This window comes from Lycorma delicatula, chromosome 1 (genome assembly GCF_047948215.1).
Source record: "Lycorma delicatula isolate Av1 chromosome 1, ASM4794821v1, whole genome shotgun sequence".
Classification (NCBI taxonomy): domain Eukaryota; kingdom Metazoa; phylum Arthropoda; class Insecta; order Hemiptera; family Fulgoridae; genus Lycorma; species Lycorma delicatula.
This window is the reverse complement of record NC_134455.1, coordinates 276,578,689-276,650,777: the sequence shown is the minus strand read 5'-3', so window position 1 is coordinate 276,650,777 and position 72,089 is coordinate 276,578,689.

Here is a 72,089-nt window from a genome sequence, read left to right as displayed (position 1 = left end):
AGTTAATAAAGTAAAGTGAAAAGTTAATGTGGTTTCCATTGTTTATTACACAACAATTGCGGCAATAAAGGTAAATAATTCTTACATTTTAAATATCTAATTTGCGATATAATATCATGTATTTATTTTTATTATTAAAAAAAAGTAGCATCGGTCGGCGAGTGCAGTAATAATAGGTTATTTTACAATTGCACTTCTTCCGTATGTGCTCAACAGCCAATATGTGCCACCGTTTCTGCAAGTTGATGTCGATGTACCAAATCTTCTTTGCGGCGACTTCAACAAACGTGAAAACTGATGACACATTCCTCAAATTCATGAATGATACGTACAATCTCGAATGCGTATCATAGAACGGGTCGAATGCGTTGGGTAAAATGCGTAATCTCGAATGTGTATTGTAGGTCTTTGCAAGACGTTGTCACGCTCAAATCTCGTGCGAAGCGTAGTTCCCCACAAACCAATTTTTTTTAAGTAGTATCATGCATGATACTCCATAAGCATATCATTTTGTGAACGTATTTCATTATATATTATTTATCAACTACAGCTTCTGTTTAGATATTACAGCCACTTAATGGCTATCGCATTGATTTGATGTGTATTAGTCATAATGTTTATTTTTTACACACTAATCAAAATTAATAAGAATGTGACTCATTCTTCCTATCTTTATATCGCTATAAACATATTCATTCATTAGTTATTTCTTTCGTTATTATATTTACTTATAAAGTAAATATAAATTTTAGAGAAATATTTTTATTTCCCATTCAAGTGCGAATTCTCGGGTGTGTAACATTCAGTTCTGTAGATGGCTTTCGTATTTGCGGGTATATGTTGTTAAGTAAAGTGATTGTATGATTATTAAATTAGTGTTTTTAATAAGTGTTTCTTTTTAAATAATATTGGTTATTGTAATGAATTAACAATTCCTCGCAGTTGTATTAATTATCCAAACAATTTCTGACTGTGATGGGTAACGTTGAAGTGTCAGAAAATAAATATAACTCCATTGATGAAAAAGTCATCTGAACTGTATTTTGGATGTAAATTAGGTAATCAGAACAAATCTCGGGCTCCTCATATTTGCTGTGCTTCTTGTGTAACATTGTTGACTGGTTGGTTAAATGAATCTCGTAAAATGCCATTTGCAATCCCAGAAGTAGGAGGTAACCGAAGGATCACACCACGGACTGATAGTTTTGCATAATAAATAACTTGGATAACTGCTAAATCTAGACGAACTGTTACATATTTTGATATTCCCTATGTCATGCGACTAGTGCCACAAATTCAAGCGCATCCAATTCCACCACAACCAAAAAACATGGAATTTAGACGAAGATGAAAAGGTCGAACTTTTGACCGGAACGTCACTAGGCGGGTGTCTTCACCAACAGGGTTGGGATGACTTTTCAGACGATAAAGAAAGAGATACAAACTTTTTAGAAAGTAGATATACTGAACCCCATTTAATTAATCATTCAGAATTAAATTACCTGGTTTGTGATCTAAATTTATCAAAGAATTAAGCAGAAATACTGGAATCAAGACTGAAAGGATGGCATCTTTTACAACCAAATACTAAAATAAGTGATTTCCGTGACAGACAGTCAGAATTTGAACACTTCTTCGCTCAATTCGAAAAGTTAATATACTGTAATGATGTTGACTCTTTACAGGAAGCTTTGGGACATATGCACCATCCTGACGAATGGCAACCTTTTATTGACTCTTCAAAGAGTAGTTTGTAAGCTGTTCTTCTACACACTGGAAATAAATATCCATCAATACGATTCGCATACGTTGTTCACATGGAGAAGTCTTAAGAAAATATGGAACTTGTATTTAGCAAGATTGAGTATGAAAAACATTTATGGCATATTTATGGAGATCTAAAAGTAATAGCGCTTTTACTTGGACTGCAATTTGGATACACTAAGTTCTGTTGCTTTTTATGCAAGTGAGACAACAGTGATTGGAAAAACATTACATAAAACAGCAGTAGCCAAATAGAGAGGTACTGACTGTAGGAGAAAAGAATGTTGTTAGGCAGGGATTAGTAAAACTAGAAAAGTTAATCTTCCGCCATTACACATTAAGATTGTTTTATTCAAATATTTTGTTAAAACAATGGCTCGTAATGTTGCAGGGTTTCAGTTTCTAAAAAACATATTCCCTAATATAAGCGATGCTAAAATAAAGGAAGGTGATTTGTTGGACCACAAATAAGAATACTAATGAGTGAACCAGCGTTTGAAAAATGTTTCAATGACTTGGAGGTCACTGCATTGAAATTGTTTCAAGATGTGGTAAACAACTTCCTTGGAAACCATACGGCCAGAACTTGTGAGTGACTCCTTCAAAATTACAAAAAACTTGGGTGTAACATGCCACTCAAAACCTATTTATTGCTTTCACATTTGGATTGTTTCTCTAATAACTTCGGCAATATCAGTGATGAAGCTGAAGTACACTTTCACCAGGAGATATATACAGTGGAAACATGATACCAGGGAAAATGGAACCTATAAATTTTAGCTGACTGCTGTTGGAATTTATAGAGGGATTTACCTACAGCAAATTCCAGAAGAAAATCTAAAAGAAATAGATTTTACGTAAGTACAAAATGCATGTATTTTTTTGACGTATTATATTCACTAGAAATTTTTTGTTTCAAAATAAATTTCAATTTAAAAAAAAAAAATGAGCCCGATAGAAAAAAATATATTAATAAATATGAAATTGGCATAAAAAATACTGCAGGAATCAGCCATTTACTCTCATTTAACAAAAAAAAAAAAATTAAATTATATTTGTATGTAAATATAAGTTTCATTTACACTTTTAAAAATCCATTGAAAAATGATTAAAAACTAACAGATTTTCTGAAATTCAAGGAACCAATTTATTTAAACATAGTCTACTTACAGTGTACTATTATTTGTTTTGAGAAGGGTGTATTTATCATATGTAATTTTTTGGAAATGTAGATGATAGATTTAAAATGCTTTAAAGAACACTTCACTAGAAATAATTAACAATTTTAAAACCAGTATTTATGTTTTATCATAACTCCAAAATATTTTGGAGTTATTATGGGATATAATTGAGACAAACTTTGTACATTTTTTAGTCTTGTTGAAAAAATAGAAAATACTCTATTTCATTTTTCAGTATTTTAAATATATATATATATATATATATATATATATATTTGCGAACGTACACAGTATAATAGCTGATACAAAAATAATAAAATGTAGGAACAGTATATAGTAGTGTGTAGCGAGGGCTGGCGCCAGTTCTACCATTAGGTGCAAGACGGCGGCGGAACGAGACGTCGATATCAGTTCATCTGCTGCTATCAATGTTCCGTGTCTCCTATGTGCTAGCTGTACTGTTCTCTATAATTTTGTCTCCCGAATCAGTCGCTATCAACCCTGCCGTTTATCGAATTAAGTATGATCTCCATTAGAAACCTAATTTGTGCTTTTAACGACGTAGCAGTAATTCAAATTAAATCAAGAAATACCGTTACATAAATATGTATGCATATCTAACCGTTCTACGAGATGAAGGAATAAACAGATTCCAGATACTGTATATAAAATGTTGTCGATTGAATAAACGATTTTGTCATGAGTATAGTGATTTTCATGTGTACTAGGTATAACTGGGTTATTGACAAAGAATAAAAGACTTCATATTTTAAATAAATGCCACAGTAGTACGAAGCATAATTATATTAAGTAGCCTACACAAATTAAGATTATAAAAAGTGAAGCTTAAAACACGATTGATGGTATCCTTCAAATTAAAGGTATCTTTATATTTTCAGCCATAACCAATAAAGAGGAAAACATTCATAACGGATATCCTCGTATCACATATCCCAATTTTTTTTCAAATATTACTTTCATAGATGAAAAATACAACTAAAAAATATATATTAACACATTTTTGAATTTCTTTTTGCGGAGTTTACCACACTAAATTTTTCTTACACTCAGTGTAAATCTTTCATATATATGTACCAGAGAGAGCAGGAAAATACACACACACAAACACATAAATATATGTATGGTTAAAAAATAAGTATTATTTATGCTACAAAATCATAGTAAGCAAAGAGTGATAAATTATAGTAGAAAATAAGTTGTAAAGCAATAGAAATAATTTTTATATAACTCAAGTGATTTTAAAAATAATTTGTATAGTACTTTATAAGAAATTTTACTGAAAATATAAATGGACATATTTTAACAAAATAATGTAGTAATCTTATGTAAAAGAATGTATATTCTAAGATTTTTTTTTTTAATTTTATTTGTGCTACTATATCCTAAAATGTTTAATTTTAATTTAGGGATCCAGTAATTGTGATATGAACAAAATTTTTATTTAATTGTTCAGTGAGAAAAAAATTAAAAAAAACAATTTCTCTTAGGTACTGCAAATAGATAAAAAAATAATCATTTAGTAATTTTAACATGATCATACAAGAGACAACGACATAGGATACAATTCCTGCCTTGATGAGGAAAGTTTCCAGTTGGAAGTCATGTTGGATAGTGGATTTCATTCAGATTAAAATGAACATGAAGACGTTTTTAAAATATTGAAATTCTCCAGTTAAACATTTTAATTAGTATTTAATTACAATAAAAATGATTAATTTATAGTAAATCAAAAAGCCTATTTACAGTGTGAATATCCGTTTATAGAGTTGTTTGTTGCATAATGCTACAAGTTTATAGAGAAAAAGGATCTATGAATTCACAAAAAAAAAAAAAAGTTAAAATTCGAAATTACATGAAAACTTATGAATTCACTCACTGATTTTTTTTTCTTCCAATAAACTTTCAAGAAAAAATTAATAATTTAACAATATATTACTGGAAAACGTAGCAATTTTATACAAATATTTGAAGTAATAATAGTTTTAAGTAAAATTGGGTTTTAAATTGGCCAGAAAATCAGTTGTAAAAAGAGTTGGAATAATAAAAAACTGGTAATTAAGATTATAACGTACCGGGTAATACAATGAAGTTAGCATTAATATCTTGTATATAAATCCGATATTCAGTCTGTCTGTGTGCCTGCCTTCCTGTTTGTTCTCAAATCATTCGAGAACCAATCAACCGATTATTTCAAATTTGCAGGATAAATTCATGTTATCAGTGGGAAGGGTTTAAGCCATTGACCTAGGTTCTAGCCTCATTGAGAATGTTGTAATTTAAAGATGTTCATTAAAGAAAAAAATGAGTACTTTTACTTCATTATTATATTTCTGTCAACATTACTACAGAAATAAGTTACGAATTTTTCGCCGTCAATTCTGTAAGCATATTATTTCCCATAGTTAGGTGTACTACAATTTTGTCTTTTGAAATTTATTTTCTTTTAGAGATTTCTACAAATAATGAATATTTTTCTACGAATTAGCATTATTCTCTCAATTACAGTTGTAATTTGTTGTCTGTATAAGGGTAACGAACACTGCGGGGTTCTAGGGAGCAGACTCCTCTAGCTACACGGGAATTACAAGCTTAATAAGCTATGCAGGATTCCAAGAGGCAGGACCCCTTGATAAGACGGAAATGTTGAATGAAGCGAGATCTGTAGCCCTGGATTAGGCCCCTTGATACCGGATCGGTCCCTGAGAATACCTGTGTCCGTTTCTGGGTTTACCTGGGCCCCCGAGGTCTACAGTGCCCAAGTTATTATAAACCGACTGGTTAGTATAAATATATAAAATTTTTTCTGCAAAATTTATAAGGTTTCACAATTCAAATTTTATCTCAAAACTTGTAATATTTCATTTTATGAAATTTGATAATTTAAAATAATCAATTTTTCATAAATAAATTAATTTAAATATTTTAATTGGGCCAAAATAAATTTATATGATTTAAATTGAGTGCTGGGAAAATAATTACTATTTACATTTTTTAAATGTGAATATGGAGTACCATAGATGTAGAAGATTTAACGGAAGAATGTCTTTAAGAAGGGAGCATATCAAAACATAGGGGAGAGAAAGTACGTGCAAAAGAGCTCCGACCAAGTTAAATAGTCAATCGACGCAGCGCGACGTATTAAAAACCTTGTGATGTACGTATTTAATCAATAATTTCTTTTTACTTTATGCCTCTAAGATAGGAACCAGTTAACAGGTAGACCAACACCTGTTAACAATGTGTATTGGACTTTAGCATATTTAAAGTACTGACCAGTTTTTACGCAATTAACATACATGCACTCATTTGGTCAAACTAGCTAAAAATAACTAAAATCTATTATTAAAGAAAGAATTCTAAAGAAATTCTTTATCAAATTACATCTAAAAGAATTAACGCAGTGATATAAAAATTCCTTACTATTTATTTTCCTTTATTTTTGTTGACTTGTCAATTTTATTTTTACGTAACTTATTTAATAATGGAATGACGCTTTTTTCGTTTAAAAACAAAATTCTGTAATTAACCATACCTTTGGTATTAACGAGAACGTTAAAGCTTTCTTAGCTTAATTAGCTTGGTTACCTTTAGCTGAAATTCTCGTTTAAAAAATAACTGAAAACCTTACTAAGAAATTTTCCATATAAACAACATTATTTCAATAAAATTATATTTTTTAATTATTTCAGTTAGGAGGATAACCGTAAGTCGAAATTCTTTAATCATCCGGAAATAAAAAAAATAAAAAATAATAATAATTACATATAAATTATACCACGATTGGAAAAATGGATATTCCACTCAAAACAAGCAGACCATTACTAACATTGGTTCCATTTACAATATTTTAAAGGAATGTGTTGCACATTCTGAGAGCAGGATATCGAAATGTGTAATTACCAAAAAAAAATCCTTTAATAAATTTTACTATCATCCTTAATTCCTCTCCCATTTATAGTAATCATAATTTTGATTTTGAAGTACCAACGTACATAAAAAAAGAATCAGCCAGACAATCGGGATAAATAAGAATGGACTTATCGAAAATCGGCAGAAATAATACTACACTTACGTCATTTCATATATTTAAACCAAGAGGATTGTAGCTCTACAACAATCACTATCAGTAACAGTTAGTAGTAGTCCATGACACAGATGAACTTAATAAACAAAATCGTCATGGATAAAAGCAGGCATCTTCATCAGGCTCTTCATCTAGAAGTTGAGTAATTGATATTTATATATTTAGTTATAAAACCCAATACTAATTCAAAGAAAGATAACATAACAAAACCTAATACGTAAACAAATTTCATCATTACAAAACGACTGGGTGATAGGTATGCTCGTAGTGATTTATCTATTAACATATTTTTTGCCCCGGATATAGTATTAGTTAATGGAATTTTATTACAGAAATTCACCATTATTAATGTATTTGAAAATTACCAAAAATCCAATATCGCTCGATAGACACAATCATTTTTTACTTGAATTTGTAACCATGAACTAGAATCAAACTAACAAACGGAAACAATGATAAATATATATACAGGAAATGACGGAAAGGATATTTGACAGAATTGGAATGGAAAACATTACGCCAGGAATGAACACAAGCAGAATGTGTTTGATGATATTAGAAAATACATAGAAGTGATATTTGTTAGAAAGTTAAGTATTATTTATATACTTTGAAGTATTTTAAATGCTTAATATCGACTTATTGTTTATATTTAAATTTTTAAAAAGAGTGGAATATTATTTCACATTTATCTTTTGTTCAAAGAGTAACAATAAAGAATGTCACATCATTTTACAGATTTAATAAAAATTAAATTATAAATATCTTATAGAATATATTAATGATATAATTTATAGAATACTTTCTTCAAGAAAGAATTTTGATTTTGGACTTTTTCTTAACTGGAGTATAAGCCCTTATTGAGAAAATTTCAACGATATACATAAGTGGAACGTTTTTCATTGGTTCCAGAATTAAAGCCAAACAAAATTTTAATTCATGAGATATTTGGATCTTACAAGGGTAAGGCACATCGGTTCGAATTATACTTCATCTCCTTTTTTTATATATTTTTTTGTAATTTAAAAATATTAATTTATTAATAATTATTAACATCTGATTGTAAAAAAAAAAAGTGTATGTGTAATTTATTTGTTGTACAACGAAGTCAGGTGGTGTCCACATTAGACTTTTGATATCAGTATCATTTTGTTCAAAACAATTTTATTTATACATATAAACCATTAAAAATATTGTAGAATTTTTTTATTTTTGTTTTCGTGTGGAACAAATGATATCTGCGAGATTCTTTTTGTACGGTTTACAATACTATTAGATTATAAATACTATTATATTTTTTTTATTAATTTTGGTTTTATATTTTAATAAATGGACATGGTGTCTAATACACCTCCATGTACTCAACATTTTTTTAAAGGAATCTAACATCATGTCCAGCCATTTGTGAAAGAAAAGCAGGAAATGTGAAGAAAATTACGTTTTAATTTAAAAAAGTACGTTTTTAAAAATTACTGTTCATAAAAGATAATATTAGTGCAAGACACCCTCCTGATTGTTTCGTCCAAGTGATAAATAAATTGTGCGATAAAATGTTTGTACAATATTTTAACACTGTTGCAATGAAACGAAAATGGTAATTAAAGTAATAAAAATAATAATTAAAAGACTTATTATAAAGAATTATTATAAAATTATTTTGTTCATACCAAAAAATGTGATACAACATATTATTGTTACGGACACTCAAAAAAAAGGTACTAGAACTAAAATATATAATCATTTCATTAATAGTAATTATTATCTACTCCACGATAAAAATTTACAATATTCAAACACAATTTATTAATAAAACTAATATTCTAAATTAATCTATCATTAAAAATAATTAATTTCTTTAGTCTTCATCAATTTCTTCAGAAAAATCATTTACTTCACTAGGGACGTACGGCGCATCATAGGAGATGAATATACAAGAATATACTAGACCGGGTATTGTTACTTCTAAAAAGAATTAATTTACATAATAAGATCTAACCTGTCAACATTTTTATATTATTTTGTTATTCACCTTTCATGAATTTTCGTAATTGTTCCGTTACTTTTTACTATTCCAATTTTATTCCTATTATTATCTTAGTTCTCATTATACGTTTAATCTTGTTTTACTAATACTTATTATCCGAGAAGAAACATCTTGTTATTATTTTGACTCGGGTGATGATAACGTGAAAGCGTTTTCCGCTAAAAAAAAGAAAAGCAATTCACTACATTTACGCATGTTTTGAAAAAAACAGATGACACTGTGATGATAAATGTTTAACTGGAATTAACAGGTCTTCGTATTTTAATAGTGATATTGGTTTTGGATTATGATGATATCACGTACATCTGGAAAATTGACTACAGTCTTGCTCAAATTAATTGAAAGAAATTCTTTGTCAACATCCGTATCATATTTATAAAATAATTCACCAATATTTTCTTGCCGAACTTTAATGTGAACTAATTGTCATGAGTATTGGTTGTTTGTTAAAAACTTTCCTGTAAATAAACGGAGATGTCATACCGTACAGTGATTTAAGATTCTTGCAATCAAGTAATTCCATATTGCAGAGATATTCCTTTTTTTAACAATGACGAACCAGTTGCTGCCAATCCCTAGGTGTCAATATTTGTAAGTAATTCAACTTTTTTTTTCTTGTTTTTTTCTATCAGCGCATGGACGTCCGCCTCCGTATGCGTATGGCCTTTTAACAAGAATTTATGACTAATATACTTTATCTGTAGATATCGGTGTAAAATGTAGAAAAACATAACAATAGCCCAATTTTTGTTCTGGTCATAGCAATTATCTGAGCCTAATTCTGTTTCCTCAGTTTCTGAATTGGGAATGTTTTGTTCAGCCCATTTTAGAATGCAAGAAGCTATTTAATTCCTACCGCCTTCTACCTTAGTTTCAGTCCAGATCATACAGAATGAAATCGAACACTGGATTATAAGTTGTGAAATTATACGTTTCAACATTCTTGCAGTAGAAATTTTCGTTGTGTGTTAATAGGGGTGTTGTAAAATATTTTTGTAAATCAGCTGTCAACTGCTTTACTGTTTGGTTATTCTTTGCATCTTGAGTATCTTTACTTTTTTGTTCATACCGTTTCTGTGATTCCTTAACGTGCAATAAGAATATATCTATATGAAGCTACATTTTGATTCTTATCTTTACCTACTTTTTTCAGCACAGACTTCTTGATAACAGTCTCACTAAATTTAAATCGGGACTTACGGCAACTCTTTCTTAATTTTCAAGCTCTCATATTTTGGAATAACTTTTATGTGTTAAATAACATTTTGAATTATTTCTTCGGGTGTTTTCGGGACAGGTGTATGCCGTCCTCTTTTGTCTATTTCGTTTTTTTACGATCCCTCCAGGTTCATATTTTTTAATTACATTAACTACGACTGTACTAGATATAGCTAGTGTGTTTAAAAACATCAATACTATACACACCCTTATTTTTATACCATTTATATTTTAACTATAATAAAAATGTTTTCTTTTGTTTATATACCATCCGTACCTCTACATCTTTCTTTTGGTTTTATTTCAAATGCAGGAACAATGAACTGTCTTTTTAAATCGTCACGCTTTCTTAAATGCCATTATGCCTTAAAAATCTCATTTCTTTGTAATTCAGTAATTTTTTTTTTCTAACACTAAATTTTTCACATAAACGAAGGCTTTAATAAGGCATTTTACTAGAAAGGTTATGATGGAAGAATGGCAATGAGCAAAAGAAATTGAAAGCGAATTTCAAGTTTCAAACTGCTCTATCTTTGTAATTGTTAAAAAGGAGATGGTGGCCTTTACCACCTGGCTACAGAATTTTTAAAATAGATCTATAAAGTTATCTGCACTCAGTGTTGTTTATCACAATAAAATTTGTAGTTGTAGTCATTTTAAATGTAGCTATCCCGTTTTTTATTCATAACTGGAAATAACGCTGTATACGACTGGAAAGAGCGCAATAGATACTATATGATGCGGCTCATAAACCCATTTTCGACTAAACTGGAGATGGTGTCCTTTACCTCCGGGCTACAGAATATTTAATGTTAATATATTTATTCTGTAGCTTATATGCAGTTATTTAAATAAACTTGCATTAAACTGTTATTTCGTGGATAGACAAGAATAATTAATGATCTTTACAGCTGTACTCTTCAAATCTATATTTATTTTCAATATCGGATTATTTTCTCTACACAACTTTAATGTCATTATTTTGAAATTATTTTTTAATGTGTTGTAAAAATATTTTAGTCATTATTGTTTTACTTATTATTTTAATTTTAACCAACTCTTTTGGAAGGGTATTCTATCAAAAATAAAATATTGTTAAATAAATCCTTCGACCTTTATAGAAAAGGGGTAGCGTCTCTGAATTCCATCCTTAAAATTTTTGGTTCGGATTCCTGTTGCTTTTGGAAATTTTCATACGGTAAAAAATTCATCCATAACAAAGTCACTGTATTTGGGCATAAGTCTGCTTTTTCTTAGAAAATAATCAAATATTACTTATTTTTATCATTACTTATTGTAACTGTTAGCCATTTCGCTGCAATAAAAAAAAAGAAGATAGTAAATTAACATTTCGTTACGATGATTGAACCCAGTGATTAGAGTACGAGTAAACTGTCGGGAGCTACCGACAATTTACTTTGTAGTGTGTAATTTATATGTACTCTTTCTGTCAAAGGATTAATATTGTCTGTAAGTTAGTATCAAATAAAAGTGAGATATTACTGTCCAATTGATTTTGACAATATTTTAACTTCCTGAAATAAAAGTTATTATTGACTTTCTACTCGTTCATATTCTGTAAAATGAAAGTCAAAAGAAAATTTAAATTACTGTGTATGGTTTGTTTGATACCATCTGCCATTAAATGTAAATAAACAGAAATATTTTTTGTCGGTCTGTTAATATTTATAAAAGGTACCTCATAAGGAACCGTAAGTAAATTTGATTAATGCTAATCACGGGAAGAGAGGTCTCCCATGAATCCCCTCATTAAAGCATACAACGGTTCACCAGCTCATATATTTAAAAAATACTTGTACAGATAAACCAAGAAAAGTTCAATACTTAACATAGCATTAGAAATAAAAAGTAGAAAATTATAAAAAAAGAAAAACAATGTCATCAGTACCAATATATGAAAAAAAGACTACAAGTGAAACAGGTATTCGTCGGTCACAGAAATAGCTGTAATTTGAAGACTATCAAATTGACGTTCACTACTCAGTGATGAACTCGTCCTGTTTTCCCACTCAAAGCCTTCTTCTTCCGATCACTCCACTGGCTACATTTTTTAGGTCCTGCACATGGAAGTTCTTTAGTCGCCGATGTCATTACTGTTGTCCAATAAATTTAACGACAGATAAATCTAACCTCTGTTTGTACCGTGAGCTAATTTTTATATCTCTTCTTAAACCGAAGGTTTAATCCTAGATAGTCATAAATTTTTCTATCGCTAACAAACCACGGCGCCCCTGTTTTGATCCTCACCAATTTATTGGCAATCTTTGAATTATTTCAATATTACTATTACCGCAGAGCTGGATCTCATATGTCAAAATACGTTTAAGGATAATTCTGTGGAGTTTCTGCCCAGCAAACAGTTTAGTTCCCTATGATTGATATAGAGCTGTTTCCTCTCTTTTGTGCTCCTTCTTCGTTAGACAATGATCCAAGTGTAGGCCAATGTACCGTACCTGATCCTTCTGAAAGATTTAAACGTCATTCAGATAGGCCTGTGGACAATCACTCCTTCTCATCGTAAATGTCACATGGCTCGATTTTTTGTTATTCACCCTCATTTTCCATTTTTGTCTGTCACCTTCCGATCTCGTCTAATTGATTGTAGTTTAGTAGTAGCTTGATTCGAATCTTTAAACAAAACATCTAACAAAATTTGGATAAATATTCTTTAGATATTTTTCTAATATATTTAGCGAAATTTCTACGTTAAATAAAATTATCTCTTAAATCTGAGCTTCATATTGCTTCTTAACCAATGCAGGTTGAAAATCGTTAAATTATTTGTTTTTTTAAATATCTATAATGATAAGCCTAACATTTATAATTTTGATATGTTAGTGAACGAATATTTCTATTTTATTTTTAATATAGCATTATCAATTATTTAATAATTTACAATACACTAACAAAATTTAAATATGTATTGACAATTTTTCGGTCTTTTGATTAACGGCAACCTTTATAATCGTTATGTAATAACAACTTTTGCTAAAATGCATAATATTTACTGAATCAATTGTTAAAGTTATCAATTCAATAACAAAGTAATTATATATTGAACATTAAAAATTGTCCAGTACATTTTTATCACAACCTGTTTTGAGGAAAACATATGCAAATATTTCTGGTGTCATCATGTGTGGTGTCTCATTTTTAATAAAGAGTAAAGAAAGAGAGTCCAGTATTTAAATAGAAATATTGATAGTCATGTAAAAATTAAGAATATAGGATAACATTTTATTCTATAAATGAAAAACAGTTAATCATTATTAGAGGTTGTAAATAATATGTTCAGTAATTTTGGCTTGGTATTTGAATGAGATTTTTGCTTACTGCCAGAATGATTTTTTATGAACGTAATACAACTACTGTATTTAAATATTTACAGAATGACGGTTTTTCATTCAGTTGGGTATTTTTTTTTTAAACATATATCTTGCTGAATAATTTAACGTTAATTATTATCGAAGAACGATAATTAGTTTCAAAAATCTTTGAAATAATATTAAGACTATTGACAAGAAAGAATCATCCTTTTAATTAACGGTCAGATATAACGAATATACTATTTTATTTCCACGTAAATCCTAAGACAACCAGTTGAATTTATAAAAAAAATTAAATTTTATGCTATGTTCATTAATATTTACGATCAAAATGGGTAAATTATCCAATGGGTAGATGTCCGCTAATATATAATTGATATTCTTTAAATAAAATGAAAAGAGAATCCGTTATGGTCACTACATGACTTCCTTGTACGCTTATTAAATTGCATATACACATGTTTATAAGAACATAAAATTTGATTTCACTAATGACTTAAGATTTTAGGTCAGCTTTCTTATGAAACCTACCTATTGTAATGGGTACCAAGATTTGACTTCCCGAAAATTTCGACATATCTTCGCGTTTCACATCCCCCAGACCACAAAAGTACCGTCAGTTCAAAATTGTATATATATATATATAAATTTCTGTTTGTTGTGGACTCGATAACTGGCGTAATTTTGCGCCAATAATTTTCAAATTGATACGTAAAATATAACTACCCAAAATCTCGGTCTAGTTTGTTAATGGCCAAAATCGGCCGATGGGGGTGGAATAGTTTTTTTCGAAAAAAACAAAATATCACTACAACTTTCTTATCAAGTAAAATATCGAATTCCTTCCTACTATTCTTTGGATAATGGCCTAAAACTTATATACGTGAAGTTTTTGATATCACCAACCATTGGATCAGGGGGTGCAAAAAATAAAAAATAGGGTTTCAAAGACAAAAAAAAATCATACCTTCTTTAATAGGCACAGTAATCGAATCGGTTTAAAGTGATTAGTCCTCTAAACTTTACCTAAAACTTTGTCTGAAACAAAACAATTTTTTTTAATATTTTTCTTTTTATTGGTATTATTTTTAGTAAAACTTTTTTACAATCTGAGGTTAATAAATCAATATATTTAAATTAAAAGAAAAAGTTAAAAAAAAAGTAAGTGAAGTCGGATTCGAACTGATGTGCCTTTCCATTGCAAATCCAAATATTTCATTAATCAGAATTTTATTTTTCTATAACTCTGAAAACAATGAAATTAAGTATCACTTTTGGTATATCGTTGAAAAGCTCAATGAAAGCTTATTACTGCAGTTAAAAAAAAAAGTCCATAATCCAATATTTTTGATTTTGGGCTCTTTTGGAAACTTTTCGTCTACTCTATTATAATCAAAAGGTGAAGTGCCCAACTAGATGTTACAACAGTTCTATATCCAAAATTTCAACATTCTACGGCTAATAGTTTTTGAGTTATTACTTCGTTGTACGAAATACAAGAAATATTTAATTTAGTTAAATATTATTTGCAATTTATTAATTAGTACTGGGATAAATATAAGAAATTTATTCTCAAAATAACCGGAAATTCGATTATATCATAAATAAAAATTTTAAAAACACATTATCATACGTTATTTCTAGTAACAATTAACAATTAATTTCTACAAACAATTATTTAACAAGTTAAATAACAAAAAAAGCATTCGGCAAGTGGTGTTACTATTGAATGCAATAGATCTAATATAATAGCAGTAATGATATCTACCTGACATATCAGGGTGGAATAGTAGATACAGCACCGATTTAAACTCTACATAAAGGTAATCGAATTTAATGAAACAGTTGCAGTAGTTAATTTTAAATATCTATCATGTTTAGCCTACATTTAATATTGAAAAGATTTCGGTATTTTATTTCGTAATATATTTTATTTACATGTCGTATGAAAATCGTGTAGATGGAAATTCAAACTTCTATTTGCAATAAAGATGAATCCTTGTATAGAAGCATATTTCAGAACGTGTGTTTGGACAAGGCCTCTTGGGTCCAATAGCCGACATGAAAAGTGCATCAAAAAGGCTGTGTTTTATTATTGGAACGTCAAGAGTTATGTATTGTACTTTTTTACTTTGGCATTTTCACACAGTTTTTCAGATATGTTACAATATATTTACAACTACATATTCAAATTATTTATGTATACACCCGTTACGCTGTGTTAAAATTTCATTTGTTATTTATTGCTAACGTTATCAGTTTCAAAAAGCTATTACAGTATTTTTGGCCTAGGGCTTATATATTAAATAATGAAGCAAACACCGTGAACAGTAATTGTGAATTATTTTTAATTAAATGTATTGATATTTCACTGTAAATAATTTTTTATGCGAATAATCCATACAATAAATTGCAGGACTACATAAAATTAATTATCAAATAATACAAATACATGTGTATGTATAAACACGATGTTTTCATTATTGAAATATTGCTCTATTTATGTATAGGCTATAATGTAAACACAATCAAACCAATAAAATTATTTACTTTAACCACTGAAATTCAAAGTAATGATGAAGAATAATTATAAACACAAGTATTATCGATATATGAAGTTTGGTCAATTCACTAAGAATAAAAATTCCTAAATATTATAAACTGTATAATATAACTAAAAAAATTTCGAAATATTATAAAACGTGGATTTTAAAATTATTAGCGAATTTATTAAATTCTTTAATTCAAAACTTTAATTAGTTTTGTAGCAGTACTCAAAGAAGAAAACACTAAAATAACTGCATCTCACTTCAAAATAATGTTTAGGGTAAATGTTTTTTCTAAGATAGCGTTGATACGTTACAATTTTCATATCATCATCCTAATATTAAATGCACATGTTTTATATGCGTATTCATTATTACATCATTCAGAACAAAAGGATTTTTTAAATTTATATTATTTGCGGTATTTCTCTACTAAAGGATATAAAACATCATTTTCCAGGGGATGCGTACTTAAAATTTACCTTTATAACACAGTACTTTGTATGCGTTTAAAGCATTCAGTATCCATGGAAATAAACGGATAAGGTAATCGGAATTTACCTTAGGTAAGAGACTTAGTTAATGTTGCTTTCACTGAGAGAAACGATGTTCATTTTGTCTAGTAGTGTGAATTTATCAACTGGTATTGATACGGTCACTTGCATTTCAGTGTATACACTCAGCTGGCTTGCTGATTTTGAACAACAAAGACTTGTCAGTTCGTATTGCATCCGATAATATTTAATTGTATATTCACGGCCACAGCTTTCCGGGCTTCAAGTACCCTGGTCGGTAGGCCGACCAACGTGCCCACTATGACAATATATATATATATATATATATATGCCGATGTATAAAATTTGTGGCTTCAAAATCTCTAAAATTACTTGATTAATTTGATTAAAATTTTGTTTTGTAGTGGTCTATCTGAAGTTGTGCGAGTGAAAATCTGATGAGGATTGGTTGAGTTGTTGTTCTGTTACCCTCAATTTAATTTTGATAGCATACAACATTATCTCAATTTGAGGTTACGTGGATTTTCATTTGGTGTATTTTTCATACGCGCTTATGAAGTGAGTCACAGTGGTGAGTGAATTTGAACTTGATGGTTATGTGTAGGGTTTACTCTTTAATCGAAGGTATGCAGTGCGTTGTACTCTGAACCAGTGCGTTTGTGACTGCGAAATTGTGAGGGCGTCCAATACAAAAAGTCAATTTTTTTGCACAAAACTGCGCAAAAGTTATAAATTTTTCTACTCTGCCGGAAAGAAATTTTTATACATTTTCATTAGGTTTAGTCAATTAAATGCTAAATAATGTACCTATAAAATTACAAAAACAGTTCTTACAACCTTCATTACGTGCAAAATTAATTTTAGAAAAAAAATATAGAATACTAATATAAATTTATAAATACTTTTTTCCATAATAATGAAAAAAATACAGAAATATTCGTATTTTTTTCATTAAGAAAATAAATAATGAGGATTAATTTTCTTCTTTACAAAAGTTTCGGGTAATGGGATCAATATATTTGTTGGAAAATGAGATCCTCCTTTTGAAAAAGCAGAGTAATTCTCCAAATATCATTATATAAATTAATTAAAATAAATATTGACATCAGTACTTATTCCAAACGAAATAGATGTTCCGTAATATATATATATATATATATATATATATATATATATATAATTTTCATGTTATACGTTGCATAATATTGTTCATATTAAAATAAATCATCATTGAAAAAATTTCATCACTGAGTATGTAGTAGAAAATACTTGTCTCAATTTTAATGGCATGACTGCGCAAATAACTAAAAACTCTTGAATTGTATGTACTGAAACGAAATTAAAATTCCCTAATAATTAAAAGTTATAAATCATCAGCTTTGTTTGCTTTCATTCGCGGCATTTGTAGGCAACGGAGCAGTCCAAGAGAGTAATATTGTCGCTGGTAAAACTCATTTCTTATTAATCTTGATAATAACAAATAAATGTTTTAGCAGAACGAAATCACAGAATACAATATTAGAAAAATACTCTAGTTAAAAAAACGTATTTCTGAAAACTCTCTAATCTAGAAGTTAATGAAGAACGTGAGAGAAATTTGCAATTAGTCCGCAGCAAGAAAAATTCATTGCGTGAAAGAAACAGTATTTACTTTAGAATATTCTGTCACTGTCTGATACATAAATTTTTAAATTTTACTGTGCAAATTAAAGAAACATTTTCTACCTCACGTAATTTCAAGTCAATATTTATTTCTTTTTAAACCTGAATAAATTTTGCCTACAACAATAAAACTTTAGACTACATATTCACGCAAATAAGGACCTTATAAGACAACACTTTTTATCGATATTATCTTACTGCATTGCTGGCTAGTAAAGTGTTCTTGCTTTAAATAGCCAGAGGTTCGATTCCCGCGTTTGAACTTGGCATTCTTCTGTTCTAATAATTTTACCTTGTAGATTTTATATCTGTTCTTAAGCGTGTAGTTAAGTAATCGGATATGGGAGAGTAAAAGTTAAAAGTATACTCCTTGATAAAATACATGACGTTGAATATTCGTCTGGATAATCTACTTAACTGTTTTAGAAATAATTCTAAAAAGGAGTAATAATAATAAAAAAAATAATAATATATAACTACTTTTGTATGTTTTATCTCATAGAGGTTTTTATCTGCGTATTTCTGAAAACACGTTGAGTTTTATCTGCATTTATTACTGAGAATTACCATACCAAGAAACGATATAAGAGTATAAGACTATATTAAAAATAATATTTATTGAGATTTATGTATACTTTATACGTATAGCCTTATTTATTAAATATTCATGTATTTAGAACGTATCGTAAAACCAAGAGGAAAATTAGTTAAAATTTGCAAACCATCTACATCTATTTGATAACTAATTCTTTAGTTACTAATTGCATTTTAAATAAACTCTAAAGAAAAGTGGATATTCTCTACTTTATTCAAACTTGTAGTCTTGAGTTGTCAGATTGACGACTTTGTCTCTTATTCTCGCAGTGATAAACGAAAATAAGACTTTAAAATAATTAAAGATAAAATTATGCAAGTGTTTCTCTACCTAGGAGAGATATGAAATAATACAAGGTAATTGAAAATGGTTATGTTTTAAAGCATCGGAAAATCAATCGATATCGCCAAACGATGAGCAGTACATTCAAATATTAAATGACAACCTTAGAAGGAATATACTAAAAGCCTTATCTACTAAGTACATTGATTTAACACTAGTGATATAGTCTTATCTTGGCAAGAAAAATTATATCTGTACATTCAATATTAGGAAAATCCCTTGAACTATTTTATCAGTTTCTGTCAATATAACCTAGTGACATAGATTTCTAATAATGTTTCATAGTTAATTGTCTCTCATTTAATAATAGTACTTGTAATATATCTTTATTAAAACACTTCCATGACAACAATGTTGTTACATCTTGGTTCTACAAAGAGAATGGGATAATTTAATTTTAGATTACACATTATCTTATTATTTATTAATATATAATAATATTTATTTTATCTCTTGTCTAAATTATTACCAATTTAACGTTTTATGAAAATTGCAGAAATATTGTTATAATTTGTCACTATTTTTGCAATATTTTGTAATATTATATAATTACAATAATATAATAGAAAAATGTTACAGAAAAGTGGAAAACATTTTTATTAATTATAGTATTTACAATTTACTCTATTTTAATGTTAGGAAATGTTTGTAGCCGACAAAAAAATTAAAAAAAACTTAATATAAATATTTTTTTTGTTTAATATCATAATTTTATTTTATTTAAAGGTAAAAGTTAAAAAATAATATTTACCGTAGTTAAAAATTGTAATTTATTTGAAATATTAAATTATTGTCTAGATATCTGAAAATACCTGACAATTTTATTCAAGAAAAGGATAAATAAATTGTAATGTATTGTTATCATATTAAAAATTATTGTGTTCTTAAACACTTTACCATGTTGGGTTTAAAAAGATGCATTTACCTTCCAATGGCGGAAAATATCTGACTGTATGTGTTTATTGTTTCGACATGAACAATAACACCGGAAGAAACTTTGCTTCTTGCAAGAAAACTAACACCAAAAGTCACTTAAACAATTACTTTTCACAAGTTATATAACAAAACACTCCCTGTTGACGGAAGCATTTCGGAAAATTTCTCACCCTTCTTTCCGGTTACAAACTCTGGAAATTGAATCTGTTCCAAGACACATTCGTGTTGCAAGGGAAAAAAATTCACAGATGGATATCGCTTCCAATTAATGAAAAAATAATAACTTTACTTTATAATTTCTCATCAGTAAGATGTCATGAATATTACTGCTATTCGAAGAACAACGATTCCCAAACTGTAATTTCCATATAAATTTGCCTGTCAGAAGCTAATTCTTAATATTCTAACATTTTCTCTTAAAAGAAAAGGTTCAATTTGTTATACCAATAATTTGTAATAGTTAAAGGAATAAAGCACATCATAAATTTTGTCAGACAATAATTGTGTCAAACATAACAATAATTCGTCTCACATAATGTTTAGTGTTCATAACACACATATTTTTTAATGTTGGTGCCGTCCTTTTCTCATTTCATTTAATTTAACATTAAGTAAAAGTATTAAAATTAAAAATGCTACATGTATGAGTACTGTAGTAACTTGAGAAAACATTTCGTAAATGATTTTTGATAGAAAGTTTCATGGTATATTGAATTCTATTAACTCATAGATAATATATTTAGGGGCCTTTAGTTGTTTTATTTAAACCCTTTGGTGTTATATTATATATTTTAAACGATATTTATTAAATTTATTCGTTTATTCAGACTTGTTACTTAGTGTTTAAGACGGCGAACACGTGCTCACAAACTTTAGCGTCTTTAAGTTATCGTGTTAAAGTTTTATATTGTTTTAGAGAATATTTATGTGAGTACGATAATATAAATATTTTAGTAAATTATGTTATTTAAGGCATTTTACGGATTACTTCCGTTGTAGCCACTTGGTCGCTAATTTTGTTGAAAGTGAAGTTATCATTATAATTTTTCATAGTGATATAGACCACCTCTAAACAAGTGTGTAGATGTGAAAAACGTTTTATCAAATTGTTGGTTAAAATTAGCGTTAAAATGTATATGGCGTTTCGGAAGTGTTGCGGGACCAGTAGAATTGCATCCCAAATTTGGACCTAAATTCCCGTGAGGTATATAGGCACTGTCTATATTACACCTTCATTCGGGTGGTATATATATATATATATATATATATATATATATATTTATACATATATTATACCAGATAGTGGCGGTTGCATATTTGCTTCGCGCCGAAATCTCATATAATTTAGGAAGATTGGATTGCCTGCCCTTGGACTGTTTGAATACTCGGCGTATACCGGCATTATAGAATTTTAGTTATATATGTATACATTTGTATACGTAAGTATGTTTATTTATATGTTTTTATGTACATAAACATATATCCACACACACAAGCGCACATACATGTCGGATTTTGATTGTGTACGTACGGTTGCGTTCACGATTATTATATATTAATATTGCGTTAATTTTATCATCGGTTTAGTTTAGTTAAATTACTGGTCTTAGTATTACAGAATTTATCATCTTCCTTGAGGATGGCGGTTGGTATTGATAATCTGTGCAAATAGTTAACGGCTTGACCGTTTTAGGCATGCCTAATTATCAAATACTGAGTGTTAAGATATAGCATACGCTCTTGCATCATAATACTTACTTTCTAATACTGTGTAAGTGCAACTCCTTTGTGACAGAATGTTACCCGAGGGGACCCTCAAGTGGAGGCGTAGCACTTCTGGGTCCCCAGTTCGTGATCCCAAGGGGGTCACTCAAGTTAAGCAAGGAAGGCCTGCGGAGGAAGGATCCGTGACGGGGAAGGCATTTGCTTCTCAGTCAGCAATGGAAACAGTTGCCAGTATTTATCGGCGGTGCCGCGGTGGTAATACGGAAGACATCAATGATCCAGAGACCGAACCGCTAAAGACCTTTGATGATGTGGAGGCGGTCGTCAAGAAACTCAACCTCCTTTTCAACGAGAATCTGAAACAACCCGAGAAACAAAAAGAAAAATCAATGAAATCATTTCCAATTTTTGCCTCAATATAGGTAATCTCGGATCCTGGGTAAAGGTGAGCAATGGAGCTAAGATGGTATCAGGAGAAAGGAAAGTAGTAGCGTCGCAAACTAAGGGGTCCAGTATGGACAAGATGACTGAAATAGAGGAGGATCTCCTCAATCCCCTCTCCATTGAGCTCAGAATTTGTACATAAAAAAAAAACGGAAGAAGGATTTGTTCACAAAGTCAGTCTTTGACTCTGGCCAGCCGTTGATTGACGGGAAATTGCTGACCATGTTGATCTGGCTAGATGTAGCGAGAAGTCCTTTCCTAGTCACATACTGCCGCCCGTAAGTGGCATGATTAAGCAAGAGAAGCTTAAGAGAGGAAAAGTGTATAGCCTATGGTCCTCTGTTGCAGTGGTGGATAACGAGAATCAGTGTTCTTGGTCAAGAAACTGCGTGTTGGTTATGAACTCAAAAGGTGGCGTGAAGGAGGTTGTTGCCCAACTGATCTAGAGCATTGATAATTAGACCTCTAATAAAGGGTGAATTTCTCTCAAAAGTCGAGTGGTAGGGATAAGGTCATTACTCCCTTATAGGAAAGCACTTGAGAAGGAGGGTAGTCAGAATACATGCGAGTTTGGTATCTAACTGGAAGTGATGCTCCCAGCACGACAACGACGAAATAGAGGGAACTACCAACAAGATCGAGACAGTGTTGTTCTTGCTGAAAGACAATGAATATGCTGATGTCCTTAAAGCGATAAAAGAGACCTCAATAGTCGAACGTGCCGATGTTATTTCTATGAGGAAGGGAACCAAAGATGAGCTCAAAATTAAAATTAAGTAGAAGAAGGAGGAATCTGGGACTCTCAGGAAACAGATTGAGGATAAGTTTAGTGAAGTGGTGATCAGTAATAGAGCAAAGGCATTGATAACAGTGCTGATCAGTATCAGGGACATTATCGCGGAGACCAGTAGTGAAAATATCCTTAGTGGTATTGATAAGAAGCTATAGTTCTCGCCGAGCATAATCTCGAAGAAAGCCGCATTTGGTGAGATTGGAATGTGTCCGTCAAACTGGGTGAGGCAACCGCGAGGATCATGTGACAACACAGAAAAATTAAAATCGGCTGAGTCCACTGCAGGTTGGACGAATTGAGAGAGGAAGTAAGGTGCTTCAATTGTTTGGGTTAGGGTCATATTGCGGCGAAGTGTACTGGGCCGAATTACAAGAGTCTCTGGTTGGACGGTGGGAAAGAGGGACATCTTGCTGAGAAGTGCCGCAAGGGAAGCAAGTGCGTCATCTGTAGCAGTGAGGATCACAGGACAGGGAGCAGGACCTGTGCGAGAGTGAAAGGGAAGACCAAGGCGGGTTTGGCTCAAGCATGAATTTCCTGCAGATTATTGTCAGTCAACAGGAGTGTTTCGGCGCAGGACATCAAGCACAAAATCGCTTGAGACAAAAAGTTGATGTGGTGCTGATTAGCGAACTCAGTGTTCCAAAAATCAGCGAGAACTGGGTCTCGGATCTTGTCGGGCACTGTGTTGTACGCAGAGTCTCCCCGCTTTCATTTATTAGCACAGGAAGTGGCAGGAGATATGTATTTGTAGAGCTACATATGTATTTGTAGCAGCTGTCTACAGCTGCTACATTTCCCCAAATGTGCCTCTTGACCGCTTCGAGGAATTTCTTGACGGGCTGACGAGCTCCATTACAAGGATGAATAAGCGAATCATCATGGCCGGGGACTTCAATGACAATTGCTAGAGGTACGAGATTCGTGGTGACATTGGTCGGGCTAGCCTGCACTAATCAGGGGTCCGCCGTAACGTTTACTTAAAGGAACTACAGTAGCGTGCTAGATGTTACTCTCGTCTCAGTCGACCTTGTCAACAGGATGAGAGGATGGAAAATCATAGAGGAAGAGTTTCTGAGCGACAATAAACTCATCTATATTCACTGCAGTTGGCCCTGCAGGAATTTTAGACGGTCAAGATGGTGACTAATCTCGGTGAAGATTGGGTGGATCAAGGACGTACTGAGAAGAGAGGTGGCGGACGTCGATATGCTGTCGTATGACGACCCTTTCTGCCTTTTGGATAAGGTGTGTGCTGAAGTGAGGTCAGCATTCAGGCCCACGAAAAAAGTCGGTCTATCGGTGGACGGCTGAGTGGCAGCAAAGTGACGTGACTGCGTGATAACAAGGAGGGATATGAAAGGAGAAATACAATGAAAGTGAACACACAGTAACTGGGTTCAGTCCAAAATATTTATTGGAAGGAACAGATACTTCGATATTACCAAATGAGTTAAAGCAAAACGTAGATTTAATAAACAATAGGAAAACTACTGTAAGGAATATCATAAAATTTCATAAATACAATAAAAATCTATTTGATAAAAACCGAAGAAACTGCGATTTCAACGCCGGACACTATGTTGAAAATAGAAAACGCCTAAACTGGAAAAAAGTAGATGAATTAAGGATTGATCCACACAGAATTTTGAAGAAGATATCAAAATCGATGCATGAAATTGACGCAGGTCACACAAAATCAAAATCAAATCTGTTTCACATTACCAAAATTACCCAGCTCCCAATACTGCAGATGACGATAATGACGTGGACACTTACGTGTGACTTCACAAATTTTTGTAGCAAAATTTTTCCCCAGGTGAGGGGAGGGAGATGTAAGGAAATAATATTACTTCTTTAATATGACTGAATTTACCGCACAAGTTAGACAACTAATGGTACACAAGATAAAAAGAATAAGAAGTTAATAAACATGTGGCGTGATAATGACTAATTGAATTAGACTAACAAAATATCATTTGTAAAAGAATTTGCAAGAGAGGGAAACAACATAGTGAATAATACTATGTTTGTATAATAAAACTATGTAACTTTTAAAGTTGCCATCTATATACGCAATATGTAGTAACAGTATCTTATAGAGAATAGAATAGAGGAAATCGGTTGCAAGACCAACCGATTTGTGTGTGAAAACAAACCAGAATTGCTAGTACCACAACATAAATGTCTAGTGTCTTAGTAAGTCCCAGATGATATTACTAATTACTTATATGTACTATCTTCACGTTTACTTGGAACAAGATTATTGCTGTGGAGCAATTACCATTCCCAGTCGAAAACAAAGTCCAGCATTCCAGTTCAGTGGGTAAACTCAATCCTATCTAAATTATTACAGTGATGCATGTATTAGAAGATGGTACGTGACTAAGTAGAAACTACTAATACGGTATGTGTCGTTTTCCTGGGATGTCCATATAATTGAATTACTGGTATTGTTATCCACAGTCGGAACAATGTCGAACGCAGAAGTAAGATTCCGGTTGAAGCAGAGCTGAATGATAGGCGGCAGTTGAGGCATCGTTCAAGGGTAAATGTACGGCTTTGTAATTCTTTCAAATTTGTTTAATGAAAGAGAAGCAAAAGAATAACATATTCATTCAGTATGCTCTTAACAATGATATTTTTAAAACCATATTTTCTATTTACCCTTAGTTAAATGTAAAAACGTTTGTTTTTTTAAGAAAGGATTACCACTGGTTTGTTATTTACAGGTATTTCTCAATGATTAACCATATATTTCTTTGTAGGAATGAACTTTAGAAAATAAAAAAATCTCCTCTTCTAATCCGAATTTCTTTAAAATTATCGGATCAGTTCAGTTTGTTAAAATTCGAAAGAAAATCGTTTTTCGATAAGACTTTTTTATTATTATCAAAGCACTATTCAAATAATTTTGTAAATTTTCACTGTAATTATTCTAAAGTTGCCTACTATTGTGTGTGTGTGATAATGATTAATTTGGTAGTTTGATGTTATAAAAAAATCGTAATGATTCCATTCTGACAAACTTGTGTCGGCGTGGTAACGTCTTTGTCTTTTATTCAGGATGACTGTTTGAATTTCGATCAGGTATCGAATTGTTTTACAAGAAAACTTTTTCATATGTATTTTTCTTTTGTACGTTAGCATCAGGAAGCAGATCCTTTGGTAAATACCAGTCTTTAACTCTCATTTCTTTTAAACACTCTTCTTGACTTTTAAAAATTTGGAAGGAAACAATACAAAATAAAAAATTTACTAAGTACAGATATTTTGTCTTGTCTTTGATATGGGAATATGAAAACTCATGACGCCGGAGAAATATGTTAATTCATACTGAGTTAATTAAACTTAAGAAAAGGTAGACTCAACAGTTTTCTTATTCTTAATTTTTTTTTTTTTTTTTTTTTTAGTTTGATAATGTTATTACACAACTGAGTTGGATTATTTCTCTGGAAGGGACTTAAATCCTATGGATGAGGCCAAACTGCAATACTGTTTTACATTCACAATGTCTTCCTTTTTAGTACTGCATAATCAAAATACTCATACCACAAAGGCTCCTGCTATTCACTCATTGTTTTCACCTTTACGGCAAAACTGTTAAGATATTATGCTTTTATTAATTTAAATTACTTTTTAATAAAGATGTGAATTTTTATCTTAAACAAGGCAACTTATTTAAAAACTGTTAAATTTTAAATTAAATTCTATTAATTCTAAAGTCTATTAAAAATTATTTACTGGTAAAAACTCTATCATTACTAAAAATGAAAATAAAAATTACAAATTTCCATTTTTAAAAATTTTTATCTTCATCATTACATCTGAAATTACTCATAAATTATAATTACTAGAAATCTGATGATTTGCTATGATTTTACATTAAAATTATATCATAAATTATTCAAAGTTAATATCATAACTGCATGTAAGAGCATCGGTACAAGAAATTCGTCTGTATTACAAGAAATTTCGGTTTAAAACCGTGATATTTCTGGTTTTGTTATATTTATTTTTATTCGTTATTCACCCATATAAAACTAAAATTTAATGAATAAATCTAATAATATAAACTGATGTTATTTAAAATGGCTTTGAGAATACCGCTACCAAATGACAGTATTTCATCATAATTTAGATGTTGATTAATTTGGATAATAAACTGTAACGCTTACGGAACGGAATGCAAGGATGGCGGGAGTTTATTATTTCTCCCGACAGATCGCAGAACCTGGACAAAGTCCCTTGCTGCTGGGTCTTTCATTTATCGGGCGAGTTATTGGTTATTTATTGGCGGTTATAAATCGTACGTTTAATAATACATTAAAATTGACCATCAAGAACAAGGGGCAGGCATGCAACCCGCAAAAATCCTGGCAAGCAATGCAGGTGCAACTCAATCCAACCGATCTGCCCGCAATGTAGGGGTAACTAACCCAACCGATCTGCTGTCAAGGTCGCAGGACATAGTCAAAGGTTCCCCAGATGGAAAAATAACTTCAAATATTCCGTATCCGAGTTTTCGGATGAAAATCGCAAATATCTCGAAAACGGTTGGTCCTAGAGCTCTGACAAAAAAGTTTTCTATTCCCCTGCGACGGAGACCCCATCTGATCACTGCCCCTGTTTTTCGAATAGTAACATCGAGGTGCCACTAAGAAACTTATTTCGTGGGAGGGGATGCACTTATTTTATTTTCTCAACAGTTCGTCCGATTTCCAAAATTCAAACGGAGTATTTTATATTAAATTGAGGACAATCTATTGTTCGCATGAGTTATACTCTCGATCTCCATATCGTGGTTAAACGAAAATTTAGTATATATGCGGAACGTCATGTCCCATTTTGAAAATTCTATCATCGACCAAATCAACGATCTCTTCATAACTGCCGGCCTATTACAGCATCGAAATTGGTATTTTTAAACCAAATTATAAAAAAACAACACACATAATTTGGTTTGGAGTTGGATTTTGTCTTGCTTTTAGCCCTATCTATAGCTTACTGCGTTTAGCTTGGTAGTTATTTCCTAATTAAAACATCTCGCAGGCGCCTAAGCGGTTTGGTTGCTATATATAGTCTTTAAATATGCTTTAGATTTAACCAACTTAATAAAATTATGTTTAAAATTCATGAATGAAAATGAAAAATCAAGGTATTCCAGAAGTTCTCTCATTCAAAAATTTGACTAATACTTCTCGTGCCTCAATTTATTTCTTTTATTTTCTCACAAACGTTTTTTTTTTTAAGGTAACAATTCACCGATAATCCTTTAATTTTATTTTACCTATTTTGTGCGTTTTATTCCTTATTCAAGAAAACTACAAGTCATTAAGGTTGTATAAAGTTCATGTGTCAATTTTTTTCTTTAATTTAATTTTTCTGTATAAGAGTACTACATGTATAAAAATGGTTATACATTCATTACTTATAAGAAGAAAGATTTTAATAAATAGAATAACTAAAATAGTAGTCTACCTCTATGAATCTTGAGACCTTGTCGATGGTAAGGGGGCTTAAGTGCTCAAAGATACAGAGTAGCGGGACCGAAGGTGAAACCACACTGATGAGGTATCTGTTGAGAGACAGACTAAGGAATGATTCCTTAAACAGGGCAGCAGCTCTTTCAATAGTTGTTAACGGCGTAATTCTGGAGGACTTAAACGGCCATATCAACATCACTCAATCTTCTGAGTATTGCGCAGGTGAAAGCAATGAAAAACTACAAATTTTTTTTCCAAGAAAATGTAGGTTTCTGCATTTTTATGTAATAAAGATGGAGGCACCTTCCTTGGTAAAATATTCCGGAGGTAAACTAATTCCCCGTTCGGATCTCCGGGTGGAGATTACTAAGGAAGAGGTCACCAGAAAATTAAAAAAAATAACATTCTACGAGTCCGAGCGTAGAATTTTATAAGTTTAAATAGGGTTGGTATGTTGAAAAATTGTAGGGAAATGGATAGGTTAAATTTGGATGTAATAGGAAACAGTAAAGTACAGTGGAAAGAGGAAAACGACTTTTTGTCAGGCGATTTTAGAATAATTGACTCAGCTTCAAATAAAGAGCAGGCAGGAGTAGGTTTCGTAATGAACAAAAAGATAGGGAAGAGAGTAGAGTATTTTAAAATGCATAGCGATAGAATCATTGTAATAAGAATAAAATCAAAACCTAAGTCTACAACGATTGTTAACGTCTATATACCTAAAAGTGCCCGTGATGATGATGAAATAGCGTGTGCGTACGAAGAAATAAACGACGCAATTAAAAAAGTAAAAAGGGGTGAAAATTTAATAATAGCTGGAGATTGGAATAGAAGCAATGGAAAAGGAGAAAGAAGGAATTACTATGGATAAATACTGGCTGCAAAAAGGAATGAAAGAGGGGACCGACTTATTGAGTTTTGCACGTACAATTTAGTAATTGCTAACACCCAGTTTAAATAATAGAAGAATACACAGTTTAAACAATAGAAGAAAAGCCGGGCATTGGTGCAAGGTATCACGGTTAAACAAAGATTTAGAAACCAAATCGTCGACTGCAAAGCTTATCCTGGGGCAAATATTGATATCAACCGTAATTTAGTGTTAATGAAATGTAGATTGGGGTTTAAAAACCTGAAGAAAAGGTGAAAGATGAATCGGTGGAATTCAGAGAAGCTTGAGAAAGAGAAGGTAAAGAAGATTTTTAGGAGGACATTGCAAGAGGTCTGAGTAAAAATGATAAGGTAGAAAATGTAGAAAAAGAATGGGAGTATGTTAAGAAGGAAATTGTTAAATCAGCAGAAACGACCTCAGGCGGAACAAAGAGAACTTGTAGAAAAGCTTAGATATAGAAAAAATATTGCAGCTGATGGATGACGTAGAAAATATAAGAATGTAAGTGATGAAGAAAGTAAAACGAACTATCGACAATTAAGAAATACTATAAACAAGAATTGCAAACTAGCGAAAGAATAGTGGATTACAGAGGAGTGTTCAGAAATGGAAAGAGAAATGATCATTGGTAAAATAGTGGAAGCATAAAAGAAAGTTAATGAAAATTTTGTAAATTAAAGTCTAATATGTTAAAAAACATGGTGCACCGATTTATAATATGAAAGGAAACGTCGACGAATGGGTGGAATTTATTGAAGAGATATACGGAGGAAATGAATGTTAGAAAATGGTGTTATAGAGGAAGAAGAGGAAGTCGAAGTGGTTGAAATGCAAGAAACAATAATGAAATCTGAATTTAAGAGAGCATTAAAAGATTTGAATGGCAGAAAGCTCCTGGAATAGACGGAATACCTGCAGAATTACTGCGCACTGCTGGTGAGGAAGCGATAGATGGATTATACAAATGGGTTTATAATATTTATGAAAAAAGGGACGTTCCGTCAGACTTCAAAAAGAGTGTTATAGTCATGATACCAAAAAAAGCAGAAGCAGATAATGTGAAGAATATAGAACAATTAGCTTAACTAGCCATGTATCACTTTCCTCTTTGGTTTCTCCTTCGTCATTGATCTGTCGTTAAGCGATTAGCTCTTTCTCTACAAGACACACGGATTTAAGTTGTTCACTTTTAATCTGGAGCGCAAATTCTAATGGTTTTTAATTTATTTCTTAATAAATGTTTAACTCATTTTATTTTAAAGTATATTTCATCACATAGCATGTGATGAAATATACTATATACACAGGCTAGTAATAAAATTTAATTTAAAAATATTCTAAGTGTTTACCTACATGAATGACCCATAATCTATACAATTTTTCATTCTTGGATAGGTAATAAAAATCGAATAGAAAAATCATCAGAAACTTCATGTAGGTATTTATATCAATACTTAAACTTGATATAAGTACTCAATCAACGATATTAAACACATAAACAGTTTATTTTGAAGGCCAAAATATTCAATTCATTTGAAAAATATTAGATTTATATTGATTATTTCAAAAATGTCAAAATAAATCTACGACCAACATACCTAGAAACACCTGAATTGAAATATGCATCCTTCACATTATAAAACATGGTCACAAAATTTCAATATAATTCCCCAAGCAGTTTCAGAGGCGTTTACGAACAAAGTTTTGCACAAACTTGGCTTATGAAGGCTAAGCCTGATTTCATTATGTTTGACTCAACAAATAAACAAACGTGTACTGAAGAAATAATAATAAATATAACAAACTAAAGATGCATAAAAATTAGTATAAAACAAGTATTTGTAACAGATGTTTTTTAAAAGGACAGTAGTATTATATAACAAAACGCTTAAGGAAATATCAATAGTAAACGTAAATTTATATTAAAAGCATCAAAACCACTGACATCTCCATGTTAAGCCTTCACGTCTTAAGGCACGTCTTCGATATAAGTTCATGAGGTATAGATTCAATTCAAAATGCAAAGGTACCTGTAAACTTTTAACTAATCCAACAAATATCCCTCTCAAAAGGAAAATTCTGGTGATAATCGTATTGTGTTATCCCTACAAAATGTTATCCCCAGTTTTAAAAAACATTTTTAATTAATTAAAAAACTAAAACGCTATTACATATTGATCCCTTGCCGTTATTCACATTCAAAATCCTTAACTTTTTTTTAAGAAGTGAATGTCTCAAATATCTACTCCAGTTTATTACCTACAGATTTTTTTGAAATTCTGCTTTCTATTAAACTAATTTTGTGATTTGTACCCAAGCAATATTATGCTACAGCCACTTTCTCATGTCTTCCATATTTACAATAAGCCAAAGCTACTTTATTCTAATTTCAGTCCTTCTTTTCGTTTTCCCTACGAATTGTTTTATCCTAAACCGCTATTAGTGCCCTTACAATTGGATATAAGTGAATGCTGTATCAGTGACCATCTTTTCCCAGGATAGAGGACTATTGCTCAGGCGTAGTAACAGCAACGTTAAAGGTGTGATGTTTTAAAAAGGTTTTTGCATTACTGCTATACGGAAGACAATATGCAGTCTTTTTTTCATACTTTTATGATCTTACTTTCTATCATTGTCGATTATTTATTTAATTATGTCGATAATTTCTCTTGTATAAGTAAAATCAACGATATCACCTGTATCTTAAATCTAATTTTTGTCTCAATAACGTTTAGGACAGAGCGACACTCAGTTTGCTTTATACACCATTATTAAATACACTAATCTAACGATAAAGAAAAATCATCATTTTTGTCAGGTAGAATACAAAATTTCTAACTGTGTAATATCAAATAATTGTCAAATAGACAATCATTAAAATACTCGTATACAACTTAAGTTATAAAAATATGTTATTACATAATAAAATGTTCACAAATAACTCACACCGAATCGTCAAATATTTTCTAACAAGAGGAAGGATTGCCGAGTAGTAATTCAACATCGGTAGATCTTGGGCTAACCGTTATGAATTATTTTGGTTAATTATAAATAAAATTTATGAAATTTTCTCTGTATATACGTGAATCAATGGTAATGCGAAAGAAAATTAGGCCCACTATATTACCCAAATCCTATTTAAATGTTAGTGGAAAAACGAATTTTTACATGTTTTTATAACTTAACAGTGAGGACACTAGAACACTCATTGCCGAAATTAAGATTTAATAAAATTACAACGAAACTTCATGTATGTTTGCTCTGAAAAAAAATTAAAAAAAAAAATTTGATAGGCCGAAATTTTTTTATGTTACACCTGAATCTTAGTTTTACGATTGTTAGGTTTCTCATGATTGTGTCTGGTTTTGAGAAGAAGTCCCACACAGGATGAAGTGATTAATATTTTCGTCATTGTCACTCACCCGAATCTATGTGTCTTTCTGTAAAAATTTTATTACTTGTAACTATTACTAAATAGAAAGTAACTTGAACTAAGTTACTAATAATTTTTTCCAGTCTTTTTTTGTTATATCGACTAAATGTTTATTAAAAATTAATTACTATTTAAAAATGATTAATTAACTATCATCTAATGAAATGTGATGAGGATGTGATACCTGAGTACAGTCTGTTCAAACACTAAAGTACAGTTTAGGTCACGTTTCGATTTTTACTTTATGCTTTCTAATTTCGTCTTTTTTATTTTTTAAAGAATCAGTACATCAAATGAATAAAAGGCAGAGGGTAAATCGAACAGTTTTTTGTTACCATACAGATACGTGCCGTGTATCCTCAACACAAGCGCTCCAAAGAAACGCTGGTCTCGTTTACGGCATACGCAAACATACAAAAATTTATTTTTCTGCAAGAAACTTGTTAGTAAGATTTTTCAGACATTAACCCCTATATTTCGGGAACGGATCAAAGTAAAGAACTGAAAATTCAATGTTATAAAACGTACTGACTACTATGTTTACGTCTAAACAATTTAAAAAACGTATTAGGTGGTCGTTCAGCGAAAAAAATTAACAACTTCACCTTCAAAGGGGATTGGGCCCCGATCTCTGATTTAAAACCATTCCTGGGTAACAAGATTATGTATTGAAAATTTAACAGCAATCAGTCGTTTGGTTCTTGTGTGATGTTGTTACAAACGAAGAGAAATGTAACAAATTTTCTCATTTATTAAATAGCTTAATGTATTAGATTTATATATTATTAGTGAAAGTTAGTTAGTTTTTTACGGATTTGAATGGTGAACAGCGGATACCGTTGCACGTTGATCATTGGGGTTCAATTAAAACCTTACATCTAAGAAATGGTTGGCATGTGTCGGTAAAAGTTTACACCTCACTTTCAGGTTATACGTATCATCTTCATCTCATTGGCCCGGAATAATAATACAATCTCTCTTTCGAAAAAAAAATTGTATTAACTTTAGTTATTTATTTCACATGCCTAGAATATAATCCCTTATAATTACAACATTACCAACATTTGAAATTTGATTTTGTCTATTCTGCAAGCATTTCACCTGATAATCCAAATTTCACCAAATAAAGTAAACACATGACAAGAGCATTTTTAATCATCGAGTCTGCATTGTGCAGAAATAAGTCGCGAGCGTCTATCTTTTTCCTAAGTAAAACGGGCTTAATTTTCCCAAAATCAATAAGCCAATGATAGTGATTTAATACTAATTTTTAACCTTCCTTTGATTTTTACTTAATCTGTTTCTCGGTAACAAGGTACAATGTTAATGTTATTTAAATAATACGTTATTTTTAACTGACAATTTATAATAGCACATATATTTTTCATTTACGTAATCTTTTTAAAATAAAATTACTTGTGTCAAAAAGAGAATACATTTTAATGATATTATTCTGATTGTAAAAGTTGGTTATCATTTCTTTTATATAAATTTATGTTAAAGCAAAAATCCTTGGATACGAACACAAATAATTAAAGGACATCCTTTACTTATTTTGCCGACTGTTGAAACATGTACTTTATTCAATATGCAGATGATTTTTTTGAAAATTATTATAAAATAGATTTCTGGAGTGCACAATTTTGCATAATTATTATAACACAAGTTCTGTAGTTATTGCCTATCACATCACATATCACAGGTCACATCACATATCAACCTTCTATTAAAAAGGAATTTCCTTAAACTTTATATAAAATATACTTTTAAATACAACAATATTATGTTATCTATTTACCTAAACGGGTTATTTCAGAAACTTTTACCAGTAGTAGGTTTAATCATTTGTTTTAAAGTTCTAATTATTGAAAAATTTAGCAGTGTATAATTCCTACTTGCTTCTTCATATTCTGAAATTTGTAAACTAAAAATTAATTATTTTATTTCATCTAACATTGCACGTTACATAGCCAGGATAAGTCATACAAGTTTTTCATAAAACAAAGATATATTTTGAAAAGATGATTGATAAAATGTATACAATATTTATTAAATTTAATTAATAATGTCAAAGGGACGAAATAGTAAATATATATATATATATATATATTTTTTAATATTTTAAATGACTTAAGGGTAATTGCAAATTCAATCTCCTTAATCATAGATATATTTAAATGTAATTTAGTATCTACATTACTAATAAAAGAAAAAAAATATATAAAAAAGACAAAGGAAACTTATTATTTTGGTTAGTAATAAATTTCAGAGAAAGTGACTGCGCATAACTTGATATGGCTCAACAAACATTTATGATAAAAATATATAAAAAAAATCTATTTCTCAGTATTTTAAAACTTACCTTATCTGACCTCCTCTATGAATCATGAGACCTTGCGGTTGGTGGGGGGGCTTGAGTGCTCAGGGATACAGAGTAGCTGGATCGAAGGTGCAACCATATCGGAGAGGTATCTGTTGAGAGCCAGACTAAGGAATGATTCCTGAAAGAGGGCAGCAGCTCTTTCAGTAGTTGTTAGGGGTGTGAGTCACAATGACTTAAACAGCCATATCAACATCACTCAGGCCTCTGAGTACTGCGCAGCTGAAAGCAATGAAAAACTACAGCTGTTTTTTTTTCCAAGAAAATGCGGCTCTCTGCATTTTCACATAATAATAATGGAGGCGCCTTCCTTGGTAAAATATTCCGAAGGTAAAATAGTCCCCCGTTCCGATCTCCGGGTGGGAACTACTAAGGAAGGGGTCACCAGAAAAGTAAAAAATAACATTCTACGAGTCGGAGCGTGGAATGTTAGAAGCTTAAAAAAGGTTGGTAGGGTAGAAAATTTAAAAAGGGAAATGGATAGGGTAAAGGTGGATATAGTACGAATTAGTGAGGTTCGGTGGGAAGAGGAAGGCGACTTTTGGACAGGGGACTTTAGAGTAATTAACTCAGCGTCAAATAATGGGCAGGCAGGAGTAGGTTTCGTGATGAACAAGAAGATAGGGAGGAGAGTGGAGTATTTCAAGAGCGCATAGCGAGTCATTGTAATAAGGATAAAATCAAAACCTAAACCGACAACGATGATTAACGTCTATATGCCTAAAAGCGCCCATGATGATGATGAGGTAGAGTGTGTATACGAAGAGATTGATGGAACAATTAAACACGTAAAAGGAGATGAAAATTTAATAATAGTTGGTGATTGGAATGCAAGCATTGGAAAAGGCAAGGAAGGAAATATAGTGGGTGAATACGGGCTGGGCAAAAGGAATGAAAGAGGGGACCGACTTACAGAGTTCAGCACGAAGTATAATTTAGTAATTGCCAACATCCAATTTAAAAATCATAATAGAAGAATATACACTTGGAAAAAGCCAGGCGATACTGCAAGGTATCAGATAGATTATATCATGGTTAAGCAGCGATTAAGAAATCAACTCGTTGACTGCAAAACTTACCCTGGAGCAGACATTGATAGCGACCATAATTTGTTGATAATGAAATGTAGATTGGGGTTTAAAAACCTGAAGAAAAGGTGTCAGATGAATCGGTGGAATTTAGAGAAGCTTGAGGAAGATGAAGTAAAGAAGATTTTTGAGGAGGATTTTTTCGCAAGAGGTCTGAGTAAAAATGATAAGGTAGAAAATGTAGAAGAAGAATGGGAGAATGTTAAAAAGGAAATGCTTAAATCAGCAGAAGCAAACTTAGGCGGAATAAAGAGAACTTGTAGAAAACCTTGGGTTTCAGACAATATATTGCAGCTGATGGATGAACGTAGAAAATATAAGAATGCTAGTGATAAAGAAAGTAAAAGGAACTATCGGCAATTAAAAAATGCTATAAACAGGAAGTGCAAACTGGCAAAAGAAGAGTGGATTAAAGAAAAGTGTTCAGAAGTGGAAAGAGAAATGAACATTGGTAAAATAGATGGAGCATACCATACAGAAAAGTTAAGGAAAATTTTGGGGTACATAACATAAATTATAATCTAATAATGTGTTAAACAAAGATGGTACACAATATATAATACGAACGGTAAAGTCGATAGATGGGTGGAATATATTGAAGAGTTATATGGAGGAAATGAATTAGAAAATGGTGTTATAGAGGAAGAAGAGGAAGTTGAGGAGTATGAAATGGGAGAAACAATACTGAGATCTGAATTTAAGAGAACATTAAAAGATTTAAATGGCAGAAAAGCTCCTGGAATAGACGGAATATCTGTAGAATTACTGCGCATTGCTGGTGAGGAAGCGATTGATAGATTATACAAACTGGTGAGTAATATTTATGAAAAAGGGGAATTTCCGTCAGATTTCAAAAAAAAGTGTTATAGTAATGATACCAAAGAAAGCAGGGGCAGATAAATGTGAAGAATGCAGAACAATTAGTTTAACTAGTCATGCATCAAAAATCTTAACTAGAATTCTATACAGAAGAATTGAGAGGAGAGTAGAGGAAGTGTTAGGAGAAGACCAATTTGGTTTCAGGAAAAGTATAGGGACAAGGGAAGCAATTTTAGGCTTCAGCTTAATAGTAGAAGGAAGATTAAAGAAAAACAAACCAACAAACTTGGCGTTTATAGACCTAGAAAAGGCATTCGATAACGTAGACTGGAATAAAATGTTCAGCATTTAAAAAAAATTATGGTTCAAATACAGAGATAGAAGAACAATTGCTAACATGTACAGGAACCAAACAGCAACAGTAACAATTGAAGTACATAAGAAAGAAGCCGTAATAAGAAAGGGAGTTCGACAAGGATGTTCCCTATCTCCGTTACTTTTTAATCTTTACATGGAACTAGCAGTTAATGGTGTTAAAGAACAATTTAGATTCGGAGTAACAGTACAAGGTGAAAAGATAAAGATGCTACGATTTGCTGATGATATAGTAATTCTAGCCGAGAGTAAGAAGGATTTAGAAGAAACAATGAACGGCATAGATGAAGTCCTACGAAAGAACTATCGCATGAAAATAAACAAAAACAAAACAAAAGTAAGGAAATTAGTAGAAATAACAAAGATGGACCACTGAATGTGAAAATAGGAGGAGAAAAGATTATGGAGGTAGAAGAATTTTGTTATTTGTGAAGTAGAATTACTAAAGATGGACGAAGCAGGAGCGATATAAAATGCCGAATAGCACAAGCTAAACGAGCCTTCATTAAGAAATATAATTTGTTTACATCAAAAATTAATTTAAATCTCAGGAAAAGATTTTTGAAAGTGTATGTTTGGAGTGTTGCTTTATATGGAAGTGAAACTTGGACAATCGGAGTATCTGAGAAGAAAAGGTTAGAAACCGTAACGATGTTAAAGAAACATGTGATTTTGGTGTTAAAGAAGACCAGCATAAATTATTTTGAATTTATTATGAAGTGAGTTTTTAAGTGTGAAATTCCCTAAAACATAATTAGGGTTTAGTATTTACTTTATCGATAAAACATTCAACATAAAAATGTTATCACTTTTTTTTTATAGTTAAAACAGCGTTTCTATTTCTTACAGCGATCACAGTATACTTCCTCTAAGATAAAATTAAAGATTTTAGTATTTCTCACCTATGTGTACCCTTGTCCCGTTTCGGAGAACAAAGGATTCTCACATCATAAATATTTGATATCCTATTTTAAAAATAATAAAATAAAAATGTACAGATTTTGGAAATGAAAAATATTAATTCGTTTTGAATTGAGAATTGATTAGCGAGAGAGAATTAAATAAAATATTTTACTTTATTTACAATAGATAAACATAAAATTCCTATAAAAATTGTAAAATTAATATTTTTATTACCTTACCTACGTATAAAACAATTTTTATTTAAATTTCATTTTAATACAGTTTTCTTTATTTTTCGTTATTAAAGACGTAATTTTTTAACGAGGTATAATACTGACTGGCGGTTTATAAAAAAAGACTTAATTTTAATAATTTCTTTCGATGACAACCGGATGGTAAGTGGATCGTTAAGAAACAAGAGTGACTGTTATTAATTTTGGTGTAGTGTAAAATGAAGTATATAAAAGAGGTTCGTTAAGAAAAGGACTAAGGGTTAATTCATCTGTTTCTGTCTATACTGAATTTTTCTGCAAGTCTTCTCTTTGTTTATCCAAATAAACTTCATTTAGATTATGGTAATCATATTTAAATAAGAATGTCAATGTTTTATATTTATACGTATCAATTTGGACTAAACCTCAGGAACCGATGGATCGATTTGAATAATTTATTACCACTATTTGATTAAACTTTGTATGTTCGAGTAATTTAAGAAGTAAATTTATCAGTAAAACTTGAGTTTTATCAGTTTTACTGATATATTTTGCTTACCTGATGATGATCAGGTAAGCAAAATAATTGTAACAAAGCACAGATTGTATTTTTATAGTGTCCAGTATTAGTGTAGTAAGGTTTTTAGTCTAAAAGTAAATTTATGGCGTGGTTCCTGCTAGTCAGATTTTAAAACTCGACTGTATATTTTATTGGACTTACCTTTATAAAAATCAGATGACCTAATCTCTTTCAAGTTATCAACGATTTTATAAAAACTTTTGTTTTATCACTACTTTCATAGTAGGCATGTGGTGTAATATTTTTGTTCATGGTTAGCTATATAATATAACTGAAAATATGTCTCTGAATAATTTATAAAATGTGAGCCATTTTTATTGTTTCTTTGATTTGCATATAAAACTAAACAATAGAGCGTTGATTTACTGTCATCGCTTACTTTAAGTAAATGTTCTTTATTTGAATATAATTACGCATGAAAGGTAAAACCGGGGTTTGTTGAAATTAATATTTGTTCTTTTAACTATTTCTGCTCGTCACACAAATTAAAATAGACTTCTAGCATTTAAAAGATTAAGATAGACTTAATAAATAATCCTGATAAAAAATTTAATTTTCTACCTTTTTTATAAATTAAGTTTACAATTTACTACTCCAAATGACTTAGCAAATTATTTCGAAACAGAATAAACAATGATTTCTTTAATAAACAAAAAAAAAAAAAAACAATACTTGGACCTTTTGTTTAAAACAACTAAAGAGATAGAAACCATTTTTGGACGTAATATATATATATATATATATATTAAAGAATATATATATATATATATAATATATATTAAGAATATATATATATATATTAAAGAATATATATATATATATATATATATATAATATATATTAAGAATATATATATATATATATATATATTACGTCCAAAAATGGTTTCTTAATATATATAAATATTAATTGTAACCTATTTGTAACTTTTACTTAATATTGGTAATATTCTGTCTGGTATACCTGAGAGTATTTCAAAATTCTATTGGGAAAAGATAAGAAAGAATGATTTTTTTTAATCTGTTCCTTCTCTCGCACTTCGTCGGAATGTGATTTTATGTAACTTTTTATTTTATCTACATATATATTTTTTGATTGTATTTCTAATACGTTCACTTAACAAACAAGAAAAGTATTCCCTTAATGATTTTGCATTTTTGAATTGCTGGTTGTGCCTGGACCATAAATATTATATTGTGATCTTCATTTCTTGAAATAATATTTTATTATTTATTCCATTTTTTCTTCTTATCAAATTCTGTAAAATACATTCATACATCAATCACGTCTTCATCGACACATTTTTATGTTCTTGTTTCTTTAGTGTAGAAGTAAATATTCTTCAGACTTTATTGTTTAATACTAGTTAATTTTTCTTTCTCAATTACTATCAAAGGGAAAGCGGCAATAGGTATATTTGGTTTTTTCTGAAAGTAAAGGTATTTATTATGCAGCCGGTCTACAGCGGTAAACAGGATATTTTAAATAGTTCTTCCTATCAGCTGGAAAAAAAACTTTTTCTCTTGAGAAGTTAAATGTTAGAAATTTTATCTGTTTTGCTCTAGTAAACTACATATCGAATTAAAAAGTCCGAGCATGCGTTTCATTATGTGTTGGGCATCATTAAATGAACCAAACCATCTAAATGTGCAATAGATCATGGATGACTTTGAATTGGTCTTTCGTCATTGCTAGTTATCTAGAATTGAACTGTAAAATATGGGTTCGGTCACCGTTCAAGGTTCCATTTTTTGTCCACTAAAGAGATTGAATCTTATTGGAATTCTTACTGAGTTGGAGAGCTAAAATTATATTTAAACTAGCATCCCCAACACGTAGTCCATCTTAATGAAAGAATATTTATTCATCGCTGTGAAACTTTATTTCATAACTCGACCGAGTTTAATTTTGAACTGAATTAATTATTATAATATGGGAACGGTCGATTCCGTTTGACACACCTTACGCTATTCTTATAAATTTAATTTAAGTTAGCTATAATTTACAATTCTGTTTTTTTGTTCAACGCTAATTGAGATACGAAGAAGACTTCAAAGAATATAATCCGGAAGCAATCCCTTAAGCTAGAGAAGCGAAACGAAGCGCGCCAGTTTAAGGGCATTAAGAAGCGAAGTACGTAGTACGAAGAAAAATGATAGTTACCAGTTAACGATTATTTAATCAAAATAATTTTTCAAAAGAGAAACTGGAGGTTATTTCTGAAGAATGCTTAGATATATAACATCTGTCTTTCAGAAAGATTAATTTTAATATTAAAAATCTAAAAAAAAATAGTGACAAGTTCTCTTTAAGTTGAAAATAAGATTATATTATCCTATAAGTTACCTACATATTTACATATTACTTTGGAGACATTCAGTTAGAAGTAAGATGATTTTTACAAACAAAGTAGTATTTATTTTATATTATAAACTATCATGATTTTTAAAGAAGCAATTTTATTTGTTAGAAAGGAAAATTTTCTTTAAAAATGTTGTAGCTTATATTAGGAAAAAACTACCAAACTGATGAAATGGAAAAATTACAACGTAAGAGGCTCAAATTACAAGATTTAAGTTACATAATTTATAAAGTTGTCAAAAAATAATGATATAGAGATTAATTTAAAATTGTATTCTCGGTATTATTCCACGTATAATAAGTAAACATTGAGGTTGTTTACTGAGCTGTTCGTGGTTCGAAATGCTTTGCCGGGTTGTTTTAAGGATGATGGTGGGTGGAGTGGTAGGGCCGGATATCCTCTGCGCCGGCCAGAGATGTTGTCTCTGCACAAGTTCCTAGTGAATGTAAAAAGCTAGCCCTGCCACCAGCAATAAATAGTGGCTATAGCGGCAGAAGCATCAGCAGCAACAGCAGCAGAAGCAAGCAGTAGGTTACCAGCAGTAGGAGGAAGGAAGAAAGAAAGCGTATATAAGAGAGAGATAGAACGAGCGTGAGAGTGACTAGTGAATGTAAGAGAAACCACCCTGCCGTGCATTGAGTTATTGGCTCTCTCCACACTTATTCCACTCCCTTAATTCTATCAAAGTTTTTTGCAGTATTTTCCAAGAAAAATATATTTTGAACCATCTGAACTAATAAAAGTTAAAAGTTTCTTAATGCATCATTTAAACTCTATAAATCAGTTTTTATAATTACAGTAACAATACATGGGTTAAAAAACTCTTTTCCCCGAAAGAAATGCTTAGATATTAATTTAACTAGGACATCGATTTTTTGTCCCTTACAGTATTAATTTTATGTAGCGTTCAACTTAGGTTTTCTTTTTACAGAAATTATTTGTTAATATATTATTATGAGCATATATCGTAACAAATACATGCCCATTGTGTACCTCATTAAAGTAAAAATTTAATATAATTCATTTTCATTTAACAGATTGAAAGTGGATGAAATATTTACTGCTTTCATTAAACATTTTATTTAAAATAGTTAATAATACCATCACTTTAGTACAGACGTCCCTGGGATAACACTGACAAGTCGAAGATAGCTGCTCTCAACTGTATTTGACCTAGTAACATGTGAATCTACCAAAAGTAGTTTTAGTCTAATCTTGCAAAAACGGTTTCTACATTTTTTCCGTATTAGTCCAAAACTTATGACGCACGGTTGAATATGTATTCTGACTAATAGTTTTAAAAAAGTAGAAAGATTTTATGGCATTATTCCGTTTATAGTTTCATAACAGTAGGTATTAAGTGGTATTATACTTTTAGGAAATTACTTTTTTCAAAAAATGAACAATCATGTGAAAATTTGAGATAACGTAAGTTTACTAATTTTGTATACAATCTGTTAGAATTAATTTCTTCATGTTTGGATTAAAAGCTTCTTACTCCGAGAAATATTAACTATCAAACATAATTTGAATGTTGCAGTGAAGAGTATTGATTACAAGAAAAAAGAAAAAAAATGTAAATAAGCTGAATGAAAAAGTAAACCTGAATCTTTCAAACGATGGTAAATTCTACAATCACTAGAAACCAATGGATCGAGGGATTATATTTGTCATGGATGATGATATTCGTTATCATTAATCACAGTAACCATTAAAGGGCATCAGACTGTTGATGCTATATAAAAAAAGTTATTATTATTTAAATGAAACAAAAAACATAATTTTTCAAGGGGTAAAAATTTGCCCATCTTCTCTCCATGAATGTCTCTTCCGTAATCCTTGATCTACATTCTCCGTGCAATGGGTGCCGATTAGATATTGCTTCTTAAGAAAATGAGGTATTGTATAGTTACTACTTCCATTGTATGAACTGAACAAGACGTCCAGCCTAAAACTGAAATACTTATCAGTTAACGTCAGATCTTTTGATGTTAAGGCTTAGGTAAATAAGAATAAGTAAATATTTTTTTTAAATATTGTTGATTTAGAACTAACACTAAATAAATTTCTTTACATATATCTTTTGTTTATAATTCTAACGCGGTAAATATTAAATATAATACAATTAATGTAATAAATAAAAGCATTTATCTTTATAGTATTCCCTAGATAACGGTCCAAATATTGAATAAACTACAACAGTAGTTATGGAAAACGTTTTGTGAAGCCTTAAACGTTTAAGGCTTAAAACGTTTTAAGCTTTAAACGTTTTGTGAAGCCTTTGAGAATTTATATGATAAGTAATAACTCAAACAATAATTACTTCGTTTGAATAGTTCCTGAATTTGACTTTTCTACACTCTTAGCAATATCTTAATGTTTAAAGTGGAGCATCAGTTGTTGAAGTTCTGGTTTTCACTGAAATTTCAGTGTAGCAGAAAAGTATAAAAGAAATTATAAATAGATTCGACGTAATGATACTGAAAAACACAATAAAGGTCTCATATGGACACCACATGACTTCCTTCGCCTATTAATTTACATATACACATTTTTTGCTGTAGTTCATTTAAACTTATTTCATTTGAAAGTGATACGATCCTCCAATTACTTAATAAAGTGGACAGTTACACAATTGTTTTTATTAACACCAAACATTTATACAATTATTAATCATCAATCTTACATGTAAAACTCCCTTTATGACTCATATTAATATCAGTATTATTCACATCTTCGTGAGTTGTTGATCAACAAAAGTTTCAGATTTCTGGTGTGTCGTATAAATAAATGTTAATAATAATTAAACCATTCCGTATAGTATACTAGTTACAAAGTTCATTTCGACCTTATGATGTAAAATATTCAGTTTTTATTTTTGGATTATTTGGTTAATCAAAAATGAAAAAGAAACAATCATTCAGGAAAAAAAGATAAATGAAGAAATATATCTCAAAAAAAGACACGAAGATGAATATGAAAAGGAAGAATCTGTTAAGAAAAAGGGAAGAATAAAATGTTAAGAGAAGATGATAAATGTAAGGAGGGAGACGAAAATGTTAAAATCACAGAAAGAATAAAAAAGAAGAAAATGTTGCAAACCAAAAAAAAAAAAAACAATAAACAGGAAGCTAATGTTGCAAACAAAGAAAGAATAAAAATATTAAGAGAAGATAATAAGTGCAACAGAAGATAATAAGAGAAGATAAAAAGTGAAGCAGAAAAAGTTAAAACCAAAGAAAAAATAAAAAAGATTAAGAGAACATGATGAATATAAAGAGAGAGAAAATTTGAAAACTAGAGAACGTGTACACAAATTAAGATCAGAAGAATAATATCAAGTCAAAGCTCGATTAAATGATTGGCAACAAAAACAAATAAACGAAATGATGATAAACTCCAACTTACGGAGAATATTAACGTGACAATATCAGAGGAGTAATGAACTAAAAGACAAGAATGTTTTGCAATCTATTTATCTAGGCAATTGACGGCGGCCACGCGGTTCCCCCAACCCCTTCCCGGACACACGAGTGTCTGGATGATTTATTAATTATTTTTATGTAAGAAATCTACTTCTTACTACTTCAAACACCAAGGCAATCGCCGCATCCAAACCACAAGCGCGAAACTAAACCCATTGTAAGTTTCTTACTACCTTTTACCTTTCAAGAAAGGAGAAGAGGGAAAGAGCCAAGCAGCCACCAGCCACAGACCGAAGAAACAAGAAAGAAGAAACTTGCACTTTCCCCCTTTCCGCCCTTCCGGGCCACGAGACTTCCTAAGGTTAGTGGCGTGTAATTCGATTACTGCCAACTCACGGAAATTGCAGGCCAAAGAAGAAAGAAGAAGTCAACAAAAGAAGAAAAGGAAGAAAGAATACCCACAACATGACTCACCACCCAGACTAGAGTCCGGTAGGAGAGCCCAGCAGAGAAACAGCACGAAGGGAAGCCACAAATGATGATGAAAATCTACAATTCTCTTAGCCACCATCCTCAAAACTTACAATTTAAATCAGTCAGCACATGCGACTCCATCCGGAGAAGGGGGTGCATTGTTTCCTCCAAATAATTAGAGCCCCGGACGGCGTATTCCTGCTAGCCCATAAGGTGCTAGTACCGAAACGACTTCAGCGAACGGACTCAAGGGTAATCACGCCGGGATTACGAGGCTCAAAGGCTTATTCTCCCACGGTCTGACCCAGCAAATAATTTTCACGCGATCCATACGGATAGGAACGCAAGTTACCTAATCCATCCATAAATAATATTTAACATTTATAACCGCCACTAAATAACCCATGAAACCCGCCCGATAATAGAAAGATAGAGCAGCAAGGGACTTTGTCCAGGGTTGGCGATCTGTAGGGATAAATATTGAAACTCCCACTTTTCTTGCGTTCCGTTCCCATATCATCCTCATTCATCCTCTGAAATAATACAGACGGTGGTTCTGCAGGGTCGAACAGAAAAATAAGAATAAAAATAAAGAAAGGCTATTACATATTACTTATTAATTACTTTATTAATAACGTTATAATATATATATATATATATATATATATTTCTTTTGATTTGTGCTATCTTTATTTCTACTGTAGTTATTAATACTACGTAATACATTAAGTTAAATAAATAGTAAAATTTACATAAATATTACATATAAGCTTACGTAATACGTAATTTCATTATTTATTTTTAATTTTTAATTATGTAATTCTTAATTACATAATTATCACTGTTGTAATTGTATTAATTAATTCATTTTAATCTCTTAATTTAAATGTAAATCCAGTCATTGAACTGACTTAAGTAGTATAGTCTATCTTAAATTTTAATTTCAATTTTTAATTTGATTTAATTGTTCATGGCGGCTTTTCACCCGCCTCCTCCTCTTTTTCTCTCCCCGGACATCTCCAAGGGTTGGAGAGGTAAGCGGCGCAGAGTCCCGGAAGAGGCTCAAGCTCCAAGGGTCGGTAACCGCGTACCCGAACACTACTGGGGGCGGCCCGGAAACAGCAGCTGCAACACTATGGAGGTTGATGACGAAATTTCCTCCCAACATCCAGTTATTAGGCGGGAATAAGTCCCACCAATTATGGTGAACTGTCCCAAGAAGTGGCCAATGCTGGCAAGAGCCATATGTGCCATTGTACGAGGGCGCCTGATGGCGAAAAGCACCGAAGGGGGACCACCCCCTCCGAGACTGAAATCGAGAAAGGGATTTTTGAACCTTACATCTATCGAGCCCCTCCATGGATCCCAAAAAGGGTCCCAACACCTCCAGGACATGGTCTGGACTGGCAAACGTGGGTGACTTTAAACCGGGTTTGAACAGGGGTTACACTAACCAGAGTTAAACGCGCTAGATGGCGTCAAATAGAGCCTAACGATCTTAACTACGAGTGCGGTGAGATTCAGGACTCTGAACATCTCCAAAAGTGCACCCTCTGCCCAACCAAATGCACAATAGAAGATCTGTGGCAAGTAAATGATTCTGGTGTTTCGGTGGCCCAATACTGGCTGCAAAGGTTTTAATGTCTCATCACTCGGACACGAAAAAGTAAAGTAAGTAATGATCTCATCACACCATGACACTTCGTTTAGTTCTGAACACGCAGCTAGCATGTAAACATGTCTACAACAATAGTATCACCCGCCAAGTGTGAGGTGCGTCCAGTAATTCGATTTCTTCAGGCTGAGGAGTGTAATGCAGCTGAAATTCATCGACGAATAAGTAATGTGAAACTTCAATGAGTGACAGCAAAGTGCGACAATGGTGCAGGAACTTTAAAGCAGGACGTACAGATGTTCATAATGTAGGCGGTCAGGGAAAGATGCGAGTGTCAACCGATGATCTCGTTGAGCGAGTGGATGAGTCAATTCGAGAAAATCGTCGGTTCACAATTTTTGTAATGAGTGATCGTTTCCTGAAATTTAAAGGTCAGCTCTCTACACTATTGTGAGTGAGAGACTTCAGTACCGCAAACTGTGTGAGAGATGGGTTCCCAAGATGCTGTTCGACCATCAGAAAACAATGAAAATGGACGTCTCCCTAACGTTTCTCCAGCGCTACCACAATGAAGGAGACGATTTTTTGAACAAAATTGTCACAGGGGACGAGACATGGGTCCATTTCGAAACTGAAGATACAAAAGAACAATCCAAACAGTGGATGCATTCTCATTCTCCCAGTAAACCAATGAAGTTCAAGCGAACCTTCTCCAACAGAATGTGTATGGCTACTGTGTTCTGGGACCGCAATGGAGTTCTCTTGGTGGAATTCATGGAACGTGGCACGACCATCACTGCAGCGTCATACTGCGTGACTCTTCAACGTCTAAGAAAGGCAATTCAGAATAAGCGTAGAGTAATGTTGTCATCAGGCATTGTCTTTCTCCATGACAATGCTCGGCCGCACACTGCAGCTGTAACAAACAAGCTCCTGCAGCGTTTTCGTTGGGAAGTGTTGGATCACCTACCATACAGCCCGGACTTGGCTCCATCCGATTTTCCCCTCTTTGCTCACATGAAACGCTGGCTAGGAGGAGAACATTTTGGCACAGTCATCGATCTGCAGACCAGCGTAGAAACATGGCTGAAAACACAGACGGCTCCGTTCTATGACGAGGGTATTGGAAAGTTGGTACCACGCTACCACAAATTTCTAAATCGGAGTGGCGACTATGTAGAAAAATAGCGTAACTATGTAAGTACTTGTTACAAATAAACTTTTTTTTATTTTCACGTGGTTTTAATTTAGTGACCGATCGGACCTTGAAAAAAAGTAACCCTCGTAATATTTTTTAAAAATAATTTATTTGAAAACTGTGTCAGTGATAGATAATTAAAAATATATTATTCTGATTGGAACTAATAACCCAGTCATACTAATCAGGCACCCATAAAAATGACCCTACCGGCTTCCAAAAGAAATTCATGTGTTCTGGAAACGTAAAATAGATAACAAAATTAAGCCTAGATCACATCAGTATCGGTAGAGCTGCTAGTTTATGAGTAAATAACTGAACTTCTCTAGAATTTGCATGCGTGTGTAAAGGGAAACTGACTTAAAATCTGGATCAGAATGCAAAATATCCAACGAATTACAAAAAGCCAACTTACTTAACCCTCCACTGGCAACGTTAGAATTTTACTAACATGGACAGTTGTTTGGTGATAAAAAGGATAAAACTAAGTGTACTGTTATCAGCAATTGCTTCGATGAATGATTTTTTGTTATAGCCATTTGAACAAATTCAGCAATTTGGCGTTCGGAAACGTGACAACGGACTCTAAACATCCTAGTTAGAAAACGTCTAACACAAAACGTAAAGTGACCGTGATTTTATTAGATATAAAGTAATACGCGACTAACTGCGATGTGACCATTCAGTATATTTTTTCGTTACAGAATACTGGAGGTATAAATGCTCAGATTATTTACAACGATACCACGAGGAGAAAAGTCAGCCAAAAGGATTACCTAAAGAATTGGGAAAGGTTGTCACCATTCAGCAAATTATGAAAAGAACCGCAATTCCAACCGTATGTATAATGTTACGGCAAATTCATTATGTTTCTCTCTTCTACAGCGACTGTAAGAACTTTGCTGACAAGAAGCGATAGAAAACCAAGATGTGATTTCCGTCCCAAAAGTAAAGAAAAGGTTTACAGGCCGTAAATGTGACTCATGTATGAAGTATATTTGTAAAGAACACGCAGACGAAACAAAATACGTCTGCCAATACTGCACGGGTAGTCAACACGATTCAGACTAGACCTAAAAGTAGTCCGTAACAAACGTTTTGTAATTATTTATTTCTAACTCATTGTGTAATAGACGCTATCTTAAAATTTTTATACTTATTTGCTTAAACGTTCACATATTTATATCTTTGCTGTAGTAAATAAAATTTCTGTTATTATGAGGAGATTAATTCACTTTGTTATAGATACTATTATACGTTTTCTACGTTTATTTGAATAATTACTTACTAAATGTAATTTGCAATAAGGTTTACTTATTATGTGCTAAAAATGAAATATATATCGTAAATAAAGAAAAGATAAATAAAAGTGTTATATTCATAAAAATATCTAGGAAAAAATCACTCCAGTAACATTAAAAAAATTTAATACTCGACCAACGTCGTACATAGTCTTCGTAATCACGATCAATGGAGGGTTAAATTCCACAAGAATATTTATAAATAGCAATTATAAAATATTAAATATGTATAGATACAAAATAAATAAAAATACTAAAATCATAATAAAAGGAGCGAGAATTACTTTATGGAAGTTATATGAGGATAAAGGAAACTATTAACTTCCATTTTAAATTGATGGTCTTTAAATGCGCCCTTAATTCATTAAGAAGACGACGGAAGCATAATGCAGATTTCTAATATGCTAAAATATTGTGTAAAGTTAAACGAAAAGAGTTCTATGGACTGCTATTTTTATTTTAATAGCTGGCAATCCCAGTTAATCTTTCTGTGTATAAAACTTGTCTAAATTTTCTAAAAAAATCATATGATGACGGGTAATATATCTTAAATGGTAATATAGGTAATCCTAAGCAATTTGTAAATTTTTTTCTTCGTGCAAATTTTTTATATGAAGTGAATTAAAAATCTCTCTTTCATTTTTTTTTTTTGTAATTTCATTAAATTTCAGACGAACTACGCTTTCTGTATAATTTGTATTAAGACTAAATTAGAGAAGTACATTAATAAAAGTAAATTACTTTTATCTGTGTTACTCATATCATAGTAGATAATGGTTTATACTTTTCTGGTCGTGTTGTATCCCTCGTATACATGCGAGATAACTAGAAAATATAGCTTTGCTTGACTGTAACTATTGAAGGAGTTCCAGTTACTCGTTTTTAATTCTTTAGACTTACGAATCAATAGCAAACGTCTGGTGTGAAGGCAATGAATATTGATATAACGATTTATTTTTCTTTAACCAATTTTTTTAAATACATTTTCTTGGTTTTTTTCCTTATTTTATTCCTTGGTTTTCCATTTATCTTTGAGCTGTCACCAGCTGCGCAAACTTGTATTAGAGCGAATACTAGACCAGAATTTATTACGTGTTACCATCCTTCTGATCATTAAACACCGACTGGATGAAATAATTTTATACATTTTTCTTATTCATTTTCTTTGTTTTTAGCCAATATTAAGTTACATAATTTTTTCCTTGATTCAAAATTTTAAAGTGAAGTAAATTTTAATAAAACTTTCATTTTTAAATTTCGAATTTTTAGTTAATAGAATAATTTTTAGACTTTCAGTTACGTTTTCCTTGCGTAAAAGCTATGTACTCTTATATATTGTTAAAAAAAATCCAATTTTTTGCGGAAGAATGACAAGCTGGAAAAAGTTTAAAAAAAATAATAATAAATATTATAAATATTTGATTCGTTTGTATTAAAATAAGGTTGTTCTGATTTTAAACTTCTATATATATATTTTTTTTTTTTGAGAATAATTAAATAAATATTACGTAATTTTTAATAATTAAACTCTGGAATAAGGTTAGTTATTTAATTAAAAAAGGGTTTATACATGAATTAATTTACTTATTAATATGTATAATATTAATTTACTTATGAATTAATTTACTTATTATTAATTATTTACTTATTAATTTACTTATTAATATGAAATTAAATGTATTTAATTTCATATTTTAAAATCAGAATAATGTATAAAATTCATTGATTATTTGAAAATTTAAAATAGATCGTTAGTACTAATATTCCTGAACCATAAGATAATACCAATTTTAAAGATTACAAATAAAAAACATTTTCGAAATAAAAGGCTATTATCTAGTAGAAAGAAATGGATTGTAAAATGATTTCTTCATCAAATTCAGAATAAAAGTTCTAACGTTAAATTATATATGTTCCAGCAAAATGAAAGAATACTTTGGCCGGAAAGACATCGAAAAGCGAGTGAGGGAAAAGAAGTAAGCTGAAGGCTTCATTGCTTGCTTTGATCAAATTATTAGTGACTCTGTCCAGGACTTTATTCCTTTCTCAAAGCAACGCTAGCACGTCTTGGCTGGAGTGATTGGGTTTGCGGGTCGGACACCCCCTTCATCGGCTTCTCATCCTTAGGAGTTCATCTTCTCTCTATTCAGCTACCAAAACTGCAAAATATTGGTGACAAGGGAACTTCATGTCAAAAGAATATATCAAATTTAACACTTTTTTCCCAGGAAAAAATAAAATTAGAGGTTTTTTATTTTTATTTTAGTTTTTACATCCCTTTTCCATAACTCATTTAAGATTAATAAAATAAACTGAAGTAAAATTATCATTTTTTAATAGCCGCACTTTAGAAATATATCTAAAAACAAAAAAATACATTTATGAAAAAATACGTATTATTCCTTACATATTAATAATTTGGTTCTCCATCTATAGGTTAGTTTAAAATACGTTTATAAGAAAGTCTGTAAATTATATTAAAATTTAATTTATTCTACAGCACAACATAACAGTAATTTCTTATTTTCAGTAACCAACCTTCGATCTGGTACGTATATTTCAGTTAAAATCAGCTATAATGGAAAGCCTAATCACACTGAGAAAGGTGGTTCTTTTCCCTTTCACATACTCCATTAATTCATGTACTAAGAAGGTTGAAATCCATGAAAACAAAATTAATATACTTTCATTATTTGTGTCAACATTTTATTATTATAAAAAGTATTGACTCTAGGAGATTTTATAACTATGTCCTGGATTGAAAATTAATTATTAAATTTCCTAAAATTAATTTAAGAAGTATATACAAATTTTATTTACTACCACGAGAACGGCAATAACTATTTTAATTTTATTTTTGATTTTATATAATAATAATAATTTTTCGCGTAAAACTCAACCCCACGTCCGTGTAAAACATCCAAGAACGCGTTATGGGCAACGAAATTGTATTTCAGTACCTTTACTAACGTCGGTCAACGGGGGAAAGGTTTTCCTCAGAAACTCCTTGTGGAGCAGGGGATTAGCGGTCCCGAGCTGTCCGAGCTGGTTACGGTTCTGTTTCTCGATTTCACTGTTTGAGGAAAGAACTAGTGGCAAGACTGTAATCTGGTTCTGCCGATGCTGGGCGGAGCGCAGACGAGGAGTGCTCGTCCCATTTCCCGGTTGTGGAGCCGGGTTGTGGGGGCAGCTGTGAGTTTGCCCTGCAAAATCTTGGACCACGCAGTGTGAGTCAGTCCATTCGGCTCTTGGCATGGATTGTCCCATGAGTAAGATTATGGGAGCTCTTACGGCTCCGTGCTAGCTCTGTGATGATGGTATCGTGGGTCAGGCATTACCTGACCCCACAGCCCAGGATAAATTTGTAAGAAGTGGGCTGACTGAAGGAAAACAAGCACGATAAATGATTTGGGGCACGCCCAACCCTCTCTCCGTCCGCACCTTGCGATATATTGACTGGCGAATTATAGGTTTATGGATACTACAATTCCGTAGCACAGGGTCCACGTAAACCCTAGACTTGGAGAGCCTTTGGGTTCGGAAGCGAAATGAAGAATGACTATAAAATATACGAAGATAGAGAAGACGGGTCGAATAAATTGTCGTCCGAAGAGTAGTGAAATGATACCAAAATAATTGGAGATCAAATAAAAAGAAGGGCACTTCTATAAAATCAACCCTTTCGTAATAATTCGAGGAATCACGGAAGCTGCTGCAGGACCTGTAAAAGAAAGAAGAAGGAACTTTACGTAACACTATTGTGCAGTTTATTGTTGAAATTCTCAATGATATACTATCGTAACGGGTTCTCAAAACCTATTGAAATCAATACGAGAAAACTTGAAAAATACGACTTTTAATCATTATTGATGAAATGTCGATGATATCTAACATAACATTCATGTACATAAATCTTAGATCATATGAAATATTCGAAACTTCTGATGAACAAGATGGTTGGTTTGGAAAAAGATAGATTTTATTATTTGGATATTTGTTGCAACTTCAACCAATGCCTGAAAATCCAACTTGCATCAAATATTACTTTAGATGAAACCAACAAATACTTAGTATCATTTGGTGCCTTTGGTTTACAGAAAAATCTTTTCTATTATGATGAAATGACTATCAATTCATCATAATGGAAATGCGACAAAAAACCATTTAAAATATTCAAAAATTCTATATCGAATTAGAATCAGTTATTTGAACAATGATGATCTAAAACAACTTCATTCTAGAAAATTTGTTTTTACAAATACTGACTATAGTGTACTGTTCGAATAGTGCAATTACATCGATAAACTAGCAATATACGTAATGTCCTCTACCAAACAGTACATGTGTGAATCATTAAATACTGAAATGTTAAGTCGCATCTCTTGGAAGAAATTGAATTAGTTGCTCATGATTCATTAGACTGTGCAACCTGTTTAAAGCTTTAAAATCAGATGTTAAAAATTGTTCTAAGACTGCAGGTCTTTCTAAGGTCATTACTGTAAAAATTGGTGCTAAAGTCATGTTAACTAGAAATATTGATGTATCTCAAAAATTTATTGGCAATTTATTTATTGGCAAGGATTTCATTGTATTTTATTTGTTAATGGTACCGCAGGTAACAATAACCAATAAAAAATATGAAAAGAAACATTGATGATAAAAATGATGTTCAACAAGTAACGATTACTTTATCTTCTGAGGAAGAACGTTCATTTGAAAGAAGTGTTAAATTTAAATTGATGGACAATGATTTTGTAGCGTACATTAAACTTTCCTATGTTTAATGTACGCTATCATCGTACATAAGTCACAAGGGATGAGTATACAAAATGCTACCTTGAGAATTCAAACTGATGAAATCATTTCTAATGTCACCTTCACTCTATAGTATCATAACTACTAGTACTGGCTCTAACTGTGCATTAATTAGTTTGGAAAAAATTATTTATTGAATAAAAAAAATGATTAAAACACATTTCAATTTTGTGAACAAAATTTTTTTTTTCTATTTTAAATTATATAACATTTTTTTCTAGAATAGAATTAATTTTTGAAACAAAGAAAATTACTAACTGTTAGTACTTTTTCAGCTAATTAATTAATTAATTATTTTCAATGATTGAATCATTTGATACTATCATGAATTAAAAATAATACATCAAATATTTTTCATAAAATTTAAATTTGAGATAAAAAAAATAAGTATATTTTTAAAAAATTCGAAAGTAATTAAAAAAAATTAAGATACACATTATTTTGCATGAAATTCCCGAATTGCCTCAAATTATTTTATACCATAGAATTTCTTATAAATGACTAATTAGGGGATTTAGAACTACAGAATGATCACTCATATGATTTGCACTGTGAATTATCTTCCTTCAAAAGCAAGTAAAGAAGTAGAATAATTCATGATCGATATGTGAGTGTGTGGATCATGAATTATTGGGATTTATGAAGTTGTTTAAAGTACGAAATCCGGCGGGCAAGAGTTTTTCCATTTGCAACTAACATATTTGAAAAATTTGACGAATTTTTTATTATATACATGATAATAGTTTTATTGATTTAAATTGGTAAAAAGTATCATACAGAGAAAGTTACATCAACAATGAAGGCTAATATATACAAATATATTAAAAAAATGTTTATCTCCAATTATATCTCGATGATTTTATATTAAAAAAGTTCTGTCGTTTAGGAATAATATTAAATATTTATGAATATTTAATATTCAATAATAGGAAGAAAATGTTTAACGGTGTTTATTTTTGTGTTTGAGAAAATGAAGTAGGAAAAATATATAACAATTATTATCTCGGCATTCTCACATATCTCCGTTTCATTAAAGAACTATAATTAAATAAGATTAATTTTGACTTTCGATTTTTGATATTTTCAACTGATACCGAAATTTTAACAATTTTATTGTTTTTGAATTTATTTATTAACTTCTATTATTTTTTCGTTTTGTTATATTATTATTAAATAATTATTTTACGTAAAAATATTTTTTATAATCAGAGGTTAATAATTATTAATAAATCAATGTATTTAAATTTAAAAAGATGAAAAAAAGAAAGGAGATGAAGTCTGATTCGATGCGATATTGAAATTTTGGATTTAACACTGTTGTAACAGCTAGTTGTGCTCCTCCCTTTTTGATTGTAATCGACTGAACAAAAGTGTCTAAAAAAAAGCACAAAATCCAAACAAATTGAATTTGGAACTTTTTTATAACTGATGTAATAAGCCCTCATTGAGAGCCTTTCAACGATGTAAATAATGTGATAACTATTTTCATTGGTTCCAGAATTATAACCAAATAAAAGTTTATTTAATGAAATATCTGTGTCTTACAAGGGGAAGGCACATTGGTTCGAATCAAATTTAATCTAGTTTTTTTTACCTTTTTTTAAACATTTAAATATGTTCATTTATTATTAATTATTAACCTCTGATTGTAAAAAACGTTTTACGATAAATTATAATTCAATAACAACAAAAAAATAAAGTACGAAATAATCACAAGTTACAAATGAAATAAAATTTTATTTACTTTTAGAAATGTGTATTTGTAATTTAATAGCCATTATTACATACGTGTAAATGTAATACAGTTGATGAAACATCTGATTATTTAATATTAAATGAAAATTATAATTTAGAATCGTATTTTTTTGTATTTTCTATTTTAATTTTATTTAATTATTCTAAAATTTCTGTTTAATTTTATCTACGTTAAAGCTAACTACAGAGTGACTGAAAAATGGACCCTCACAAGAACAACATATACACTGAGGCATACATGCCCCATCTTTAATAAATTACAAAAAATTCTTATCTTTTAGTTCATTACTCCTCTGATATCGTCGGATAATTTACTCCCTATGTCGAAGTTGATCATCATTTCTTTTATTTGTTTTTTGTGGCCAATCATTTAAAAGCTCTTTGGTTTGATATAATTCTTCTGATCTTAATTTGTTTATACATTCTCTAGTTTCCAAATTATCTCTCTCTTTATATTCATTATCCTGTCTTAATATTTCCTTGGTCATAACATTTTCTTCCTTTTTATACTTATCATCTCTTAATGTTTTTATTATTTTTTGTATGAAACATTTTATCCCTGATTATAGTTTTTTTGACTTGCAACATTTTATTCTTTTTCGTTCTTTCTTTGGTTTTAACATGTTCTTCTCCTTTATACTTATCATCTTTTCTTCATTTTTTTATTCTTCCCTTGTTCATACCATTTTCTCTTAATATTTTTCTTCGTGCCTTTTTTTAAGATATATTTCTTGATGTTATCTTTCTTTTTCCATTATAAATGTTTCTTTTACATTTTTGATTATTCAACAAATAATCCAATAATAAAAACTGAATATTTTAAACCATGAAGGTCAAAATTAACATTTGTAATCAGTATACAGGAGTTCATTAAACGGAAATATTTTAATTATTTATTAACTTTTATTCATACGACACACCAGAAATTTGAAACTTTTGTTAATCAGCAACTCTCGAAGATGCGAATAATACTGATCTAGTAATATGAGTAATAAAGGGACTTTTAATCTATTATAATATTTCATGTAAGATTGGTGTATTAATTATTATATAAATAATTTATGTTAATACAAACTAATATTTCAGCATTTGAGTTGTTGTCCTCTTTATTAAAGAACTGGATAATTGTATCTCACTTTCAAATGAAATAACTTTAATTGAAGTGCAGGAAAAAATGTGCATATGTAATTTAATAGGCGTACATTGAAATCATGTGGTGTCCGGATATGATTTTTTAAATTGATCTTGTTTCTCAAAATATTACCACTACTCTTAATAACTGTTCAAAATAAGGCTTACCATATTTAAATTAAAAAAAATGAAAAATTTAATAACAGCTTTTTTTTAGGATTTGTGAATCAGTCATCTATTTTCATATTATAATGAAAAAATATAAAACAATTCATATTTTTTCTCCTTATAGATAATTAGGTCTAAATTGTAATTGAATATGTATATATTTCGTGATTTTAGGTATCAGCCTTAAGGTATTTGTATTTTTTACAAATACGATAAAACTTATGACTTGCATTTTTGACAAATTTGATTCTGTTTAGGTTTATACAAAATATGTTAAAAACAGTTTGAAGTTACCAGATCTTACTCAAATAAAATCTTTTATAGATTGATCTTTAAAGTATAAACTGGTTTCATTTCATTTCTATTTCACCAGAACTATACAGAATGTACTGAGCTATAGCCAATTTCAACAAACTGAGAAGTAAATATCTTTGTAATGTTTTTTAATGAAAAAAGGACCTTATTCAATAATTCGTCTTTATTGAAAAAAGAAAGAAAGTATATAAATAAACAAAGAAATAGGACTGTACTCTGATTGTATGAATTTTGTAAATTATATTACTGTAGCAGGAGCAAAAAATACAAGAATTTTTATTTACGTACTTTTAATTTACGTGATAAATTAGTTCGCGTCTTCGAAGAATACCGAGGTTAAAGCATATTGTGAATACAGGCTTTTGGAATTTTGCCATATTCCGAGAAAAAAGCAAATAAGAATTCCCTTTCTTAACGGATTGCACTGTCAGACTGTGCCATTATGTATTTTCTAATATGGCTTAAATTACAACCGAACGTGATGTTACACAATTTCAGAATAAAATAAATTAAATGTTTGTTTTACATTACCGGATGATAAATAATATGAATATAAAATATCAAATTTCTCAGTGAATGATCATAAAAAGCATAATAAAACACTATTCACAAAGCAACGTGTTAAACGACCAGCGAAGTTTGTCGTTTTACATTAATAGTAGCTTAATTTATTTCATTAATGGTAAAGTTAATTCAAGGCGAAATACAAGCTACAAAATTCTAAACAATATAGTAGTATTTTTCTTGTCCTAAAGCAAAAAAATCTTTAATTTAAATTTTCGAGAAAAAAGACCATTGCATTTTTTTTTCATGAAGACTATCTATTAAATGTAGTTAATTTACAACACAAAAATCCACCTACTAACCAAAACTATTAAGCGCTAAAAAAAGAAGAGGTAAACACAAGTATTATTTTCAATCGGTATTTTTATGTACGTGCAGAATACTGAATATTTCAGATAAGATTATTAAAGAATTAACAAAGAAAACATAATATTTTGAAGTTATCAAAACACAGTTTTTGTATCGCATAATTTTTTTTTTTTACTCTTAGTAAAAAGTCAACTAGACGGACACAGCAACAAAATTTATGAAAACAATTTAAAATATCACTGGTTTAATTTTTACTGTATCAGGCAAAAATTACGATGCAGTATATATTTTTTTTTTACTACAAACAGTGATTCAGCATTTTGCTGATGAGACTGTTTTGTCAGCTAACTTCAACTTTTTTTATAAGCTGAAAAATCTTTCATGAATTATCATTAATCATTATTTTAAGCTTTCGTTGGTGTACATTGGCTTGAGTGGAATGATGATAATAATAAAGAAGAAAATGATTTTATATAATTTGAATATTTTTCATAAATTTATCTCCAATATGAAATCATTTTAATTAATTCAAGGAATTCATAAAAAAAAAAGCTAACTAAGGTTAGCTAATGAAAAGTTATAATAAAAATGTTCTATTAAAAAGAAAACATTATAAGCCAAAACTAATATTATTGATTTTTCAGTGCCTTTCACTAACACACTTTTGTAATAAAACCCATTACAAAGTGTTAGAAATTAGAGACGTAAATTTTTTTAACTTTAAAGCATTTATTTTTTAGCTTATCATCATGATAGTGCATGAATGTTTTATATACTTAATTCGTGTGACGGGTTACTAATGTTAAACAATTTACCTTTAATATTTTAAACAACTTAGTACAGTTTTTTTAAATTATTTATAGTGTTTGTGAATTTTAATATATATTTAAATATTCATAATTAAACATGAATGCCGTATTTAACAGCAGCTTTTTTTATTTTTCATCAGTATGAAGAATTGAATTGTTGTAACATAATTTTCAATCAAAACGTCAGCTTCCATAAAGTTGTATTTCATTCTCAAAAGTCGTTACTTAGATGCTTCTGCATTTTTTATTTAATTCCAAAAAAGTCGTTATCTCTTCTTTTTTGTATATTTTTTTTAAAAAGCTTATTATCTCAGGGTTTTGTTTGTATTTTATAGTATCAGCAGGTTTTAATAAAAATAAAAGTAATTTCTATTGGTAGCTTGTCCACAGTCATTTCTACTGGAACTGGGTAAGAAGCAGGAAAAAATTGGTAAAAAGTATCATACAGAGAAAGTTACATCAACAATGAAGGCTAAATGATAACTCAAACCTATAAAATGTATTGATGTCAAAGAATGCTAAGAACCATTTCAGAAAAATATTTTTACCGCAACAAAGTTTAAGTCAGTTATTAATAAAGATATTGAAACTAAAAACCTTCAGGTTAGTAAAGACAGAAATTCTTAATTAATTGCCACCAAAGTTTTTAATGTTACTTGGAGACTTTTATTTATATTTTACGTGTTAAGAAATCAGCCTAAAAAAATTTATCAAAACTGTACATAGTTAATTTTAATCTAGCTAATAATGAATTTTAACCTCGGTAAATATTAACGGAAACAAAGAGACCCATTAATCTGGTTTCCCAATTTTATAATACTATTGATGAATCATTTATTTAGAAATCTAATTAAAAAAAAAATCACTTATTCTACAACAAAAATTCAGTTTTAAGGAAAAGGGGGAGAGACTAAGTAACACTGAAGTCGAGCAAGTAAGTAAATATCGCCACGTCACGACAGTACATGGTATTGACGTGGCGAAATATGGATGGGGCAAAATAACTCAAAAGAACTGACCGGTGGGCCGACCTGCCAAGCCGGACTTATAGCCGGTAGGTGGGAAGGCCCATTAGAGTAGACACTCCCATGGGTGGCGCAATACCAACCAGTCGGACCGGCCCAGGGGAGTAGAGTTCAAAAAAAAAAAGAAAAAAGGTAAGTAAATTTACAAAAAATCCGCATTTTAAAAAGGAAGGAATATGGCCCAATCACGTACTTGGAGTTGCTAACGCGTTCAAAAGCGCATTTTCCTTTTAAACAAAATAAATGAAAAAAAGCTTTTCATCAAGCTCGCTCACAATTCATAGGCTAAGTGGCCCAACAACAGTTTTTTCATTTCAATTATCTCATAAATTAGTTCGAGTCAAAATTACACCTGTTCAAATTAAAAATTTGACTTTATGAACCAAAGATATACAAAAGTTTTTTTTAGAATTTTAATTGATGAATGCTAGACATGGGTTAAATATTCATAGTTTTAATTCGAAATCGTGTGTGTGTGTGTGTGTGTGTGTGTGTGTGCGTGGGCGCGCGCGCGTATGCACGTGTTTCGAATCAGTTCCGTCAAAGAATGTCAATCACAAGTCACAAGACCCAATGTAAAAGATTTACTACAACCGGTAAGTGAGCTGAAGCTGATTTATTTTGAACATACTCGTAAGTTAGAATTCCCACTAAAACATTATTTGTGTATTCATACCAATTAATATGTAATACGTAAAGACGAAAATTATTAATATCTGTTTGAAAATGAGGAAGGAATGTTCAGATGTATTGATTTGGTGTTTATGCCTTTGTTTAAAGTTTTTACATAAATTTCCGCTTCTTCTGAAATTTTTTTGTAATTAAATAAAAAAACATATATAAAATACCCAAAACCATAAAAATATAGGTTTACAAACTCAGACATCGAAATAAAATGAAATATTTTTCTGCTATTATAAATATATATATATATATAATAAAATTGGAGTATTTCATTTAACAATTTAAACATATATGTTTCAATATAAATAGTAAGTTGAAAAAAATAAAAAAATTGATTTCATTTATTATTTCCGTAAGAATTAAACATTGGGAAATTTCTTTTATTGATTTCAAAATAGTCATTTCTTTTCTGTAGTTGAAAATATGAATTTTTGAAAGTATATGTTTGGAGCGTCGCTTTAAACAGAAGTGAAACTTGGACGATCGCAGTACCTGAGAAGAAAAGATCTGAAGCTTTTGAAATGTCGTGCTATAGGAAGATATAAAAAATCAGATGGGTGGATAAAGTGACAAATGAAGATGTGTTGTGGCAAATCGATGAAGAAAGAAGCATTTGGAAAAATATAGTTAAAAGAAGAGATCGACTTATCGGCCACATATTAAGGCATCCTGAAATAATCGCTTTAATATTAGAGGGTCAGGAGAAGGAAAACATTGTGCAGGCAGGCAACGTTTGGAATATGTAAAAAATGTTGTTAGGGATGTAGGTGGTATACCGAAACGAAACGTCTAGCACTAGATAGGGAATTTTGGACAGCTGCATCAAACTAGTCAAATGACTGAAGAAAAAAAAAATTTAATTTTGCAAAATTGTAACACGAATTATATTTTTTAACGGTATCTTGCTTTCAGCAAGAACTAAATATTTTAGAAATTCATTGTTACTTCTACTTATTTATTCTGAAAAATGTTAAAAATGTTTGTTGAAGATTAAACTATTTTACATGATAATTTGGGTGTTTTTGATTACCTATCTACAGATCACTAGCAACAATATCTCTAACCATGTCCGATCAGGCATTGTACCAGAAGATATTGACAAAATAATTTTACCTGTAACTTCTCAAATAAAAAAATCAACGATTTTTTTCTTTTACCATGAGCATGAAATACAGGCTTCGTAACGATGATTCTGCAATTAAAGAAAAAATCACAATCGATCATTGAAAATGCGAAATCTGTGATTATTGAGATAACTGACGAATATGTATGAGGAAAAATTAATTTTTATGGAAAAATCGGCGATGTATCGTGTGATGTTTATGTATCGGTCACGTATAAAATTCCCGAATAAATGAATTAAATCTTTTTGAATTATCTTTTGTGATAATGTTATGTAGAAATTCCTATTATACAAATTCAAATTTGTCAATTAAATAAATAAAGCATCAGCTAAATTCTCCAGCTAATTGTTCATAAACAGCAAGCATAAAAGTCAACTATTAAAAATATAATTCATGTTACAATTTTGCAAAATCAATATACAATGTTATTAATTATAAAACATTACACTGTTTATTACATAATCAAAAAATTTGATGTGGCCACCACATGATTTCAATGTACGTCTATTAAATTATATATACACTTTTTTTGCTGCAGTTCAACAATATCATTTGAAAATGAGATCCGATTATCCAATTCTTTAACAAAGTGTACAGTTACTTAATTGCTGAAATATTAGATTTTATTAATATCAAATATTTATACAATGATTTATTCAACAATTTTACACTAAATATTAGGATAGAGAAAAAGTCCCTTTATTATTCGTCTTACTAGATCAGTATTATTCGCATCTTCGTGATTTGCCGATTGACAAAAGTCTCAGATTTCTGATGTGTCGTGTAAATAAATGTTAATAAATAATTAAACTACTCCGTTTAGTGAACTCCTGTATACTTGTTACAAATGAATTTCGACCTTACGGTTTAAAATATTAAGTGTTTATTATTGGATTATTTGATAAATAATAAAAAATGAAAAAGAAACAATCATACAGGAAAAATAAAGATATCATGAAGAAATATATCTGAAAAAAGTCACGAAGAAGAATATGAAGAGGGAGAAAATGATATGAACAAGGGAAGAATAAATAAATGAAGAGAAGATGATAAATATAAAGAGAAAGAAAACGTTAACACCAAGAAAAGAGTAAAAAGATTAAGAGAGAATGATGAATATAAAGAGAGAAAAAACTTAGAAACTAGTGAACGTGTACACAAATTAAAATCAGAAGAATTAAGAAACTAGTCAAAATGAATTCAGAGATGGTCAAAATGGTTATTTTTGTTAAAATCTGAAAACCGAAATTTTTTGCGATCACAATACTTCATTTACTTCGTACAAGGAAGTAATAATAATAATTAAAATTGTTATTAAATCTGCTGACATGAAGAGAATCTAATAAACAACCAGAAAATTACAAGCAAGTTAATATAAATCACAATACTGATTATCTTATTTGATAAGTTTTTAAAGGCGAAGAAAAATATACTTATATATTATATTACTATGGCTGAGTTCTGGAGACATCAAAGATATTACAATAAACAGAATATTTTATCAAAAGTAAACATAGACGTTAGATCAACAAAGAAGCTCGATGGCAAAAGACCGCTTAAAGCTTAAATGTCGAACAGAATTCATAGACTGGAGTAGGAGAATTCAGTAAATGCTGTTCTCGGACATCGTACCAACGTATATGTAGCATTCCAGGGTTATATAAAATGAAATTTGAAATAAATATCTAATAAAATTAAAATAGATAAAAAGATTTAAATAAGATTTTATTTTTAATAAATGTTTAAATAAAATAATTCTTAGAAAATAATAAAGTTGACGTGATATTAAAAAAATTAAAATCTCAAAATTTAGTGGGCTAGGACATTTCATTTTAATTTAATGAGCTGTTAATTTAAAAAGCTTTATGTTTTATTTCAAATGTATTTCGACTAAGGATTATTTAATAATTATGTTTAGAAAAATACAAAGATTGTACATAATTTATAAAGTTCAGTGTTATTCAATATTAGGTAATATTATAATGAGAGAATTTATGCAAGGTATAATACAGTAAATTGCTTACACATCATTGATAATTGCCAACCAGATCCCGTTATCATTAATTTTCTGGAAGTCGTTACGTTCAGGAATGTACTTCAGCTGCAGCCTTTTGCCTTTATTAAATTAATGTTATTCAATAGTTCTTATAATCTCTCCATATAGGGATCTTTATTGTACTCATTTAATACAAAAGTATTGTCTTATTTAAATTAGCATGTACGCATAACTTAATATATTTTAATTGTAAAAGTAAATGAATATTATTTGTAACATTTAAATAATAGTCCGTCTTTAAAAAGAAGGCATAGTTATGTGTTAACGTAACTTGTATCGGCTGTAGTAAAAATAATCTGATATGGGTTTAAATATATACTTCTTCACTATCAGGCCTAAAATATTTTTGCATAAAATATATCTATAATATTTTACTATATTTATTGAGATGTATGAAATATTATTTATAATGTTAAATAAGTAAAGTAATATACAACACATAATTTATTGGTTAGAAGCTAATAGCAGTTATACACTATTATTTCGGGGACCTATAGATTCAGGTTTGGGGAATAAATGCAAATTGCTGTCTTCTTTTAGAACAAAAACATCTGCTAATTACTTAGTACTAAAATGTCCAAATTAGTCTTGCAACGAAATATTTAAAGCACTTCACAGGAAGATGTATTACTTTTTTATTAAATTTCATTTGCTTTTATAAGTGACTTATTTTAATTCATCGATATATTTATTTTATTTCGTAAGCAGGGTACTAAATATACCTTTTTACTTAATCTACTCATCGGAATATTTTACATATTGAAATTTAAGTAAATAGTATCAGTCACAATAACTTCGATTTTATCATCTATTCGTAAGAATTCCTATGGTGAATAGGTCGTCGGTCATCAGCTGTGAGTATCTCAAAAATTCAGTATTTTGGTATGGTTCGTCAAATTTTTTACGAAAAAGTTTGACCACACACCATCGTTTTTACAAAAAAATAATAAGTTTGTGATTAATTCTCAATAAAATATAGTAGCATATTTAAGAAAAAGAAAATTGCTTTGACCAATCCAGCATTTCACTAATATTTCGTTTTATGCCTTTTAAACTAGTTCAACATACATTTAGTTATAAAAAAAACCAATGACAAATAATAAAAAAAAGTAATTAAACATCATTTGCTCATTAAATAATTAAATGGATAATCTGAAGTGAATCGACAGGAAATTCTGCCTATCCCAAAACCGTACCTTATCCATTTTTTTTTTCAACTCACACGGGGCGGCCGGCATTCGCCTGGAAGGCGTTACCTCAGCCGCACATATGAGTCGGGATGGTGACTAAAATCCCCCCTAGCTTGGCACCCTTGCAGACCCTCCCATCGGAGTCCCCCTTACATCACCGGAACAAGGAGGGCACGCTTCCGGAGGGCACGAAAATTTCTCCGCAAGAGAAGTATCCTTCCCGTCCTACTTCTATACAAGGCCCGGGTATGCCCGGATTTGAGGCGGATTTATCGAAAAAAAAAATTTTAGTTTTATATATCAAGTTATACGTTATGTTACAATTCATTTCATGATGTGTCAAGACGACAATTCATTAAACCATTATAAAGCAACAAGGCACAACGCCTTGTTCATTCATCATCTATGAACATACAGTCCAACCTCGCTCTAAAATCTACCACAGATTCAGATTCTACCACTGGTTCAGTCGGAGAGTTGTGTCTAGTCCATTGAAATCAAACCGAGCTTCCCCTTAGCGGCAGTTAGATCCCAACTACCGCGTGACATTGGTGACCCCCAGAGCCACGCAATATCTGGTCGACGTCGGTCCTCTTTCGCCGGCGCGGCAGAGGCGGTTCTCCCTAATCGATCCCATGCTGGTCCGGCTTCTGCGCTGATTCTGCTGGTCTGAGCGATTGAAGTCTGTAGAGCTGGAACTGGGAGGTGGCGTCCGCGCAGCGGCTCCCTCGGTGGGCCGGACTGAGCTGCTGCTCCGACGGGAACGTTGGCATCCGCCGGGAAGTCCCACGATGAGGCGGCCGGGGAATTTATTCGATCTTCTTCTTGGTCTTCTCCAGGCGGTGGTTGACAATGAATTTAAAACTCACCCTTGGGCACGCTTATTTATTGGAGCCTGAGAGTGTTGGGGCCGCAGCGCCGCTATGAAGGGAGAACTGCGTAATCATTTGCGCGGCGGGAGTGACGCTGTGCAAGCGCGTATGTATACTGTTCTCCTACTGACATCTGAGTTGCTACCGTTGCTGTCCACCGATATTAGGTTAGCCATCTATGTGGTAACAACTTATTCATTATTTTTCAGTATTATCATTAAATCTAATCCGTTTCAAGAATGAAATTATGTACACTCACAAAGTACAATACTCAAACACAATATACTCTTATTTTTGACTGACAGTATCTTTTATTGAAATTTTACAACACTATTATTTTCCATGCAAAACATTACACTTCTTAATAAAGGTTGGCTAAATGTAGAAGGAAAAAAACTGCTAGTCTACAATTTTGAAAGCTCACTCATATATAGATAAGTAAATGTAATATTTTTAACGTTATTTCAACCAAGCAATTTGTAAATTATACTTCCATTATTGTAATTATTGTTAACTCGGTAAGACGCTTACTCCTTATGCCATTCCCTACCTCCACCATTCGTATAATTTCTCATCTTGTATCCGATTTGATAAGTAATAATCTAAACAGTACTATAAATTCAAATTGGGACTAATAAAGTTAGCTGTTCTCAAGAGCTAAATAAATATACAACTTCGGACATACAACTCATATACTACTTTGGTGAATAACGGACATCTGACAGTACAACCATGAAGCTTCACTCATCTCTCTCCCTTAACTTTCTTAAAGCTTTTCCTAAATTATAATTTTTGAGTGAAAAAAGTATCTTTTATGAAATGTTCACAGAGCTGATAGTTTTTCACGTTCATCTAAAAATAAATTTTAAGTTATTTCTTTTTTTTTCAAAATATGTAGTGATTGTCACCTACAAACAAGTAAGATTTTATGAAATCGTGAAGGAAATAAAATTCATGTTTCACATAGATATTAACATCACTCAAGGAAACGCTGATTTTTTTAAATGTAGGTATTGAGCAACTCGTAGGGGTTCACAGACCGTCATTTGATTGAAGCAAGCTTTCAGCTGACTGAAAGGGCACAGGTAGTTTGTTTTACGATGAAGCATAGATAACACTAAAAGTACAAGCTAATGGTAATAGAAAAAAATAGTTGCTACTTTTGGAACTGTTACTATTGTATGTTCAAAAAGTGTGGGTATATAAATCAAGCCTTGAATTAAAGTGATTTGAAAGTATCTTCTACTATTAGTTAAAAACGGAGGAATTTCTTCCATCTTTTTCAAAATTTAAACAGGCCACATGATTTTTGAAGCACTTTTCTAAAACAAACATACTTTCGATTGCTTTTAAATATAACACATCTTAGTATGTCCTACTAAGCTTATTGATTACAAATTTCAAATACGTACTGTGTTTCATTTGCTAGATATATTTATTCTGAAGATAATTTTTCTCTGCTTTAATATGTCCTTTAATGTTGTTAATGAACTGATTTTTTATAAAACAATCGATTTTAATTAACTGAGAAATAAAAACAATTTTTGTTAAATAGCTTAGATATATTGTTAAAAAATGGTATTTCTCATTTTTAGAGATTAATTCTTTATCTTTCATTTTTCTGAGTTAAAAGTAATTGAAAAAGCTGCTCAATTGAGTAGAGTACAGTTATTTTTTATTTTTCTTAAAAAAATAAACGTGGAATGTTTTATTGCATTTTATAAGAGTTTAAAATCTGAGTTACTTTCATCCTACTACAGTAGTATAATTTTCTTGCCGCTGAACTGTTACAAAATTTTATGTTAGACGTTCTATCGTTATGTAATTTCGCTCATTTTCCATGTTCAAGCATAACTGCTTTATTTTGAATGACGACTATTGCTTAAGTAATATATATATATAACTTTATTAAACACAAAATCTTGTGGGGTATGTATAAGTTAATGAAATAATTTTAAATAAAGCAGTCGAAAATTAAATATAAAAAAGCATTATCTGAGAAAACTTTTAAAATTTAGTCTTTTTTCACTGTTGTCAAAAGCAAGTTCAATAAATAATCCTGTAAAAGTTTTTCCGACATCTGCATCGTTCCATTTTCGAAGATATTGAAAGTTTATCAGTGTTAGAAAATTTAATTTTATCAGATATTGGCAAAGTTATAAGGTTACTAGGAGGACCCAAACCATTCGTCGTACCTTGCTCTTGCTGTAATGTAAACCTGCACGGAAGAAAGAAACTTTCAATTTTTAAGTAAAAGATCCTATTAAAACGCTTTTCATACTTTAAAATTTTAAATAGTGCTAAGTATTAAGATAAAGATATATGTGTATAAATGAATAAGTGTACATATGAGTAAGTTCATCAGTTTTAACATCCCAATTGATTAATTAAAAAAAAAAAATAATAATAGAGTGCAAAATTATGTTTTGCACTCTTGACATCAACAAGATCTTGACAAGATCTTGTCTAATCCTTTTTGTAGAGCATATATTTGTGTTAAAGTGAGTTAAATATTCGCAATACATATTTTGGCATTAAATACTTTCATCAACATATTTTAGTTTCAGTTATTGCTTGCTTGCAGTACTTTGCTTATCACAAATTCCATTCCACTCAATGATTCTTTCCCATTTCTAATCTAATGAAACCTGTACTTCTTTCTCAATACCCTATTGCCTTTGCCTTTCCATTTTGCTTCACTTATCACCAATAGATGTATTCTTCTTTCCATCATGTCAAATGTTTGAAATTTTTTACCAATTATTGTTAGAATATTCCAGGTTCAGTTCAGCTGTGTCTTATTTGTGAATTTTCCTCTTTTGCAAGTAGTGTGTGTCCGTTTCCAGTCTACAATTCAGGTCTACATTCCACTTTTTATTTTACCTTTTTCCCTAATTAGTTCCGAGGCTACGTATGATTGTGAAAATTGATGGGTTTTTAAGAGTGGATAACCACTTGCTAGGTCTTAAGTATCGTCTTTGCAGTACTTCGTAGTTTGGCAGTTCCATCTCAGGAATGGTCGAACTGAGACTGTACAAAACGTCTTTTCATTTACACTCACACATATCATCCTCATTCATCCTCTGAAGTAATATCTGAATGGTAATTATCAGAAGCTAAACAGGAAAAGAAAGTCTAGCAGGTCACCTTTTACCTGGTCAGCAAAGGAAACACTCCAATGGTTACACTACCACCGGCATAGCTCTCAGGACCATTGGAACACAAGCTCAACCACCAATTGTAAGGTCTTGTACTCACTACATGTAGTACTTGTAATAATGAAAAATTTTTTTTTTCGTTGGAGGTCATGAAAATTTTGCCAGTCACTGTCTGTTTGCCAGTCATTAATCTACTCTCCCCACTCCACCGAACATTTTGTATTAAAATTCCTCGCGATCAAACCACCTCTTTTCTTTCTTTTAACTAGCCACATCATCTCATCCAGTATATAAATGAATTCCTCCAAGTGAGTACTGAGTGAGATGTTACAACTGAACTCTATTTTAATCAACACCAAACATATTCAAATATAACGTATTCAACACTATCTACAAAATGACTTATGAAAAAGCGGTTAGACACTCTCCCTATGACACAATCACGGTTACCAAGAGTCATCCACCTTTCATTCTCTACCAACGTAGGATTTCGTTCGCTCACCAACGCAGTCTCCTCAGACTTCCCTTGCTGTTACCCGTAGTAGGTCATGTGGCATTCTACTCCTATTCACGTTGAAGAAATTTTATTTCTCAGTGTTCCCTTCCTGTGGCATCCTTGCCACATTCTAAACATATGATTGATTCTTTACATTGACTCCTAAAATGATCATCCTTACATTAAAGCATAACTTTGATCTAAAAGTCCCATGTAATTAGCTGCGATATTTCCCGCCGACCAACATTTAGAGCGCCTAATCACTTCGATGAATAACCTTATTCTACTTGCTACAAACCCATGTTTAACTCTAACCTTCTTCAACAATATCTCAGAGTAGTTGGCTAGAATCATCACAGCAGCCAGCTTTGTACTGTCATAAGCCAACCTCAGTGACAAGACCTGGCTTACATCTTCTTACATCATAGCTTCCAGAATTAAGCATTTTCTAACCTCCTCCACCCTTTTCACATATATTAACATTTCTCTCTTGTCTGCCTCTGAACAAGACTCTTACCCCTTCTATGTTTTCTTATATCTTCCTCCTAATAGTTTCTGCGCCTTCATCTGCAGACTTCACCTTTATCTCAACCTCAATTTTGTTCCGTTCCTCACAGAAAGAATCACTGTACCGTCTTTTTCAACTCCACGCTTCAATTCTTTTAACAGTTCCGCGTATGTCCATTCTTCAGCACTAAAAAATCCCATCTGGGTCCCCTCACCTAGAGCCCTAACCACTTGTCCTTCGGGTATGATTATCTTGTCTACATCTATTTCCTTCAGTCAGACTTCAAAACTGCAACCCCTTTTCCAGTAAATGTATTCCAGAGACCTCCTCAGAATCATCCCATTTCTATTTTCCATTGCTCCAAAAGGTACTTTTTCCTTTTCTTGCAGACTATAAACTGCATCGATAATATATATCGATACTTTTTGACTCACCTTCAGAGCAATCGAATACAAATATCATACCTTTCTTTCTTTCAACTCCACCTATTTTCCTACAAGTAAACTGGTCTTCTGTACATCAACCTGTCCTGATTTTAGCTTTCAGTAATGAAACTTTTATCTTTCTTAGTGTTTATAATTTTTTTACATTTTCGTTTGGAAATATTGAATTGTTAAATGTAATGGTGAAATTTCCAACTAAAGACATGCAATAGATTAATATTGCATGTTATAGTCTTTTGTTCTGCTCTTTTGTCATAATCATTTGATATTTAAAATTACAATGTAAGTTCAATTTTATCCTCTAAAAAAATCTAATAATTTTTTTATGTGTTCTTAAAAACCTTTTTCAGTAATGAATTGAACGTATATTTAGATAATACAAGATTTTTTTAAAAGAATTTTGTAAGAAAAACCAAATAGAAATATTGAAAAAATATCCTCCAAACATTCGTAATCATTATGCTTTTAATACATTTAAATTTATTCATTTATTATAAAATTGGCCTTATTTGTAGATGATCATTAGTATAGCCTCATCAAATAAGACTAATTAATTTCGTATTTTAAGTAAAATGTAAAATGTATTGTTAGGAGAGTTTTAATTAAATTAATTTATAGATTTATAAATTCATGATAAATTTAATTTATGACTGTAATTTATGATTTTAATTTAACACACATAAAGGTATTCGAGTGCGCAGATATAGTTATAACTTTCACATCTTGCACAAACACGCAATAAACTTTATATTATTAAAAAACCTACACACGTTCAAACTAATAATAAATACAAAACATGCCTACTTTAGGAAACTTTTTAATTATCAGCAAATCATTCATCTTATCTCAGTTACAAGCGTCTTGAAATAATGAGATGTAGAGAACACTTTTTTTATAAAGGATGATCACG